The sequence below is a fragment of the Eurytemora carolleeae genome, unplaced genomic scaffold (assembly GCF_000591075.1).
Source record: "Eurytemora carolleeae unplaced genomic scaffold, Eaff_2.0 scaffold357, whole genome shotgun sequence".
In the NCBI taxonomy this organism is placed as follows: domain Eukaryota; kingdom Metazoa; phylum Arthropoda; class Copepoda; order Calanoida; family Temoridae; genus Eurytemora; species Eurytemora carolleeae.
The window spans coordinates 1-71,724 of NW_019396335.1; the positions used below are offsets into that span (position 1 = coordinate 1).

The 71,724-nt window shown below is 32.5% G+C and overlaps 7 protein-coding genes across 7 annotated transcripts; 1 reads left to right on the forward strand and 6 right to left on the reverse strand.

The window, feature by feature from the left end:
• Nucleotides 1-302: 302 nt before the first annotated feature.
• LOC111701175 (uncharacterized) lies at nt 303-683 on the reverse strand (the record flags this gene model as incomplete). The annotated part of the gene is made up of 1 exon (XM_023472346.1): nt 303-683. A coding segment is annotated over exon 1 (381 nt), but the record flags the coding sequence as incomplete, so codon positions are not given.
• A 1,137-nt stretch (nt 684-1,820) lies between these two features.
• Nucleotides 1,821-3,473, reverse strand: LOC111701158 (uncharacterized; the record flags this gene model as incomplete). The annotated part of the gene is given in 3 exon segments (XM_023472325.1): nt 1,821-1,902; nt 2,304-2,377; nt 3,375-3,473. Coding segments are annotated over 2 exon segments (155 nt in total), but the record flags the coding sequence as incomplete, so codon positions are not given.
• Nucleotides 3,474-3,784: 311 nt separating this feature from the next.
• LOC111701159 (uncharacterized) lies at nt 3,785-22,719 on the reverse strand. The gene is made up of 21 exons (XM_023472326.1): nt 22,630-22,719; nt 22,257-22,345; nt 21,785-21,847; nt 20,522-20,585; nt 19,127-20,201; nt 18,649-18,712; nt 18,522-18,566; nt 17,527-17,629; nt 17,124-17,222; nt 16,682-16,752; nt 15,990-16,097; nt 13,568-13,625; nt 13,133-13,195; nt 12,110-12,173; nt 10,625-10,689; nt 10,305-10,424; nt 9,782-9,907; nt 9,323-9,384; nt 7,447-7,527; nt 5,109-7,368; nt 3,785-4,801 (listed from the first exon to the last, which is right to left on the reverse strand). Exons 1-21 carry the CDS (start codon nt 22,696-22,698, stop codon nt 3,785-3,787), a joined length of 5,766 nt encoding a protein of 1,921 aa, XP_023328094.1. The 5' UTR covers nt 22,699-22,719.
• On the reverse strand, nt 22,704-28,987 carry LOC111701157 (FAD-dependent oxidoreductase domain-containing protein 1). The gene is made up of 11 exons (XM_023472324.1): nt 28,890-28,987; nt 28,114-28,188; nt 27,714-27,765; nt 26,900-26,980; nt 26,027-26,142; nt 25,638-25,689; nt 25,199-25,271; nt 24,913-25,054; nt 23,941-24,028; nt 23,126-23,339; nt 22,704-22,790 (listed from the first exon to the last, which is right to left on the reverse strand). The coding sequence occupies exons 1-11, from the start codon at nt 28,947-28,949 to the stop codon at nt 22,733-22,735; spliced, it is 1,011 nt and encodes a 336-aa protein (XP_023328092.1). The 5' UTR covers nt 28,950-28,987; the 3' UTR covers nt 22,704-22,732.
• An 807-nt stretch (nt 28,988-29,794) lies between these two features.
• On the reverse strand, nt 29,795-33,523 carry LOC111701170 (uncharacterized). Its single transcript, XM_023472339.1, has 5 exons — nt 33,185-33,523; nt 32,597-32,665; nt 32,176-32,263; nt 30,942-31,068; nt 29,795-29,855 (listed from the first exon to the last, which is right to left on the reverse strand). Exons 1-5 carry the CDS (start codon nt 33,519-33,521, stop codon nt 29,802-29,804), a joined length of 675 nt encoding a protein of 224 aa, XP_023328107.1. The 5' UTR covers nt 33,522-33,523; the 3' UTR covers nt 29,795-29,801.
• Nucleotides 33,524-33,808: 285 nt separating this feature from the next.
• On the reverse strand, nt 33,809-39,419 carry LOC111701169 (myeloid differentiation primary response protein MyD88). Its single transcript, XM_023472338.1, has 10 exons — nt 39,311-39,419; nt 39,132-39,252; nt 38,593-38,754; nt 37,984-38,059; nt 37,713-37,813; nt 37,372-37,484; nt 36,431-36,521; nt 36,114-36,242; nt 35,099-35,547; nt 33,809-34,648 (listed from the first exon to the last, which is right to left on the reverse strand). The coding sequence occupies exons 2-10, from the start codon at nt 39,248-39,250 to the stop codon at nt 34,554-34,556; spliced, it is 1,335 nt and encodes a 444-aa protein (XP_023328106.1). The 5' UTR covers nt 39,251-39,252; nt 39,311-39,419; the 3' UTR covers nt 33,809-34,553.
• A 17,159-nt stretch (nt 39,420-56,578) lies between these two features.
• Nucleotides 56,579-68,051, forward strand: LOC111701160 (phosphatidylinositide phosphatase SAC2). Its single transcript, XM_023472327.1, has 10 exons — nt 56,579-56,661; nt 57,766-57,848; nt 59,649-60,183; nt 60,699-60,815; nt 61,376-61,590; nt 62,043-62,203; nt 63,572-64,179; nt 64,494-64,634; nt 65,981-66,043; nt 66,678-68,051. The coding sequence occupies exons 1-10, from the start codon at nt 56,579-56,581 to the stop codon at nt 67,396-67,398; spliced, it is 2,727 nt and encodes a 908-aa protein (XP_023328095.1). The 3' UTR covers nt 67,399-68,051.
• The last annotated feature ends 3,673 nt before the right edge of the window (nt 68,052-71,724 follow it).

Sequence of the window (71,724 nt, forward strand, 5' to 3'; positions counted from 1 at the left end):
TTTGTCAGAATATATGTCTTAGATGTTGAGAGAGTCATTTTCATGTCCTTGCAGAACTGTGACACAATTCTCAATAGCGAATTCATTCCGTGCTTAGGGGTCCTTGACAGTAGCAACAGGTCATCAGCAAAAAACAAAGCTGTAAGGACTGTTCTTCCTAACTCCACCCCCAACTTTGTACGGTCAAGCGCAACCCCTAATGAAGCAATGAACAAAGCAAAAAGCATGGGTGACAGGCTACAACCCTGCTTCACTCCTTGCGTGAAGTACACTGGGTCCGAGAGCCCATGACTCAAATTGACCCTCACACAATCATTATAATACATGGACCGGATCAAAGAAACCACTCGTCCACCAAACCCTATGTGGCGTAGTTTAGTGTACAACAATTCCCTGCACACAGAGTCATAGGCTTTTGCAATATCGCAGAAAGCCAGAGAGATACATTGTTTCTTCCTCTTGGCCACTCTTAGCGCAGCCAAAATCATTAACACGCAGTCTGTTGTGGAACGTTTCTGCCTGAATCCATATTGAACCGAACCATAGAAGCCTTCTCGTTCACATATCTTATTCATGCGTTTGTGAATGATTTTAGTTATTATACTTAACATTACACTTGATACTGTTATCGGACGTTTCTTTGACACCTCTAGAGATGGCTCCTTTTTGTCAATCAGAGTCATTTTCCCTGTTTGCAATGCCCCAGGCACCTTTCCCTCCATTAGGGACTCATTTATAATACCTGTTATCAATGTTATCATTGTGGGACTAGCCCCTTTTAGCATAGCTGATGAGACATTATCCACCCCTGCTGCTCTATCCAACTTCAGGGATCTGATTAACTTAATGAGTCGGAATACAAAAGATTCGTCCTGAATTCATTGAAATAAAAAATATCCAGTTTTTGTCTGATAAAATTATAATTCTATTAAAGCGTAGTTCTTAAATTTTTCAAAATAAATATTTTTGTCGAGTGATATTTGATATATTACATCTAGTAAAATATAACAAACGGGGGCGTATCGTCTCAATTTCAAATTCATTCATGGCGAGCATTTTCATTTTATTTCATTTTATAAAAATTATTATAAAACAAGTTTTTGTATTGAAACATTTACCTTCTTGTACAGTGGTTGTGTAGGGGACGGATTCACAACTAAAACTAAAAATACCGAGATTAAAGAGATTGTTAACGTACGACACAAGAAACTTTTAGGGTGGCTGTTCTTAGATCTAGTACACTTAACAACTTAACCCTAGTAATGTAAAGTTACACGCATCCCTGACCCTCTTGTAAAAGTAAATTCAACCTAGAGTCAACCTAGTGTCAATCTAGAGTCTGGCCGCATCAAAAATGCGCCAAAAAATTTTCCTCGATTTTTCAAAAAATTGTTCATTGATTTCTTGAATTAAATTATGATCTGGAACCAAAGTTCCCATTCCCATTTGAAAGGTTTATTTATAATGTACTAAGAAGTTTGAGGTAAAGTAATATTTTAAAGCTGAAAGTATTACCAAAAAGAATTGTAAATTATTGAGTGTCTGCTTTATTTACCCAATTGTTGGGCGATACAGTACAAACTGGGACCCGGCTCGGAAATTTAAATGTTCTATGGCTGCCCGTGGCTACCCTTGAATTTTTAAAAGTTTCTTAAAAACATACATTCGTGAGAAACTATTTTTGTTTATGCTATACAATATATACATGCCGAAGAACTCACTTTCTTGTTCAAGTCCCTTAATGCTTTTGTGAATTATTAATTTTGCTTTTTTGATAAAAATATTTAATTCCTTTTAAAAAGTTTTTTGACCGAGTTTACCTGTTAGAAATGTCTATGTTGAAAACCTTGTTGATATCTAAACTTTTTGGAACCTTCACCAGGCACACCTCCATACCCTTTCCTGGTGGTGGAAAATACCAAATAAGTCTTAATTTTGGGGATTTCTTCAATTTTTAGGCTTTTTAAGGGGGATCACCCCCACCCCCGGACTAAATCCCTGCAAAATCAAATCCCTTAAAAAGAATTTTTTAAGCGATTGTTTACCCTTTTTAAAGTGCATGTAATTCTTTAGAATTTTCATACAAGACATTTGGCGTTAGTGAACCCCTCTGAGAGGCAAGATAGACTTAAGTGTAATTCTACATTAAAAATCTGGCAATATTGTAAATTTTGAAATAGGTGAAAACACTGAACACTTTGATACATTTTGTATCAAAGACAAATGCATTTCTATAGGAGTATTTTAACAAAAAACCAGTCACCCCCCCTGACCCCCTAAAATACTTAATTATTGACACCTTCCTATTTCTAGAAGTTCCTCCTGTGATATTAAAGGAGGAGGAAGGGGTTCCACAACTGTTTCACGAGCTGCCATTCTAATAATAACTATTTATAACACTGTCATTTTGGTCACAAGCCTTTTTAGGTTTAATTTTGTCACGAGCTTTAGCGAGGGACAAAATATAATCTAAAAAGGCGAGAACCTTTGAGATATAGAGAAAATTTAAGTAAAAAAACTTTATAGCACGTCGTTCCAAAACAATAGTGTTATAGGTAATTTTATGAAACGTTTGTGTACTTGTCTTATTTCAATGACTGTTTCTAGATCAAATAAGCTTTGAAACAAAGGATAAGATAAAATAAGTTGATTTAAATGTTATTGTCATTTCAATTGAAAAAAATATTTTGGAAATATCTTAAATTTTTTGGAGAAAATCCGGGAACCAATCAATACTTATAGCACACGTGCTTTAATGTATACAGCTCATTTAACTTTATAGCACGATAATTACTTTATCGTACATGTGCTTTAATGTACAGCTAATTTAGTTTTATAGCACGATGATTACTTTATAGCTCGTTAAATATGAAATTCACGATGAAGTGAGGAAGAATGGTAAAGTACACAATAGTTTCATCTATATATAAATTTAGCTTGTCTGTCTGTTTGTTTGTTTGTATCCAATAAACGTCAAAACGGCTGAACCGATCGGGCCCAATTTTTTTGTGGGACATAACGTGACCACAGGGAAAGTTTATGAATGATCAAAATTTCAAATATTTGTCTCCATCACAATTCGATCTTCATTGAATTTTTGAAAATTTTGAAAATCCACGAAATTTTTTGTGAAAATCCGCGAATTATTTTTGTTTAGTTTTACGATGTACACAAAGAGAACATGTTCACAATTAATTTAGAAGATGGCTAGTCCATGTATAAATTTGGCTTGTCCGTCTGTTTGTTTGTTTGTATCCAATAAACGTCAAACGGCTGAACCGATCGGGCCCAAATTTTTTGTGGGACATCTAGGGACCCCAGGGAAGGTTTATGAATATGAATATAGAAGATAAGGCTAGTTAAGTTATATTTACCTGGTTTAATGTTTAAGGACTCAAGCGTAAAAAGATTCTTTTTTATCTGAAATATCAAGATGTAAATTATGAAAATAAAAAAAATTATATATCTTGTATAGATTCACGGTTAGATCTCTGCATGAATTTGTTTGTGTATGTTTAGAATCTTCTGTTTGGAGAAACTTGTTCCACACTCAGTACAGGTGAACTTTTTTTCATTCCTAAAATAAAATGCATAAAAACAACTTGTTTTTAAGTTGTATGACAATGATTTGCTTCGTAGATATAAATTTATCCTCTTGTTTCAAAAAAAAAAAAAAAAATTATCGGTATATAAATATATTCCCTGTGTCATTTGAAGTGAAACTTTTAAATTTGAGTATTAAGAATCAAATTAGAAGTAATTCCACAATTCAACGAGAAATGCCCTATTTTTGACTAACCTTTAAATATTTAATGAGAATATAAAATTTTAACCTTTCTTCGTATGAACTGTGTTCCAGACTGTCTGGTTGTTCAAATTCTAATTTGTTAGAATCCCTGGTCTCTATTTTCATTCTGACTGACTTTTTGTTCTGCCAGTTCTCCTTTTCTTTGCTTTTCTCCGTCAAAGAGTTAATTTCTTTTAACATCAGTTCAGCTTTCCTGGCCCGTTGTCTTTTCTTCTTTTGCCTTGATTTAATCTTCTTCTTCTCTTCTTTCTGATCAATAATCTTCTTTCTAATCATGCTTTCAACTTTCGGTTTATTTTTGAAAACTTGATCAAATTTAGCCTGGGTGGCCGGAGTTAGTGGAAGACCTTTGCTTTTCATCCTGTCAGTAATGATCAGTAGTTTCATCTTGAACAAATCCTTCTTCTCCTTCATCTTCCTAAGACTGACTGCGTTTAGATTCATCTTTCTCTTCCTTAACAACACTTTTCCTACTTCCATTTCTTCCGATCTTCTCTCTTCCTTACTTCGTCTGTATCCTATGACCTGGTTGGCGATACCGTAAACTTCAGGTTTAGTTTGAGTGGATTTAAACCAATCATTTTTTCCTCCCTCAATCTGGAACCTCTCACCAATTATACCTTTCAATAAAGAAATATCTTTCTCCGTCGGACTTCTGTTCAACACTTTAAACAATTGAGAAGTCAAATTCTTGTTGGAACCTTCTTCAGTAGTTTTTTCTGGTACGGGTTTTTCATCAACATTTGACTCACTACTCTCACTTGTAATCATTTGATCAAGTTTGTACTGGAATTGGTCTTCTGTTAACTCAGTTTGAGAACTGGAGTTGGCTGGTAGGGACAAAAGCGAAGACGACCCGTATTTATGCCGCTGAAGATTTAACTGGAGTTGTTGAAACCAGTTCGGAGAGGACTGATTAGGTTTAGTCAGGTTAGGATGATTTTCTTGTACAAATTTAAGTCTTCGGTTCATCAATGCTTCTTTATCAATAATCTAAAAATGAATAAAATAATATGAATTGAAGACCATAATGAAACGAAAGCATAAAATGATATTTTAAAACTACCATTTCAAGGCAGGAATTGAGTCTTTGCCACAAACTCAGATTTTCTAATCACTATATCTTTGTAACACAATGTCGTTGACCTTAGAGATATATTAAACCATGAATTCTGTTAGATTTAAGTTTGAAATATCAAAAGTTTATACTATCAGGTTGGAATTATGGATTAGAAAAGACTCGATTCTTTTTTGTGGCAAATATGATACATCTATTCATATATTTAAATAAAACCTCTACCTTTTCAGAATCATCCTTCATTTCTGTTACTTGAATCTCACCCTCTTCTAGACCCTTCTCTTCTAGTCCCTTCTCTTCTAGACCCTTCTCTTCTAGACCCTTCTCTTCTAGACCCTTCTCAATCTGTGCTAAAGTGTTTAAGCTTACCCTGCTACACGGCTCAATATTTTCAATATGTTTAACAACGGATCTGTTCTTGCGTTTTCCCTGTTTTCTCTTGCAATTTTTAGGAATACCCTCTCCCAGTAGTTCAGCAATAACTTCATTCACATCTTTACATTCATCCACATTTGAGGCTTCAGAGAGGGGAGGAGGCTGAGACTCATCTAATTTGACGATATTGGAGGTTATAAACTCAGGATCTGAATCTATTGTTGCTTTGAGCTGAGATAGGAACTGACCAACACCATGATACCGTACTCCAGGTTTCCCTCCTCCAGAAGTTTTATGTTCTTCAGAACGAGGTTCCCTAACCTCAGCTTTGTCCTGTAGGTTCTCATATTTGCCTGGTTTCATTTCAGGATTAAGAAAATGCTTTAAACTAATCAAAGCTTTAAGTTTCTCCTCTGCTCCTACCCTTGATTTGTATTTAACTATCAAGGGCATGGACTGGCAAACAGTAGCAATACTAATTATGATATCTTTCGTCTGCCTGGGTACCCATAAAATGTATTTTATTTGATCAACAAGAACAAAATATTGAGATATTCTGAACCCTAATTGAACTAAGTACTGCTCAGGACCTTTTTCTCGACCTAGATTTTTTATTTGTTCTAAATTTTTCATAACTACAGACACGTTAGGACTCTTTTCTTCTTCTCCGCAGATCCTTCCTACTCGTGTAGTCAGGTAGCTCCAGACAACTGCTGCGCGGCATTCCTTCACAGATCTGCCAGTTCCATAATAGGGAATATCATTTATCACAACAGCAATATGGTTCCCATTATACCAAACTGGATACGTACTGGCTTCAAGCTCTACATTTTCCCCATTCTTTAAATGAAATCCATCAGCTGTCAATTTTTCTTCAACAGAAAGCTCAGGTTTCTTTTTAATTTCTGATTCTTTTACTTCCTCTCTGTTGTTAATATCATGTCTTTCCAGCTCTAAATAAATATCTGAAGACTTTTTAGCTAATATCTTATCCACAATATTGCCAATAGCATCTTCTTTCGTTGATCCTGTCGCAAAATATAACCTTTTTTGAACAATTCCAGAGAGATTAAAACTTTGCTCAGAGAATTGTCCCCATAATGAAATTCGTTCCCCTCCAAAATGAAAACCTTCTTCAGGCATACGCTTGTAATTAAGGCTGGACATTAGCTTGAGAAACCTTGGATCCCTAGGTTGCAAGTCCAAACATATTTCTCCAGCAGGTACAACATCCTTCCACTTGTTTATTATTTGTCTTCTACATTCTTTCAGTGTCCTCCCTTGTCCAGATACTAATCTAGTTCCATCTATTACAAGAAGAGCATAACCCTGTTCAGATCCAAGATACTTGCTATACTGGGTATACATGGATCCATTCAAGTTTAGCTTATATTTATCTTCAATGAACTTTTCTCTTTCGATCAATCCTTTCAGATATTTTTTGTTTCCTTTCATTTTTTCAAGCTTAGAGCAGTAATCATCGGGATTCATTAAAACCTTTTCACTTACATCTACCCCTTCTGTCAAAATGTTTGTTCTTTGACCTTCTTTTCCTTCATTTACATTTTTCAGTAGATCTTCCCTCGCCTTCATCTTAGTTTCCCCACCACCATAGAAGATTTTGTTCTCGAGTATCACAGCAATCTCTTTGAATCCTTGTATATCCTGAGTAGTTTGGTTAAACAAAGGATAAATGTCTAATCCTATCTTAATCTTCTCAACCCTGGAGAGTGTGAACCCCTGCCTATCCAGTTCATCATCAGGACTTGACCTGGGTTTTGATGTTCTACCGTACTCTTCAGGAGTCAGGATAATAATGTCATCATCATCATCAATATTATTATCTGCACTAGCCCTCATGCTGGAGGCTTCTTTATCAGCATCTTTGTTTGATGAAAGTGGAAATTCTTTGCTAATCTGTAACCTCTCTGCTTCACATTCTGCTGGAAGGTTGTATGAAGGTTCTTCAACATGATTTACTCCCCCAGTCAACCTCTGATTATGTGCGGTCACTGCTGCATTGATAACTTTAAGCTCTTGCTCTTCTTTCCTTCTTACATAATCAGATATCTGTGCAACTTCAGTATCACATTGAGAGTCAAGTACACTAAAGAAAAAAACTAATTTAATACAAATTTTAAGGTAACGGTAACCAACTTTAAGTTTTTGTTTGTATTTTTCTCACCTTATATATTTAAATTTCTGATAGTCCTCTGCCATACAATCTGTTCTTACATGAAGGTCGACCTGTAATCTGTCCACATACCTAAATAAAATTAAAGCCTTAAAAATACTGGAAATTCTTCTCCAAAATAACCAAAATAAATTAAACTTTCAAATTTTGTTAATCTAGTTTTAATATTTCATTCTTGCTCACAAAAAGCTTTTTTTTTAAATGACCCACATGACCACTCGACATAACTTAGAAAGTCAGCCACTATTGGTTTTGAGTTTATAACTGCAGGTTTAAAAGAATTTTGATCCAAAAACAGTAATATTTCTGCCATTAATTTTTTTTTAAAATCTTTAATTAAGGTATTGTCTGTGATTTCAGGCTTAACGAAAAAGTATCCAGAGGTCAATAATTTTATGTAAAATGGCATTTAAATTTCAGGATAATGCGTTAAATTATTTAATTTTAGCTATCCCTGCAATAAGTTGCCACCACTGGATATCCAAAATTTAACCCGTTAGACAAGAACAAATATAAATAATCCAAGGATTCACAAATGAAAAGGTAGTCCTCTGGTTTAAGTAATGCTTAAAATAAACATCAAATATGAAGTTTTGATGAAACTCTTAACGAATTCATTTCCAAAAATTTTAATAAGCTTCTCTCTTAATAAAAATAGTTTTATTCCTTTTTATCACGTTCAACTCAATTACTAATTTAAACGCAGATAAAAAGAAAGGCTTTTCTTTATTGTTTTCTTATTTAAAATTTTATTTAAATTTAATTTTAAGTTGAGAAAGATCAAAAGTTCAATATATATTTTATTATTTTTTCCTCGTGTAATTTGATATAACTAAATTTAAACTTATTAACTTTTTCTTCTCTTTCAGTCTTCAACCAAGGAGTTGTTTGGCTCTGATTAAGTATGAGAAGACGATGTTAAATCTTTATATTTTTGTTTACAAAGAAGGTATAGTCAATATTTAAAAACTCAGTTTTAAGCTACAGAGAGTCCCATATCATATTAGTTTATCTCCAATCTTTAACACCAAAATAAACCCTTAATACTCAAAAAACGTATCATTTTCCGCAAGAAAATTCTTATATAAGCCTTTTTATATTTTTCAAAATGATTAATTCTAATTAATTTTTCTGATTATAGTCCCGAAAATTGTAATTTAGACCCGTTCTCGGTCTAATATGATGTGGGACACCCTGTAGCTCTCCACCTGTATGCTGGGGTGGGATCAATAGTATTCCAAAAGATGTGTTTTCCAATAAAAAAGTAAGTAAATGAAGTATATTGAAAGTAAATGCATATTTATTAGTATTATGTTACATTTTAGCACGTATGTTTGCGACTAAGCGTAAAAGTTTGAAGAAATAAATCTTTTAAAAACCTACACGTTTTTTTCACACCAATTGACTTTTTTTCTTCAGAAATTTGGCCAAGTACGACTTTTTAAACCAAATTTAATGCACACAAAATTATCAGAAATTCAATAATGTTCAATAACAATATATTTTTTAAATTACTGAACTAAGTACTGATCAAGAGAAACTTATTATCATAATTACCATTAGTATCTTAATTTAAGTTTTTGGTCGTAAATGTGCATATAATTTTTTAAAAACTTTTGCAGAACATCTAAACCCAGCCTCTCCCTTCTAGACTAACCTAACTACTGGAACGCATAAACCCAGAATAACCTACCTGGAACACCTAAATCAAGACTATCCTAACTGGAACACCTAAACCAAGAAAAAACTATCTGGAACACCTAAACCCAGAATAAGCTACCTAGAACACCTAAAGCAAGACTAGCCTACCTGGAACACCTAAACACAGAATAACCTACCTGGAACACCTAAACCAAGACTACCTTACCTGGAACAATGAGAACACCAGGCTTGTTTGACAATATTATGCTGTGACAGATGATCCCAGATCTAGAAATATTTAACAATAATGAATAAAATTAATTCTTATGATTAAAATTAATCTGTTAAATAACCAAGAAAAATCCTTAATATTGATACTTGTGTTTTAATATATTTTGCCTCTTTGTTAGTATCTATTTAACGTCAAAACGACTGAACTTATAGAACCTCGCCTCACATTAACTTATGGGAAGTTTAAGAGCTTATCGAAATAGAAAATAGCTTTATAACTATTTCAATTTTTTTTAAATGTATGAAATCTGCTATTTTTTAATCCGTGAAATTTATTAACACTTTAAAATACACCAAAAAAGGTTCGAATTCAGATCGACAAAAAGGTGAAATTAAAACTAGAAAGTTGGGCCTGTTAGCTTAATATTTGTTGAAAAGAATATAAATGTATTACTTGTAAGTTCTGATATGCTGCAAGATCTAGACCACAGGTTGGACAGATCAACAGACGTGTCTCCTCCAGACAGTGATGAAGATTCAAGTGAGAGTATAAACTACTTAGAGCACTGCCAACAACCATCTAATGATTATATTATTATTATTATTATTATTAAAATACAACCTGTTACATATTATATTAATGATATTATCTCTCCAACGACCTGGACCCTCTCTTCCTAAAAGGTTGTTTGTTCTCAATGGGTACAAGACAAAGCGCCGGGTTTTATTAAAAATATAAAAATTAGTTCCCACCAGTACCTAAAATATTTCCCGAGAAATAACAATGAAGATCCTTCATTTTTTATTTAGATTTTGTGACAAAGCTTGGCAAGTTTATTTTGCAATTATGTTATTTAAAAATTCATCTAATGCTTCAAAGGTTATTCTTTTAAAATACAAATAAAATTATTAATATTTCGTACATTAAGGATTATAGGGTGCCTCTGTAAATCTTGGAAAAGAAAATTGTGCATTACCTCCTCATTCCCTCTGCGGTCCATGAACTCTAGATTAAACCTACATCCGGAGAAAGAAGGACAGTAGATTTTTCTCTTCTTTTCCACGCCCTCTATACTCAATAATTCATCTAGATGTACCTAGAATAATAATCTAGGATTATATGTATTCCACGCCCTCTATACTCAATAATTCATCTTGATGAACAATAATAGTCTAGAATAATCTAGAATTATATATATGTACAATGTACATATATTTCCAATCCCTATTTACTCAATAATTAATCAAGATAAACCTTTAATAAGAGTCTAACGAGGATATTTTAAATTTGTTTTACCTGATACAAATGAAGCACTGCGTCAAGTCCTGAGGAGAAGCAGAAATTGCATCCATACCAACATCCTGAACACAATACAATACAATACACTTCAGTGCAGTTAGGTACAGTACAGTACAGTACAATACAATACAGTGCAGTACAGTACAGTACAGTACAGTACAGTACAGTACAGTACAGTACAGTACAGTACAGTACAGTACAGTACAGTACAGTACAGTTCAGTACAGAAAGAGTAAAATACAATATAATACAGTACAGTACAGTACAGTTAAGTACAGTACAGTACAGTACAGAAGAGTAAAATACAATATAATACAGTACAGACAGTACAGTACAGTACAGTACAGTACAGTACAGTACAGTACAGTACAGTACAGTACAGTACAGTACAGTACAGTACAGTACAGTACAGTACAGTACAGTACAGTACAGTACAGTACAGTACAGTACAGTACAGTACAGTACAGTACAGTACAGTACAGTACAGTACAGTACAGTACAGTACAGNTACAATCCACTTGAGTACAGTAAGGCAGTATGCTACAGCACAACAACAGAGCAGTGCAGTGCAGTTCAGTACAGTGCAGTTCAGTACAGTGCAGTACAGTACAGTACAGTTCAGTACACTGGATATCCAGTCCTGATGCTTACTTCTTAGGCTTAGCCGGATATGTAACTTTAAATATCTTAAAATTAGGTTAGATGTGATCAAATGGATGGGATGTTTTGGTACGATTCGGTTGAGTTTGGTTCCGTATCGGATCGTACTGCTCTGTACTTGTACTGTACTGTACTGTGCTGTGCTGTGCTGTGCTGTGCTGTGCTGTGCTGTGCTGTGCTTTGCTGTGCTGTGCTGTGCTGTGCTTAGCTGTGCTGTACTGTACTGTACTGTACTGTACTGTACTGTACTGTACTGTACTGTACTGTACTGTACTGTACTGTACTGTACTGTACTGTACTGTACTGTACAGTACAAGTACAGAACAGTCAAGTACAGAGCAGTACAGTAAAGAGCAGTACGATCCGATACGGAACCAAACTCTACCGAATCGTACCAAATCATCCCATCCCATCCATTTGATCACATCTGACCTAATTTAAACTATGTATTTTTAGCAGACCTTACCTAAGCTGAGATATTTTAAGTTACATATCGGCTAAGCCAAAGAAGTAAGCATTAGAACTGGATATGCAGGGAAAACATTTACGATTTCTTAACTCTAAGATTAGGAATCTTTAAGTTTAAATCTATCAATGACGGCGACTAAGGTTTAGATGAGCGATACAATAACTAGCTAGGTCTAGGAATCCTAGCCATAGATCTAATACAAACTCCCAGCTTTGATCTAATCTCAGGCCGGAACTTTTGTGTGAAGTATTGAAAATCTTGAACCCTTGATCTCGTTATCTAATATGGGACGGGTATCAATGCTTGATCTAAATACACAAAAAGTTCCGACTAATTAAAACCTGATCAGTTACCTATAGGTCCTCTAGTAGGAGAGCATACAGGGGGACTTGACAGGGTTATCCAGTCCGGGCGATCCTAAATTAATAAAGGTTTAAGAGGGTACGTTGTGAATAGGGCATGCAACTCTAAAAATGGAGGGCCATTTAAATATACGTGTACATTCTTTCAGAAACTTTTTCACCTTTTGAGAGAGGTGAGGCAATAACCAATCGACCAACCCAACAATGTTTTATTAAGAAGTATATCCCCCTGCTGAATTAAATTTGAAATATAATCGTAACAGATCTCCAATAGTGAAATCCCCACACCGCCATTGTACGTTAAAGACATGAATGTAAATATGAAAATATGTAAAAATAAATCAAAAGTATTTTTACTCATTTTTTATTTTAACAATGACTGTCAAATTTTACAGAATTCCAAACAAAGCAGTTTAAAAGGTTAAAAATATAAATTAATATAATTGGATAAATGTGAAGTTAGGTTTGTGGATAAACGAATTAAAAACTAAATTTAGTTTAAATATCAAATAATGAGTTGGAGTACTTTGCATTAAATCTAATAATCTAATTATTAGAATCTGAGGTCAAAACGTCAAAAATTTTGTGATCACCCATATATTCCATGTTAAAAACAGGCATAAAAAAGAATATCAGAAAATGAATGAAAGAGGATGACTCATGAATATATAAATGATTGATAAATGAGAAATCCTTAATGAATTTTAAAAAAAGGAATAAATATCTAAAGATCGATGAATAATAAATGAATAATGTCTTCAGAATGAATGTGTGCAAATATTAATTTTAATACAAATTTATTTACAAACTAATACAAGATTAATGGAAGATTTAAAAATGAATTGATAAATGAATAAATATATGAATTGGAGCAAGAATTATCAATGAATGAATGAATGAATAAACGAGGAGAATGATCAATGAATAAAAGGATAAATTAATAGAATGGCAAATAAATTAATGAAGGAAAAGTTTTAATGAATGAATGAATGAATGAATGAATAGATAAGCTGCCTGATACTCTGGCAGATGAATAGCTTGATGACTCCAGAAGTTAATGAGCTGCCAGGACTCCATCTAGTAAACAGGTCAAAATAAATTCTCCAAATAGTATGCACTGTACAGTGTTATATTAAAATATTTTTTTCCGATGTTAAATAGATCTTTCATGGGGTTTGTTCGCTGAATTGTAGAAAATAAATGAAATTTTGAGAAAAAGGAGCAAGAAGGATAAAAACCTTGCATTTTGATGTTCAATTTTTTCCCTGAGCATTCCCCCCGGGGGGCATTTCTAGAAAAGTGTTGGACAGCTTTTGATTCATTAATCTCAATCAAGGTTTACAGACGCAAGTTTGAGAAGCTTTGCGTACTTTAAAACCTTGGACTAAAAACTAACCAGTAGCTATGCGTCCTTATTTCTTAATTTGAACTTTTTATCCCTGGATTTACCTTTCTTACATTTCCATTCATGACAGGGTAAACATGACACCTTGGACACTTCTCATTTCTAAAATAGTAAAGTATAATTATGGACTGAATACTGTATGTATTGTGTAGTGTATACGTACAAGGTTCTGATTCAAATTGAAGAGAACGTTACAAATAAAAAATTAAAAATGCACAGTAAGTGAGGACGCATAGTAATAAAATACTTTTTAAGAGACTGTAAGCGTAATTTCAAGTGACCATCCAATGACAATGCAGGACTACAGATGCACAACGGTACCCTTTAAAGCTTTATCTAATCAAAAATGTGGAAGATATGGTATTTTTTTTCTTTCTTAAGTTTCCCCCCCCCCCACTTCCCCATTTTAGCTTGCGGCGCCTCAGAAGGGTTAACAACTTAACCTTAAATGTACATTTGGGAGTCTGCCACTTGGGGAAATTGTCCCTTGTGAGGTCGCACTTGGAAAAATAACTTTAGGAAAGTACCTAACACCTGTAGGTCGGTTACCATAGGATCATAATTAAATTATGTTTAATAAAAATTTCTCATTTACTTTCCAATTGTTTAATATTTCGTGTTTACTCTTTTCAAATATTAATTTCATTGAATTAATTTACGATTCAAGACGCAGAATAATAATTATAGGGTTACTGAATACTTTCTTTTGTATATTCACACAAAAGGAACCTTTTGATTCAAGAATTTTTAGAAAATATGAATATCTCTCAAATATAATTTTTCTTAATTTTAAAATGAATCTTCATTCATAAACTAAAATAGTACTTTTGAAGTACTCTTATAGTAATCGAATAGTAATCGAATAGTAATCGAATAGTAGTCTAATAGTACTCTTATAGTACTCATATAGTACTCTTATAGTACCCTTATAGTACTCTTATAATAATCGAATAAAACTCGAACAGTAGTCTAATAGTACTCTTATACTAACATTCCTAAGTGCCCTGATCCCCCAGTTGGACTTGCTATTTATGGCACCTATTTTGACACTGAGACTGTAAAAAAGAAGATTTTAAAATTGAAATATAGCAATAGTTCTGGACCAGATAGAATTTCTTCACGATTTTTAATCGATCATGTCGACAGTTTGTCCCTCCCACTGTCATTAATCTTCACGAAATCCATGCAATCTGGAGTTGTGCCACAAGATTGGCGAGATGCTAACGTGACCCCTATATTCAAGAAGGGTTCAAAACACAGCACTGATAACTACAGGCCGGTTTCATTAACATCTATTCCCTGTAAAATAATGGAATCTATTATGAAAGACGAAATGTTAGACTATCTTCTGAGGCACAATCTACTTAAATCTTCACAACATGGTTTCATGCCTAAAAAATCATGTGCCACCAACCTCCTTGAGTTTCTGGAAAAAATCACTGAATTCTTTGATAATGGCATTCCTGTAGACATTCTGTATCTTGATTTCAGCAAGGCTTTTGATCAAGTTCCGCACAGGAGATTATTGGCCAAGATGGAATCATTTGGCATCAAAGGTGATTTATTAAAGGGACAGTAAAGGAAAAATGAAAGGGGGTATAGGCTGAAAGCTAATCACTTTAGCTCTTGATCGCGACACATGAAAGTTTTATCTGATTTTACTATCTCGAGAAATTGATATAAAACTGTGTTAAAATCATACGAAAGTTCATATATGTAAAATTTAGAAAATCTTAAACTTAAATCACGTGACCAGAANCGTCAATTTGGTTTCGTACTGTTGATAACCAACACACTAGACTGACGAGAAATACTTCCTACAATAAAAACCTGATCGCAACAAGGTTTAAGACAGATATTAGACGGAATTTCTTTTCTGACAGAGTGGTTTCCCTGTGGAATAGCTTACCAATTGAAGTCAAGGAGTCCAGGAATGTCACCATTTTCAAGACTAAATTGGAGGAATCTAGATGAATAACTTATCGAAAAGTCACGCAGTTTCCAGAGGACACCGCAGACGTTTGCGCCATGGACCTAGAGGTCTCCTGCAAACCACCACACAAGTAACAAGTAAGTAACTTATAGTACACTTTTAGTACTCTTTTAATACTCTTTTAGTACTCTTTTAGTACTCTTTTAGTACTCTTTTAGTACTCTTTTAGTACTTTTTTAGTACTCTTTTAGAACTCTTTTAGTACTCTTTTATTACTCTTTTAGTACTCGAATAGTACTCGAAAAGTACTCGAATAGTACTCAAATAGTACTCAAATAGTACTCGAATAGTACTCGAATAGTACTCGAATAGAACTCAAATGTACTCGAATAGTACTCGAATAGTACTCGAAAAGTACTCGAATAGTACTCGAATAGTATTCGAATAGTACTCGAATAGTACTCGAAAAGTAGTCGAATAGTACTCGAATAGTAGTTGAGTAGTACTCTAATACTCTAAATATTGTACTGTACCTGTACTCTGGAATATGCCAACCCTCGATATGTTTCTGTAAATCAAACAGAGCAAGAGCAAAGTGTACATCAAACCCTGCATCATCCTTCACCTCTTCATCTAACTTCCTGAACACACAATTGTTAAAGTTTGAAGGTTACACCTCGAGTTCATATGCCGGCTTTGGGGCGGAGTATTACAAGTTGAAAATAGTTACAAAGGGAATACTGCTAAATCATACAATTCTACTACAACTTTTTTATATCTGAGAAGTTCTCAATTTTTCAAAATCGGTTTTTTTTCTCTCTAAAAGTTTGCTTTTTTACCTTACCTTTTATTTTAAAGTTTAACACAGTTTTGTAATGAAGTTTTAAAAAAACGAACCAAGCCAATTGACAATCCAATCTACTACAGAATATTCAACATTTACATTTACAGTTTAACGAGAAAAATGAAATTAAGATTTATTAAAAACTAGGTTTCTAGTAACAAGTTTAGCTGTTCAACATTGCACCTCAAGCTGCCAAATTCTCTGTAAATTGTACTTCGAGGATTTTCTGTTTGAAATTTGCACATTTAAAAAAAAAATGTCGAACTCTTTTTATGGTCAAAATATTCCATCTTTAAACATCCATAAACCTTCTTTGGGGTCATGTGACAGACAGACAGATAAGCAAAATTAAAACATAAGATATAACTTTTTCTAGTTTACCTGACTAGCTTGTATCCTGCAGCGCAGTATAATCCTGAGACAGGATGGTTATACGGGCAAACCAGTTCTATCTTAATTAAAGAGCATTCAGATTTTCATTAAGGAATAATACTATAAAACCTATTTTTATCTTTTGGGTTTTCAATATGGAGCAAACCTGCTGGAAATTTTTAGCACTGTCTTATAATTTAACGAAAAAATTTAAGATGTTTGAAAAAAATGAGCAACAACGAAACTTAACGTAAGTTCTATTTTGAAACAAATTTTCTAAGCGCTATTTCGGAGTAACCTGGTGAATTCTTTTATATTAAATAATCCAAGTTTATAATTTCAAAGCTTTCCACCATCAAATATAAGGGATAAACCTTTTTCCAAGTTTTCACATTGTTTTTACCATAATATACGAGTCTATAAATCAATGAAGAAAATGGTCTGGTTTTACCTTATTTTCCGTCTTTAAAGTTCTGTTTAAGATCTCTGTTCTATGGAACAGAAACATATGGCCGAGAAGCTCATACCAGCTGCTGTACACACGGTCAACCTAACATTCAAACTTTTAAAGGGACTGTAAGCGTAATTTCATGTGACCCTCCATGCAAAGATGGCAATACCCGATTATCAAAGGTACCCTTAAAACTTTTATCTAACGAATAATGTGGAAAATGATATCGTTTTTTGGGGGTTTTAAGTGTTAAATTCTGATCGTTGTCATATTAGCAAACACATTTTTTTGTTACAATTTTAACAAACTCTTAAGGCTTATGTAATGTCCAGTAAAAAATCAAATGGTCAAACTATTTGATATTTATTGTAGGAAACCCACTGCATCTTATCTATCCATTTACCTTACAAAATATATTGCATTGTTCAGCATTAAAGAACTGACATTTGAGATGGAAGAATTTCTGAGGACAGGAGCTTTTAGATAAAACAGATTTCTTCTTCAATCTAGAAACAGATAGATAAATGAAAAGCAAACGCAGTAGGACAATCTAGATTCAGATAGCTAAATGAAAAGCAAACGCAGTAGGACAATCAAGATACAGATAGATAAATGAAAAGCAAACGCAGTAGGACAATCTAGATACAGATAGATAAATGAAAAGCAAACGCAGTAGGACAAGGTACAACAATTAAAAAAGTTAAACTACTTATTTGTTGTGGTCAGGAGTGCAATAAAAACTTGTTTAGCAAGCTATACCTACTGCTGGGTTATCCAAAAATTATGAGACTTCAGAGACGACTGTACAGCATTTGTACTGTCTATTTCCTTACAGTTAGAATTATCTGCAATTGTAAACTGGTTTCTCTCGTTGTCATGTCAGTAAATAGGCCATTAACATACAATATTCAAGGCAGAAGACTTAATTTAACCATGTAATCGTCATATTTTAAGAGTTTCAGGTCGTATTTACAATCTCATCCTATATGGGTAACCCTGTAGTTCAATCATCTCAAAAAAATTGATTGGAGGCCGACAAATAAGTAAATAAATCAATAAATAAATCAATAAATCAATAAATCAATAAATCAATAAATCAATAAATCAATAAATCAATAAATCAATAAATCAATAAATCAATTAATCAATAAATCAATAAATCAATAAATCAATAAATCAATAAATCAATAAATCAATAAATCAATAAATAAATAACTAAATAAATAAATAAATAAATAAATAAATAAATAAATAAATAATAAATAAATAAATAAATAAATAAATAAATAAATAAATAAATAAATAAACATCAACCTTCATTCCGTAGGAATCTAGGCTGATATATATTACTTATATAGTCTTATTTAATGATTTATTAATTGCTTCACATATTCCTACCTACTTCTAAGCGCTGCTTCTTGTCTAGACTTCTTAATTGCTAAACTAAAAATGAATATGATTAACTTGTGTTCATTTTCAAATTTAAGGATTTTTTAAAATTTAGAGTTTTATGATTTCCTCTTACTATTCATTGTGTGATTCTTCAATGTACAGTTTTCTTTTAATTCCCTTACTTTGCTGAAAGCCACCTTAATAATTGTGTGTGTTGTGTATTTGGGAAAATAAAAATAAACTTATTAACAATTTTCTTCTTATATTCGAAATCTTAAAACTTGAAAGAAGCTTCAGTAAAAAAATTTTAGCTAATAAGTGCCAAAAAACATAGACAAATAAGCCAATTAAAATTTTAACTATACAGGGTTTCCCTTGAAAAAAAAACTTTGCAGTGGGGGGATTTGGGTAACGTGAGAAATTTCGAATGACACTTTGATTGTAAAAATTGAACTAAAATTGTTCTCAAATACCTACCTACCGCAAAGTTTTTGTGAAAAAGGGTACTGTATGTTACGTAATTTTTAGTAGCAGGAATGCAAAATGCTCACATTGCAAAAGCCACATCTGTAAAAAAAGAAGCATGTGGACAAATCTAAAAAAAAGTCTACCTTCATCTCTAGTATCCGGAACTCTGGTTCCTGGTTCCTCTGATGTCAGAAGCTGGAGGTTTGTAGGTTTATCAAGTAATGATCTAGAACTAGAACAGGGTATTGGGTTCATTGATTCCTTAGGGTTGATATTTGAAAGGTTTTCCGTATTAAGTTGAAGATCTGACTCTTTTTCTAGTGTAACAGTTGTAACAATAGTAACAGTAGGTCTTGATTCAATGATGGAAGTTTCTACTCCTACTCCTACTGCAGACTCTGCCCTTGGCAGAGAGGGAGTGGTGATGCTTGGTGTTAAGGGTGTGTCTATGCTTATAATTGCTATTGGTTTAGAGGGAATATCTGCGGCAGGTTTGGAGGTAATGTCTGCTACAGGTTTGGAAGGAATGTCTGCTGCAGGTTTGGAGGGAATGTCTGCTGCAGGTTTGGAGGGAGTATCTTTGCTAGGTTTGGAGGGAATATCTACTGCAGGTTTGGAGGGAATGTCTACTGCAGGTTTGGAGGGAATGTCTGCTGCAGGTTTGGAAGGAACATCTGCTGCAGGTTTGGAGGGAATGTCTGCTGCAGGTTTGGAAGGAACATCTGCTGCAGGTTTGGAGGGAGTGTCTTTGCTAGGTTTGGAGGGAACATCTGCTGCAGGTTTGGAAGGAATGTCTACTGCAGGTTTGGAGGGAATGTCTGCTGCAGGTTTGGAAGGAACATCTGCTGCAGGTTTGGAGGGAATGTCTGCTGCAGGTTTGGAGGAAATGTCTTTGCTAGGTTTGGAGGGAATGTCTGTTACAGGTTTGGGGGAAATATCTGTTACAGGTTTGGAGGGAATATCTGCTGCAGGTTTGGAGGGGGGATTTTCAGTTGAAGGTTTGGAGTCAATTTTAGCTGCAAGTTTGGAGGGAATATCTGCTGCAGGTTTGGAGGTATTTTCAGTTGCAGGTTTGGAGGGAATGTCTGCAACAGGTTTGGGGGGAGTGTCTATGCTTGTTATGGAAGAAGTGACTCCATGCAAAGAATTTGGATCTGTTAAGATTAATGTTTGCAAGACAGTTCTAGAATCTTCAGCTTGGTTTAGTTCCGTTGAACACTAAATAATAGTTGTTGAAATATTGTAACATTGTGATAACTAAATTTTACACACTAAAGTCAAGTAAAGGTTAATTAAATAATGTTATCTAAGGATAAGTTTAATTAGGCGTTAGGACATGTTCAGAGTTGTGCCCATCCGCTTTGGATTTACATTAAACCAAAAACAAAAGTCAGAACTAGTTTCAGTTAAAATATTAATTATTTTTTCATAAATTAAAAAGCTTTTTTTTTTACAAAATATATGATTTCACAACGCTGAGACTGATTTTCAAAGAAATTATGACCATGTCCTAACACCGTGTAAAGAACTGTACTAACCTTTATCGAATTCCACTGTTTGTATTTTTCATGGACAAGAAAACTTTTAAAATCTTCAAGAATCCTGAAAAATACAACTTATTTTAAGTGGTAACATATGACGATGTATTTAACAAGTTGGAGAGTTGGATCTAATTATCTCGTAAAATCAAACTTTACAGATCTCATCTAGGATGGAGAAATAGTAGACGAAAACAACGGTAAAAATCTGAAAACTGATGATTGATAATCAGCTTCGTGCTTTTCTTAATTTCATGATTTCATTTAATATCATGAAATTTTGCCACGTTTTAGTTGCTAATAAATAGAATTAAATTAAGTATTGATCATGTGGAATCCCCCGGCCGCCATCGTGATAATAGTAAAATATTATGAAAATGTACAGGGCACATTTTTAGAAATGAATTATTGATCTATAATCCTAAGAATAAAAGAGATGCTTATCTTATTCATAGAAAAAATGTGAACATTTAAATTTAATTGTTTTATAACGTCGGCTTAGTCAAATCAAATAAAAAAGATGGATTCTGGCTTTCTCATTTAAAAACAGTTTATTTCATTTTCTAAAAGGGAGTGCTCGCTAAAATGAAAGGGGCCGCTATGTCATATGTCCTACAATCATTCGTCATACAAATCAATTGTCCTACGGAGAGCGAGGGAGCCGAGCGCTACAACATCTTGAATGTTAAATAATATGTTGTCTATAACCTTATTTTTGGTTAGGTTAGGATAAAAAAATTCTGGGCCGAGAGCTGCGGCTAGAATAGGCTAGGAGACAAATTCTTTGTAGGACCAATGTAATGTCTCATGTATAGATTGGATCTGAATTAAATAAGGAGTCGAATGGTATCAGTATTTTTTCATCTTAAGTATAATTAATGAGAAGATTGTAAAAAACTTTTGTCGCTTACAGCGGAGAATCTAGTAAAATCCAGTATTTCCTAGAAATTCTAACGGGAGACATCTAGCGGCCATATTATTATCCTCTAAAAGAACAACTATCATATCAAAATAAAATTGGAATGTTAAATGGCAAAAATTAAATACTCAGTTCAAATTTAATTAATTGATTTGTATTTTAAATAAGATATTCCAAATCGTGGATTTACTGGATTTTCGCATTATCTAAACATAAGATTAAAATAAGATTGATAAAATTTGATTCCAAATTCAATTCTCTCATTTGATTTTTCGCGAACACTCCCTTAGTGGGTATCGCAAGGATAGATGAGAATCCTCATGGATTGTTGAAAAAAATCTTACTTTGAAGAGTTCAATAAACATCTTTCACATATTTTAATCTTCTCAAGAACACCAGCTTTAAACCTAAAAACGAAATCATAAATAAATAATTTCATCGAAGTAAGTTCCATCTGGGTCTGATAAAGAGTTTTTAATGGAAATTTCAGCTTTAAAAAAAAGTAAATTTTATAAAACAAAAACTATCTTACTGATCAAGGATGTCATAGAAATTCAGCGAGATCTTTTGCTATTAAGTAATGAATGCGCAGCTTTCTTGATCTATCCTTATCGGAGGAATGAATGTTTCTACTTAGTTGGGTAAATAAATCCCTATAACGTGATCAAGACACAAGTTTTCTTCGTAATCTTTTGACAGATATTTTGAGTTTTCCGGGGTTCTGTTCCTTAATTCTAGTTTTTATGAATATAGATATTTACATAAATCTTAATTGATTAAAATAATAAACAAGAAGTACGAAAACGTGATGATTACCTTGGCTGTAAATTATCTAATTGCTCTGGTGTGATCTTATTTAATCTTTCTTTTTCATCTTCAAGGGACTGCACACTTTGTTCTAACTCCTGGTATAACATTTTTATTCAGTTCATAAAATCATTTGTCCCATCTTTATCAATGGGGGGTGGCACTTCTTGATATTGGAAATTATACAAATTGGATTAAGGAAGATATCAAGTTACATAACAAATCAAAATTTACTGACAATTGATCATGAAAAACTAAAAACAAGTTTTTAGAACATTTGACTAAAACAATATATCACACAATATGAAATTCAAATTGTTATAAAATCTTGTAAATAAAACCTACTCCAACTTACAATACCCCCGAACTAGATGTTTTCTACCTGAAGCTTAACTATATCCTCCTCTGCGTCTGGGTACTCGGGACAAGGGGAAGGAATTAATTTGCGCATTTTTATCTGAAATGGTTAAATTTTTTTTTAAATATTACGCATAAATCTCCTCCTTCAGCTCAACTTTGTTCAAAAATCTGTCAAAACTGAACCTGAAATATTAAAAAATTAGAAAATAAATTATTGATTAAAATATTAATTTTAAAGCAAAAACATAATATTGTTAAGAACCCCCCCCCCCCCTGAGGGAATGATTTTTAAAGTTCTGGGGGAAAGTTTGTTTGGCTTTTTTTTTGATACTTTTTACACAAATTTTAATTATTTTCCTTAATTCAGCGAGAAAACACTTAATAAATTTTTGGACTCCGCACAAGCATACCATCAAATCAAATTAATTTTTGGTAAAACAAAATTTTTCAAAAAAATATTTAAAAAAATTTTCCTAGAAAATATATAACCTTGAAAACATTTGGGCGGGGGGTGCTACCTGCTAAAATCTATCGTCTGGTATCCATCGTCCAGCAAGAGCTCGGCAATTCCACGGCCGACAGCAGGGCCGTACGTAGGTCCCCGGCCGTTAAATCCAGTTGCCATAAATATGTTGTCGAGGATGGGGTGTAAGCCAACAATAGGGGTTCCGTCGAAATAATTTAGGTCGAAATCCACAGGTCGACTGTCGATAAGTGTATAATCGGAAAATCCTAGAGAAAAATATTTTTCAGAAACACCAATTTCCCGTTAATAAATGCGCCTAGGGTCTGGTAGACTGGAAACTGGAGAGAATACATATTTGCTTACAGTTGTAGTCATTTATTTAAAGAAGTAAGTTTTTGAATTTCTAAATTTATTTTTTGTTTGCTACAAATTAATACAAAGTCTGTTGCAACCACAGTCAGGTTACGATTACATCCATTTTATACTTGGCCAGCAAATAAATTAATATTTCAGGTAATGATACGCCTAAAACATAGGAATTACCATTGATCATTTTAAGACAATAATGCTTAAAGAGGCTGTCATCATAATTTCATGTGACTCTCCTTTAAAATATCTCGATTTAAAAATAATACTCTACTATTCTTTATCTGAGTAACATTAAACGATATCGTTGTTTTACTAAGGTAAATTGCTAATTTCCTTGCTGCATAAATCTTATTTCATTTAAGGAGAAAAGCAATCGAAAGAAGAACAAATCCATCAATTTTGGTTTGAAGTGTCCTGTTATGAATCGGAAATATAACTTTTTTACATGGCGTAAACACTGAACAGTCCCTTGAACTGAATGTATAAACCTGACCCTACCTGGTATTCTATATTGAAGAAGTGGAAGGATGGTTTCCTCAAAATATTCTGGATCCACATCACCAAACATATTCTCAGGAATAGGAGGCTAAACAAGATGAAATCGATCAATTAATAAGGCAGGAAATTAATTAAAATTTAAAATCTAAAAAGACGATCATTCAATCAATCAATTAACTAATTAACCGAGTCTCCAAACTCAATTAGTCAATCAATCAATCAATCACTCACTGTAGTGACGCAATTATTTGCATAGACCTTGCTATGTACACAACACACACTATACTTGTGTCGATTATCAACTGGAAATTAGTTTCCGTCCAATCAATCAATCAACCAACCAATTAATCAATCAACCAATTAGTCAACCAATCAATTAATCAATCAATACATCAATCAATCGAATAAACAAAATAAAACCAAATAATTTCACAACGACTTCAATCAATCAATCAATCATTTCGTTGAATTAAAACAAACAAACAAAATCATTTCTTACAAATTAATCAATGCATAAATAAAAAAACAGATTTGGTAATTAAATCCTAAAATTTCATAAAATCACACTCAAGGAAATAGAATTAGAGCGTAGATTTTTCACCAAAATGTTGGGGATTCTTATGAATATATCTCTCAATTGCCCTAACGTGGCCATATTTTTAAAAAAAATAGTTTTATCCTCAAGAATTTGAAACTTTAAAACACATAATTATCAAAGGACGAGGATTTCGAGGTGGCTCGGACGAGGAATTGTTTTGGCTGGCCTTCCTTCCCTCGTCAGACCGATTTTAATGAAATTTTAGGATTGGACAGCAATTATATATTATCACACTTTTGTTTTAAGTCTGTCTTATGGCGATAAGCCAAACAAGACAATTTTTATTTGTTTCGACTATTTTTTTGCAAAGAATTTTTTAAAAATGAAGTTGTGATTCTACAAATCGATAAATCGATTAAAAATGTGCTTTCTACCTCCTCTGGGTCTGGTAGTTTACCGACTAGATAGTGTCCGATTAATCCGTTCCGTCGGATAAATAATCCACTAGGATCAGAGATTAGAGGAGAGTTTAATCCCGGACCTCCAGAACATTTAATCTCAAATATATATCCTCGCCTAAACACAAGAACATTTAATCTCAAATATATATCCTCGCCTGAATACAGTGGTTTAAACCTGAACCTCTAGTGAAGGATTGAGGCAGGATTTTTAATTATTAAGTAATTTTGATATCCCGACTTTAAACCAGTGTTTGTGTACCTTGGTTCAACGGGAATGTCCATATATAGAGGTCCTTTGCCTTGTCCTATTCCTGCCATACGACCAATATTTCCTGCAGAACATCTATGTCAAATTCAAGATTTATAAAGTTTCCCTTTCCCTTACCCTCCACTGATTTCAGTCTAACTTCGAGCGTTAGTTTTATTTTAATACTAAATTCTGTAATTAGAAGTTAAGCAGAGTTAAGTAGTTTAAATTTTCACACATTTTTACAAAATAACCATTTCTTTTTTTTAAATTACGGCTCCGGGGGAGTGGGGTGATGCTCTGGTCTTATTTTTCATTTTTATTATAGAAATCTTCTTTTAGTTTACCCTGTACACATTAATTTTCCCTTATTCAGCGAGTAAACCCATAAAAAAAATCTTCTGGTGAAAAATTATTTTCAACGNTGCTATCTTGAATTTGATGAAAGTTCCTGACTGTCCCGCTGCTGCTACAACCAGTTTACTAAACTCTATGGGGTAAACCTAAATAATAAAATTTAAGTAATCTCTGTTTGTCTGTCTGATAACTTGTTTGCATAAAAACTTTGATAATATTTATGATTTTTTAAATAATTACAGTGATACTAATAATATTTTAAAATTGTATATTTCTTCCATTCTGACTAACTCTCAGCTAAAAATAATTGAAAATTGGGCACGAGTTTACGCCCTCAATTTTGAAAGACCTTATATTAGCGAAACAATAACTGAAAAAAGGCTTACTTTTAGAAAAAAGAACCGAAGATGGGCTCTGTTGTTGTAAATTGTATAAATGAAAGGTAACAGCCAATTACAATATATACAAGAAGCAGAAACAAACCTTTTTACTATTTGGTATAAAAACATGTGTTTCGAATGGTCTGTAATCATCCCCTTCAACCTTATGTATAGCATGCCGTTTCACGTACATAACTTCTCCATGTATATAATCAACTCCTGAAACAAAACCCATTTTTTATTTTTGCAAAACTTTGAAAAAATTTTACTCAAGGAGGATTAAAGTTTGACGGAGGAGGGAGGGGGCAGTGGGTCGCTGTAAGATCTGTGGATCTTTATAAACTAATGTGTGTTCAGGGTGTTCAAAGTCGAGAAGTTCTCCAGCTTGTCCAACAGAGAACCCCTATCTTCAAGCAACTAATCCTGCAAATCTCTACAAATACATTGAATCTACCATTATCTATCTTACCATTCAAACTACCAATCTAAGATTTTGATGTAAACCTTTCTGAAGCCTATTTTATATTCTTGAAATTGAATCTAATTTTCTACTATCGTACATGTCTTAAAACAGAATTGTCGATAAGTTTTTAAATGCTTAAAAGTCTAGCCACTTTAGTTTTAATAATAGGTCTTGTCTTTCAGACCAAGATGGGTTAGTTNACTCGTTGTTACTATTTTATCTCGTTAGTATGTATCTAAAAGTTTGTGCCAATAAACTCATTTTAAAGAGTTGTTATAGATCAAGAATCTTAAAATGTTAAGGTGTTCAGCGCTTGAGGAATATTCCAATATGATTTGGATATCCTTGTCTGCCGGGAAATATTACTGTATAATATTATTATTTTAGATTTATTTCGTTTACCAAAGAAAAAAGGCACAAATATAGTTATTAGTCAGTACATAAAAAGTTAAGAATGGTTGCGATCTCAATCTCCAGAACAAAGTTATCATCTTAAAAAGAAAACATGTTTACCTAAATATTTATTTCTAAGAATAATACTCTGCAGCATATTCCAGGTATCAAACCAGCCCTCGCCCTCTAAACCCAGGCAACCTAAACAACAAATAATATATCTAAACAGAATTGGAAACCCAGCTTTCTCTGGAAAAAAAAGTTTTTTCTATTTATGTCAATATACTATAATATTAAAGTAAACTAAAACATTCCCGAGGTTCAATCGGGTTCACCTATTAAAAATTTGACTCGTGGTTCGTGATCGGACAAACAAGCCTCGTAAAACAGACAAACAATGATTACTTTATATATATATATATATATATTTTTTTTTTTTTACTTGATAAACATAATTTTTTGTGGGACTGATTTTATACATTTAAAAATCTACCTAATACAGTTAAGATTCACGATTGCAGGTAAAGTAAGGCAAAAATTTGTCATCAAAATAAATTTTTTTTTAAATTTTACTATTCATATTTTTTTTTAATTCAACATCGTTTGAACCATAAAAGGGTGATTTATTTTTTTACTTACTATAAAAATATGTCAATAAAAAATGTCATCTTAATTAACAGAAAAAAATATAAAAAACAGATTTTGACACGAAGCAAAAAAAAGATCCCTATACCAGAAAAAAAAGATCCCAATACCAGAAAAAAAGATCCCTATACAAGAAAAAAAGATCCCTATACCACAAAAAAACCCTATACCAGAAAAAAAGATTAAATCAATTCATTAATTTTTCTATAGTGATATTTTGACAAATAGAAAAAATGTAAAATCAGTAAAAGAGATGGTTTATTGATTAGAACAACGTTTCAAAACAAACCTCCTCCCAACCCATTAGTATTAAGCCAAGGAAACCGTTGCTCCAACTGTTTCTGAAATTAACAAAAGTAAAAATAAAATAAAAATATTAATTTCTTTCTTCTTGACTCTTGAGACATCGCACGACGTATATTCAGGGTGCTCCATGTTGATTAACCCAAATTTAAGGACACGTCGTAAAAATTAATTAAAAATATCTTGTTTTCCCCCCACTATGTTAAATTGTTTAAAATATTTATTTCTTTATCATTTTCCCCTAATCTTAAAACAAAACCATTCTACAAAGTGGAAAAATAGTCATAATATTATCTAGTTTGTCCAACTCCCCCCCCCCCCCCCCTCAAACAGATTCTGTTTTTGTCTTAAGCTGGCTTATGTAAAAAACAACTCTAAATATTTACCTTGGTTAGGATGGCTGTGTGTGCTCCACACATTCCCTGGGTTTTGTGTGCCCCTTCTAGACTTACTATATTTTCCTGGCCACATTCCAACATTAACCCAATCAATCAATCAATCAATCAATCAATCAATCAATCAATCAATCAATCAATCAATCAATCAATCAATCAATCATCAATCAATTAATACATCAATCAATCAATCCATCTATCAATCAATCGCTGAAGGAAAGAAGAGAACGTTCTGACATTTACAAATGTTCAAAATGCTTCAACGTTTCAGTGATGTAAATCCAGCAACTTGGTTTACCATGATCAATCATAGTCGAAAAGAAATTATAGAAAGAATCCGTGAGCTGCTGTAAGAGATATTCAAAACTAAGAAAATAAATAAACCAGAAAGAACAATAAGCTACTCTTTACTGAACAAAACCATCCTCATAATAACTCTAGATGAGTTCCTGAGGATTAACCAATCAATCAATCATTCAATCCATCCAATAAAAGATGTCAACGCAACTCTTTCAATGAAAATAATCAACTACTGTTAAACTTAGTCCGATAATACTTCACTGTTAGCGCGTTGCTTTTCTTTTAAGAATGAGACATATCTTAGATTTTCCGACTGTTCTGTAGAAATCCACGGGGTTCTAACAAGGCAGTAAGTTTCAAATTAAAATTAATGTTTGCCAGATAATTTTCATTAATCATAGGTCTCATCCACCTTTTTTTTAAGAAAAACTTTGATAAAAGTATAATTTATAAAATGTTATGAATTCCTCTGTGACTAGAGTGAGGTTCCCATGAGGTTGAAATTTGACATTTGGAGTATTGAACATTCCAGGGACCTCCTAAACAATATTTATTAAGAAGTTATTCCAGGACCTCCTGAACAATTACTTATTAAGTAAGTGATTCTAGGGACCTCCTAAACAATAATTCATTAAGAAGTGATTCCAGGGACCTTATAAACAATAATTTTATTAAGAAGTGATTCCAGGGACCTCCTTAACGATAATCTATTAAGAATTGATTCTAGGGACCCCCTTTACAATGATTTTTTAAGAAGTGATTCCAGGACCTTTTAAAAAATAACTTATTTAATCAGTAATTCCAGGGACCTTTTCAAAAATAACTTATTTAATCAGCAATTCTAAGATCTTTTCAACCATAATTTACTTAACCAGTAATTCCAGGACCTTTTCAACAATAACTTATTCAATCAGTAATTCCAGGGACCTTTTCAACAATAGCTTATTTAAGCAGTAATTTCAGGGCCTTTTAAACAGTAACTTATTTAATCAGTAATTCTAGGACCTTTTCAACACTAACTTTTTTGTCAGTAATTCCAGGGACCTTTTCAACAATAACTTATTTAATCAGTAAATGTAGGGACTTTTTCAGCAATAACTTATTTAATAAGTAATTCAAGGGACCCCCCCCCCCAAAAAAAAAAGGTTAAGAAATCATTTTCTTAATGATTTCAACCTTTATTTTACAATATTCAGCACTCTTAATGAAATACGGGGGGAAATGGTAGTAAGCATTAATAACAATTAGTCTAAAACCGGATGCGTCAATGTTCTTGTTTTGGTCAAGTAAAGATATTGAATTATGATTTAAAACTTCACAAATAAATATAAAATTCTATTCAAAAAAAAAACATAAAAAACGGTTTTTCGTTTTGAATTTTACCTGTAGGTCGGATCTTTTTCTATAACACCAACTCTGAACCCGTCTCCACACTAGAGGTAGAATAAAAACAAATTAAAAATGGAAAAAATTACATTTGTATAAACTTCTTTCTTGTATTTTTCTTTGTAAACTAAAATAAGAAACTAAAATATACATATTTTTAAGAAAAAAAACTTTTTCCTTCAAAAATCGAATAAAAATAATCCTATGGAAATAGTGGGGGGGGGGCACCAGGGGTATCCCACCCCCACAGAAGAATAAAATGAAAAATTGAACCTCAAAAAGGCAATTTCTTCTTCGTTTTTGTTACTTTCTACCTAAAAATCATTTATTTTTCCCATTTAAGTACATAAAACCATGGATGTGTAATAGAATGGAGAAGGTTTGATGTAATTTTATGGCTGGGGTGTCATCCAGTACGTTAGAGATTGAACCCTGGACTTACAATTTATCTTTGGTTTTCGTAAAGTTAATAGTTGTCAAAGGAGTAAAGAAAAACATTGTAAGTCTTTAAAACTTTGTAAAATTTAGTCTCTTTCTTCATAAAAATTGTCGTAGATATTAAAGAATTGAGCAACCTTCTTAATATTTTATACTTTGAATTTAGGACAAATTTCTCAATATCTCAGTCAATTCTTGAGGTCCAAAAACATGACCACATTTTGGAAATCTCAAAACAAGATCCATTTGATGCTAACCAACTCTTGGGAGGCAAAGTTATGTTTGCAAGATTTTCGCTTCAGTATCTCATTTCTGCTTAATCAAGCGCCCACAATCTACCAAAGCTCTTCTCCTATTTGGACCTTGAACTTCACTTCAAATTTTTTTTATAAGTACAAATAATTTTTACAGAATGAACGGTAGAAAGAAAAAGATTGAAACCTTAGATACCCACGCAGAATTTCAAAAAATTTCCCAAAAAAATCTAGGGTCCACTCAGCTATATCAGCTGTGAAGCACACCAAGAAAATTACATGTACGTCCAGAATAGTAAAGATCGATAGATAGAATATCTATAAGAACATCTATAAGCGAGCCGTGAATAAAACCATGAATAAAAATTAAACTATTTGTGAAAAAATATTTTAAAGAGTGGGAGATGGGGAGAAGCTCAGAAACATGAAATGAAATCCAACCTTTATTCTCTCCGCCAATGCGTTTGCTATACAGGATCCCACAATCCCTCCTCCGACAATTAGATAATCGTATTGAGATTTAAACTCCTGGATCCAGGGATACTCTTCAGGAGTAGACTTTGTTAACCTAAATATAGGATACTCAGGGGCGTACGAGGGGAGGAGCACTTGGTACATGTGCCCCGACGGGGTCACGCATAGGTTTGCCTCACACATTTATGAAATTATTTTATATGATGTGGGGAAAGAAAATAAAATTTGGCATTAAAATGCAAGTTTTTTCATTCTTATAAATGTTTTTTACACAATTATATAAAACCCTGAACATTTTTTGGGTTCACAAACAAACCTATAAAAGGGAAGGGAGGGGGNACAAATATATGTTCTAAACCTAGCAAAGTCTGATTAATAAGTATGAAAGATTTAAGGTTATTTAATAGTAACAAATATATGTTCTAAACCTAGCAAAGTCTGATTAATAAGTATGAAAGATTTAAGGTTATTTAATAGTAACAAATATATGTTCTAAACCTAGCAAAGTCTGATTAATAAGTATGAAAGATTTAAGGTTATTTAATAGTAACAAATATATGTTCTAAACCTAGCAAAGTCTGATTAATAAGTATGAAAGATTTAAGGTTATTTAATAGTAACAAATATATGTTCTAAACCTAGCAAAGTCTGATTAATAAGTATGAAAGATTTAAGGTTATTTAATATATATAAAAAACTTATCAATCTCTTTTTCAAAATAGAGATTTTTAGGGAGGGCACAACGTCTTCTAGGGGTTGCACAAAAAAATCGGCATGCAAAAGATGCCCCCCCAACCTCTCAGGTAGGTGGTGGGCGTAAAAAATTACATAAACTTATTAAACATGTCTCTGGTTCGCTCTTCTACAATTTTTATGAGATTACGGTGCAAATAAGGTATATAAGGAGTAAGATCTATCCCCCCCCCCCAAAAAAAAAAGACAGGAACAAATTAATCGAGCTGGGAATTCAGTCACAGACATGATTGCTGCCACCCACCCAAGCACAGTGCTAAACTAACTGGTCGAACCCCCCATGTTATGGTTGTATGGAATTTCTAGAGAAAGAAAATTTTCGCAATTTTTCAAGTTTTTATTTTTTTTTCTACAAAAAACGCAAGTTAATTTCCCTGGAAACCTACAATCCACATGGATATGAAGGGATTTATGATTTCTGAAAAAAAGTAGATTTATCCCAACCAACCTGATTCCTTCCCTCCACCTCTCAACAATAGAAGGAGGACGAATAACAGGAAATCCAAGTGTATACTCTCGAACATCCTCGTGACTTTCTTCAGTAAATAAAATATTATTTAACCCACTAGAATATGATACATTTAGATATATAAATATAAATAAGTTATGATTTTTAATGTGTAAAATAAGTATGACGAATGGCTATTTCTCTGTGTGGTATATTTAATAGGAAGCGAAACAAGCTACAGTAAGTGAAATTTTTTTAAAGCGCAAAAGTATTTATCCTCTTTATCGAATAATGTTGTGAGGTGTACTTTGTATTGTACAATGTACATAGGTAAACCTTGATTGAATACATTAAACTCTACAAAAATTTACAAATGGAAAATTGGACTGATGAATCAAACATTAAACAAGAGTGTGCTTACCTAAATTCACCAAGGTTGGATCGGGAAAGGTGACAAGAGGTCGAACCGTATTCTCGTAGCAAAATACTCCTACAGACAAAAAATTATACTGTCACAATGTCATATTTAAACTATTAACATAGAAAAAAGTGTGTCCAAAAATATCTACCCTTATGCCTCACAAGAGAATGAAGAAGGTAATGATTTAAAAATAAAATGGGTAAATATAAGGGACTTTTTCATATTATTGGTTTATTTTTACAGAAGTTACAGCAAAAAAATTAGAAATGGAGAGAAGGGCGATTCTAAAAATTTAATATATATTTTGATATGATATAAACCCCCGGAATGAAAATGTTGTTGTAGCCATTGTAGCAAATATAGACATGGAGATTAGTGAAGTTTTTTTTGTCACCAGCAAAGTTTAATCCATGCATGGACCCACATACTTCATCGAACCTACTCAATTATTACATCACACTGGCCGATTTGAGTGTTGGCAGGTTTGCATCTTATATGTTAACGTAATTACCTCCGACAACGACAGCATTTTAATATCATCGGTCAGAATGCTTGAACAAGTAAGATGAATGAAAATATTATCTGTACCTGGTTCTTTCTCAACTGTGTAAGGGATCCGTTGCTCAGGATTCCTCATTATTGCCTTCTCTTCATTTGTAAAAAATAGTTTATTGTCGTGTCTTTTATTCATTGATACTTCATTACTTTCATTCACAATCTTAAGAATTTCTTTCTCTGTTTTATTCACATTTGTCTTCGCTACATATTCCGGTTTGTCCGTAGCGCCGGATGTGTCCAAGTTTCCGGTCGTATTTGGAACTTCAGGTTTGTCACTGAATGTTCTATTTAGTATTCTAACAGATTGTTGTGTACTAGCGGAAACTAACGGCCCTAGCTCGCTCAACCGGCGCGCTAACAGCAACATTTTTCTGAAAAAGAAACGATTTCAGTTTCAGATATTAAAATAAAATTTGTGTTTTGTGCAAAGAATGTAATTTTATCACAGATTTGAAAATAAATTAAGTTGGTAGAGTTGGTACATGACGTAAATTTTTGCAATAACTTAGATAAGATATAAAAGAATAATTTAACAATTACACCCAGACAAAAATAAAACAAACCGATGCATTTAATTGTGCATTATAAATCATGATGGTTTTGTCAGTTAAAGCTATGATTCTTTAATCAATCAACCAATCGATTGGACTTTTAGGGGCGCCTTATGACCATGTCACAATCTCATCATAAAAAGCTAAACAAATCGTAGAAGTATCACTTAGAGGCAAATTTGTTTCCTTTTGAGTCGTCGTGTTTGTAACAAAAAATATAGTTTTGAATTAGGCATTTTATCCGACATATATTTAAGATCTTCAGCAGAAGATATTACCGCAAATCGACTGAACATATTTTTTTTTTAGGCAGAAGTAAAAAATGTGGGAAACTAAGGAGTGATATAATTTGTCACTTTGCGTTAAATATTATAAATTACAAAGGGTTTGTCAGCTGAGAAATAATTCTATAACACTTATTTGTGAGACAACATTCTTTTCATAGTAGCTTGTGCTTTTGAGTCGTCTTGTTTTTAACAAAAGATACTGTGTTAAATATGTAAGGTTAGGCACTTATATCAGGCATATATTTAAGATCTTTAGAAAAAGGTGGGAAATTCACGCAAATCGACAGAGTTAATTTGTCTTTTTAATATTTTTTGTTTTATTGTCTTTTGGTAGTCATCTACAGTCCCCAATAACCCATATGAGGCTGCAGTTATTACAAGTTCATCGCCTAGTCCTTTATGTTGATTCAATGGTTTGTTTTTACTTCTTCTTACACACTCTGCAGTCTGTCCTTGGGCGTTTTTTTATTTAATGCTCGGCCTAGATTTCTACGGAATGAAGGTTTATTGATTATCAACATCATTATTATCCTGTACCCTGTACCCTGAGTTTATTTGACTCTATGCTATCTGTTGATATGCTTCATGTTTGCTTTTTCTTCTATTCTTCAACTTTGCACTTCCTTCCTCTTTCCCAGGCTCATTCAAGGGAACATCTGAGCAGGATATTCTTTGAAATAGAGTTAAATCTTTGCCAAAAATTCTGATTTTCTAATCCCTATATCTTCGGAACCCAAAGTCGGAGACCTTAGATATTTCTAACTATAAATTCAATTACATCAAATAACAGAAGTTTGAAATATCAAAGGTTTACACTATCAGGTTGCAACAATATAGAGATTAGAAGATTTGATTTTGTGGTGAAGACTCAGTTCATTTGTCAAAAAATTCTCTTTTTCTTTATTTTGACTGATGTTATTTTGAGATAGACAAATTCAGGGGTGTATTTTCCTTGCCCCCCTCCCCGTACCCCCGCATATTATTCGCATTATTGAACTTCATAAAAACTATAAAAGAGCTTCCTCTTGGTGAATTTTTCAATATTTCTTTTTCAAATTTTTCTTTTCACTGAGCTTAATTGTGTAAAAAAGAATAATAATTCCTGCCTGGAGCTGAATCTATTAATCGAACAATGCTTCCTTCACTCTGCTCGGAGAACAGAACATTACTAAACTCCGTGACTGCAGGACGCTCCCGACCACCAGACACTAGATTTCGAACAGGTTTCAACATTTTGTTCAGGAACCCTCCTCCCGTCTTCAGTTTACCGGTGCTCGGGAGGAAATTAGTTTTTAAATTGTTTCTAAAACCGCTTTTTACCGCTGGGGATTGTGTACTAGAAGTGGCGGGTAAATAACTACTATTAACGGCTGATGTACTACTTGTAGCGGCGGGTGAATTACTTCTTGTGATGGGATTAGAACTGAAGGGTTGTGGTTGTGAAGTTGTGATGGTATCCTGTATAGGAGGAGGGAGAGGATGGTTCCTGTTCTCCGTCCAGTCCTCCTTAATGTTCCGGCAGAGTTTAGTCCAGAAATATGGATTCCCGTGAACCCTGGCAACATGAATACATAAGGAATAAAGTTAATAGAGAAAATATTCGTAGATTAAATAAATCTTTACTGATTTACTATTTATCCCTCCATAGACTTTGACTGAAGGGAAAGAGACCATTCTTTACTCCATGTAAGTAAGAACCGAGTGGTGCACTTAAAAAGAATTTGAATTCTCCTCATGTTCATACATTTTACCTATTCCTCTTTAAACCATCCCCCCCCCATTGGGCCCGATCGGTTCAGCCGTTTTGACGTTTATTGGATACAAACAGACAGACAGACAAACAAACAAACAAACAGACAAGCCAAATTTATATATAGATGATTTTAATTTTGAAAACTGATTATTTTCCTGGTTCCACAATTTTACAGCATGAAACGATGTATGAATTATCATAATCAGCGACTTTGCAAGCTGGAAAAACATCGAATAAAGGTTTCAAGGGTACCGTTGTAAATCGGACTAACCCTTAAAAAAAAAAAAGACTGGCAATTGAAATTACGACAGTGACTTTTTTGTTTCAAGTTAAAATGTTTAATTTAGAGTATTGTACTCAGTATGTTCCTAAGCTTAGTTAATGAGTCTATACTAGAGGGTAGTTTGACCGGCTTGTAAATGATTGGAAGAAAGCTGCGCTGGTTTGTCTGGATTGCATCAGTTTGCGCTAAACTCGAGTAGAACGCGTTCTCAGCACTAAATAAATCTATCAATCAATCAATAGGCCAACCGTTAAAGAAGTTTTGTTAATAACATTTTGTTATCCAATTTTGTTTTACTTAGCTTTTGAAACTAGTAGTTTTTGGATGCTTCACGGTTTTTAGTCATGTAGCTACATTAGCGAAAGAACAGAATGAAAACGTTTATTAAACCTTAAAATGAACCTGCTAAAAAAGTTTGGTGAAAGTATAACTGCGACCTTGCTGCATCGTTCCGAGATCAGCTTAGTAATAGCTTGTAATTCAACTGTGCCAACTAGAATAGTTTAGTATTAGTAATAGCTTGTAATTCAACTGTACCAACTAGAATAGTTTAGTATTAGTAATAGCTTGTAATTCAACTGTACCAACTAGAATAGTTCAGTAATAGATTGTAATACAACTGTACCAACTAGAATAGTTTAGTAATAGCAAATAATAAAACCGTACCAACTAGAATAGTTTAGTATTAGTAATAGCAAGTAATTCAACTATGAAATGAAATGAATAGTTTAGTAATAGGTTGTTGGTTACATCTCTGATACATGTTTTCCTACTAGATCTCTATCCTTGAGTCTAGTTTACCTACTAGATCTCTATCCCTGAGTCTAGTTTACCTACTAGATCTCTATCCCTGAGTCTAGTTTACCTACTAGATCTCTATCCCTGAGTCTAGTTTACCTACTAGATCTCTATCCTTGAGTCTAGTTTACCTACTAGATCTCTATCCCTGAGACTAGTTTACCTACTAGATCTCTACCCCTGAGACTAGTTTATCTACTAGATCTCTATCCCTGAGACAGGTTTACCTACTAGATCTCAATCCTTGAGTCTAGTTTACCTACTGGATCTCTATCCCTGAGACAGGTTTACCTACTAGATCTCTATCCTTGAGACAGGTTTACCTACTGGATCTCTATCCCTGAGACAGGTTTACCTACTAGATCTCTATCCCTGAGACTGGTTTACCTACTAGATCTCTATCCCTGAGACAGGTTTACCTACTATCTCTATCCTTGAGACAGGTTTACCTACTGGATCTCTATCCCTGAGACAGGTTTACCTACTAGATCTCTATCCCTGAGACTGGTTTACCTACTAGATCTCTATCCCTGAGACAGGTTTACCTACTAGATCTCTATCCCTGAGACAGACTGATATCTTCTGGTTTTCTAACTCCTGAACCATTAGCTGGGTGAATTCTGAGTCCTCAGCTGCATGTAGAATCAACACATCGTATCTGAATATATGAGAAATAAGATCAAAACTTAACTGAAAACAAAATACCGCGCCCCTCTTTTCCTTTACAACAAGATAATGGAATAGATTTAACTCAAACCAAGCCTGGCTCTTATCCACATTTTAATTGTTTTATTTTTCAAATATATATTGAGAACATGTCCAAAAAGGGTTTCTGAAAATTTACATAAATGAAATGAAAAAGTTTATCAGACATTTAAAATCATACCTGGCCAAGTTCTTCCCTCTCTTCAAGCAAGCAATATCGTCGTAGGTTAAAACCTTCTCTGATCCAGCAAGCTCATTTTCTATCATACCAACACTAAATCCCTAAACATTTATATACAAATTATCAATAAATCACTTAAGGGATAATGGAATTACGTTGAGAGTCTTAAAACATGAACATTTCAGAATTTTCATTATGGCAAATTTTGTATTGGGGATGGGGGAGGGGGGATAAGTTTAACACAATTAGTCTATAAATAAAAAGTTATCACCTTTTGTCTGAGAAGTTTATCAGCAAATTTAATATCCTCGGCAATTCTTTCTTTATTATCATCGATCACATCAAATCTGATCAGATAAATAAATAAATAAGATTTCATTTTTCATTTAATATCTAGGCTCATTTTAACCCTCCATATATATAGAGTAATTGATTTGAATATAGAGATCTGTTAACAAATAATAAGTGCTAAGCAGTGATCTTGATTGCTAAATAAGATCTTAGCTACAAAATAATCTTCTTAAAAATTTGTCACCCCAACCACAACTAGAAAAAAAATTGTATTCAATTAACCGATCATCAACTATTTTTAATTGACTTAATGACACTGTTATTGTAAAGAGTTCTCCATCAATTATTTGCAAGAGTAACCCATAGCTTGTGGACTTCTCAACCTCACAGAAGAGCAAGAAAATGGCCTTTTTTCTTCTAATTTTAAAAATGGACCATACAGAAAGATATTATCTAAGCAAGTTTTAGCAAGTATACAAAATAAAGGGATTTAACGAATAAAGCTAGGCATTGTATCACAGCGGTCGCACCAAGTAAGGAAGAAAAATCCATAAAAAAAATCTCATTATTCTGATGTAATGTCAAATACCTGTCCATTTCAGATAAAAATAAGAAGAGGTTTTTCACCGTCGCGTTCTCGAAATGTTTCCAGTGATCAAGAAGGTGTTTGAAAGGATCAGACGAATATTTGATTTGATCAAATACATGGCGATCATTGATACAAGAACATTCGTAGACTCCACGCCAATCTCTAAACATTCAGATTCAAAATAAAAACTGCAGATTTTAAAACCTAGAAACCCATCTAAACATATATAAACATCTTGAATAATTTTGTTTGAAAACCAAACGAAAATATAACATTTTGAATCTTTAAATGGGTTTAACAACCCCCCCCCCCCAACAATTATTTTAAAAAGAGCTTAATTGTAAAAGAAAGTCAAAGTTGATGTTCTGGCCACGACCTCGACCAAAAAATTGTATTAAATAATCTAAGTCAAAATTAGTATAAAATAAATATCAATAATTCGTGTTTAAAAAATATTTGAAACCAGGGTCTTGTACTTAATTGATAGGAGGAGAGGGGAGGTATATTGACTAGGACGGGCCCTTGTAATGAATGTTTACCTCAGAATTTTGTTGTCAGTAAGCAAGAGCTTTTCAGGGTTAAGTTGAACTGATAGACGTTCGATGGTCGAAGGTCGTAAGAACGCTATCGAAGCGTCGTCGCTGAGTTCTTTCGACATTTCTGTACAGATAAAAAAATTGTAAGTGTCGAGCTTGTTTCAATATAAGGACTGACTAACCTAGATGACGACAGCAGCAAAACTATAACAAATTTCCACCAACTAAATTAAACGTTTTCGCATGTTTATTGCAGTTAAAAAAAGTGAAGCGCAAAATTGTGCAATTGCCGCGAAGTATTCAATGAAGTTAGAGCCAATAAAAAGACGACATCAGTAATGTGACTTATCATTGTACCGATGCTCCGGAGGAAGGCCAATCTCGCCAATCACAACAATTTCTAGTCCGAGCCACATTCTCCTCATTTTCTTGTCCGAGCCATCTCAAAATTTGCATCCTTTGCATCCTTAATAGAGCTTGTTTGTAATTGTAACAGAAAGTCAAAGTGAATGTTCTGGCCACGGCACTTGATAAAAAAATTGTATTAACTAATCTAACCCCAAACTATCTTTTTAAGTATCTAATTCTCTCGGATCAATTATTTTTTTAAGAAACAGGCCATGTTGGGGCATAATTGAAATACTGAATTTTTCTTAACTGAAAAAAATATTTCATTTGAATTAGAGTTTTCAAGCTTATAATGTCCTAAAAAATGTTCAGCTTTCTTTTGCGCATTTTCAGATATTCCTGGTGCAGAATGCTGCTAATAATTCTTGAGTTCAGAACTTCAATCTTTTTTGTTATTTATAGTGAAAACCATAGAATTTTTCTGGGTGCTTCAATAGGGAAAATGATAGGCAGAGGTATGCCAACTATTTTGCTACTTTATATCGCAAAGGTTTAAGCCATAACAGAGGCAGAAGAGATTTAAGTTTACCATATATAAAGTTTGACATCATTTTCATGGGTTTGAAGATTCCAAAATGATGTAATTATTGCGAAACTTCAGTCTATCTATATTTTATGTCCTATAGTGGACAGATGTAAAAAAATAGTTTTATCTTCGTCGAGAATTAAAAACTTTAACACACATATATAATAATCGAAGGATGAGGATTCTGAGAAGGCTCGGACAAGAAAAAGAGGAGAAGTTGACTTGGACAAAAAATTGTTGTGGCTGGCCTTCCTCCCGGCTAAAGTTGTCCTCCTATTCCAGAGTTTTCTGGTTATCACGTAAATAATTATAATTCTTACTGAATCAGACCTCCAATCTCCATGCTGTTGGAATATAACTTTTTTGAAAGCCTTAACAAAAGAATTAGCAGATTGCAAAAATTTTGAGAGGAAGTTTTGTATACACAGACAATGCGGCAGGCTACATTTTCAAAATCCATTGTTAAAAATCAATTAAAAAGGACTTGAAGTTGCCCCCTCTTTAATAATTGCCCTACATTTTTCCAAGTGAAGGAACTCGTCCCAACTTTTCAGGAAGGGGACTTCCCCCAAGTTTTACGGGGGGGGGGGGACGCCCCCCACAGCAAGACAAATGATATTAAATTAACATCAAATTAACATCTTTTTACAGTGTTTAGTGTCATTTTGACATCACAAAAAGACATCAAATTAACGTAAAAACAAACCTATTTCAATGTCAATGTTTGTTTGAAGTCATTTCAAATGTTTTGAGTCATCATAATGACATTATTTGACGAGTTAGCTATACTATATCCCTAAATTAAATCCTATCTATAATAAAGGGTGAACCTAAAAAAACCACACATAATAAAAATTATGCTCTAATTGTTTAACGCATTATGATTCAAACAGTTTTATTGGATATATTTTAGTGGTTACATATATATTTGAGTATTTGGAAACTTTTAGTAGTCTTCCTTCTGGATTTGACGACCTTCTTTGTCTATAACAGCTTGAAGTCGGTGGGGCAGAGATGCCATCAAATGTCTACATAGAGCCTTATCATCGTCAATCTCTCTCCATGCTGCAATGATGGCTTTCTTCAGCTGTTGGTCATTAGAGCATTCTTTTTCAGCAACCTTTCCCTTAAGAATGCTCCAAACATTTTATATTGGCCATAACTAGTGATTTTGGCACTGAAATCAGTATTGATGATCTTTCCCCACTTTCTGTCATTCCTCACTCTTCTCCCATAAACACTAAGGAACATCCTTGCACACTCCACACGCCTCTCCTTATGCTCATCTGACATTTTCTGTACCTTATTCTTGTGGTATGCCTTATATCCATATTTTTTCATGATTCTTACAACTGATGTTTGAAACAGACCGGGTGCTCCTGCGTTCCCCAACAAACAAAACACAGGTTTTCAACGAGATTAGCATGATGGAGAACTGGTTGATAATTCACGTGATTAATTCACAGCCCCTCCTTGTGTTATACTCGTGGTAAATCTACTTTTCACAATCTTGAAGATTCCTCCTGTGTACAGCACGGGTAAAAAACACGAAAATATTCTTTGAAAATTCTCGTCGTTATTTCACATGTTGTACACGTAGCAAAATAAACCAGTGCAAGATCTTGCATATTTCAATCCTGTTAAACTCGAGTAATGCAAGGCCAGAATTTTTAGATTTTAATTGTCGTAATTATCATGTGTAATATATTTGAGATAATTCTATAGTTCAATTCTTGTCGTTTTTTCACATGCTGTGCTCGTAGCAAAGATACCAGTGCAAGCTCTCGCATATTTCCAACGTGTTAATCATGAGTAATGTAATGCCAGAATATCTAGATTTTAATTCTTGTAAATATCACGCGTAAAATATTTGAGATATCATCAGTTTTCATTATTCATAGAGTTGCAAAATCACAACACTTGGTGTCTCTGCTCATCTTTTAGAAACTAAAAGTTTATTGTAGTAAAATGAGATATTTGAACTGACATAAATTTTTCAAATCATAACAAGTATGAGCAGAGTATAAAAAAGTTTTACATTGAATTTTGTTTTGTATTTCTCAAAAACCCCTTTTTGGAATATCGATCTTTTATATATATTAAGAAAGGAGCATTCTTATAATTATGAACACTTTAACATGATTAAACATTATTTAGACTTGAAAAATCACTTTGTGATAAGAAAAGTTTAAAGTTTACTGTTCAAGATGTTTTATGTAAAAGAATTAAACCAAAATGTTTAGTTTCTAAACATTTTGTAATAATTATATACATTTACACAGTATGTTTTATAATATATTTGTATATCAGAAATCAATTATATATCCCTTTTCCCCGGTATTAAAAAGAAATTAATTTAGGTATGATGGAAGAAAAATAATTTTCTCATGTAAAAATCCCGTGTTCATCTCGTGAAATAAACTCAAGTTTGCCGTGTAAAAACTCGGTCCTAGACCCGTGATCAAATCGTCGACATTCACCTCAACAACACGTGAATTATCACGGGATATTGACGGGTCACTTGTGTGAAATACACCAAAAAATCTTGTGTTCTTCACGGGTTTTTGTTTGATAGGTCCTTATTGTTCATCAGTCTCTTCACCTAGGCAATCTTTCTTCCTGGAACAGAGGGTCGTCCGTTCCCCTTTAGGTGATCAGCAGAGAACCCATGCATTGCAAACTTCTTCTTCTGGTAGACAACAAAGCTTCTCAGACCCCCCAATATCTAGCTTCAGCGCTAGTTATCACTTCAGAATTTAATCTTGTGCATTAATAAGTAAGGATGTGACCTGAAATTTAGTACTATGTAAAATTGTTCATAACCAATAAATAAAATTTAACAAATAACGTAGGTCATATGATATAACTCTAATATCCGCCGGACTCTCTACCTGCATCGGACTAAGTTTCCGCCGGTCTCTACTGCAGCGGACAGGTAGAGAAGATAGTCACAGACATGTCATTCAAACACAACAACAGTACAGCAATGGAACTCATACAGACAGATGACCATTACATCTTCCTTCAGGGATTTTTATATTTTTCTTATCGTGTTTAAGAACATTAAAATACACAAAATAATTCATAAATCATAGGAAACTATAAACTGTTTTTATTAGTACTTGAAGATTTATTTTGTACTCTAGAAAATTTCAAACATAAGATCTTTAGAATTGATTTTAGATTAAAGAAGTTTCGTCAAATAAATATATATAACAGTGTGACATATTCATAGTCTCATGCATGGGGTTTGTCATAGACAAGGTTATAATGCAAGGAAAGTAAATTGCAGTTGCGTATACTTTACGTACATATTGAAACCAGATCTTTGGGCGGAATTTGCAAACAAGAATAGATGCATCAGTGTTCGTGGGTCTGTCCTAGTGAACGATTTTTGGACCCCCCCCCAGCATTATTTACGGTTAGGTTAGGTTAAGACACTTTCTGGGCCGAGCGCTGCGGCTAGGATGGGCTAGGGGGCCGAGCGCTGCGGCCACGGGTTAGGTAAAAATAATCCCTTTACATTTAAGATCCATGTACAAAATTGATAGGAGGGGGGGGCCTGGGGGGGGTCAAAAATCGTANTTTTGGGCCCCTCCTCCTATGAATTTTGTACATGACCACTTATTTTTCTGCAAGATTATTATCATTTTTTTATTATATTATGGTTAGGTTAGGTTACTTCAATTTCTGGGCTGAGCGCTGCGGCAGGACAGTCTAGAGGGCCGAGCGCTGCGGCTAGGATAGGTTAGGAGGCCATGCGCTGCGGTTAGGACAGGCTAGGGGGCCGAGCGCTGCGGCTAGGACAGGATAGAGGGCCGGGCGCTGCGGACACATTACCAATCATATCCATGAGATTCATTTACAAAATTGATAGGTCTGGGTGGGGTGGGGGGGTTCAAAAATCGTCTCTTGGAAATTACCCATGCATGATAAGGAGAATATAGTACACAGAAAAAAAATCAAATAAAAAAGATTTAAGTGATTGAGGAATTTTTAAAACAAATTTTGTTTATTTTTCAACAGAAAAAATATAAAATATGTTAAAATCATATTGTGTCTTTTTTTGACAGAGCGTCTTATATATGGTAATTTCCTAGGAACGATTTTTGATGCTGATGGGTCTTAGCTCCATATAAAGTTTCAAATAAACTAATCTCCCCCCTGCCATGACGTCAAAAATTCTGGAGAAGGTATTATGAAGGTCGGGGAAACTTCTTCCTCACACCGAGAGGACTTATACCGAAAAAAAACGTACTCCAACATTAGCTGACAACTGAGTTTTACCGGGTTTTCTAAATACAAAGAATAAAACATCATAAAACTTAATTTTTACATTCAAATGCTTCTTATGAATAAATGTCACATAGTTTAAAATGTATCTCTATCTTATCTTAACATCTCTAGGCTTTGAGGCATGCTTCAAACCTTCCTTATAGGCACAGCTTCAGTAATAAAGGGTATATTAATTACATTGCTACTATAGGTTTCAGAAAATTCTTTTTGTAAATATGAAGGTAGTTTTAATTTAAAATCAGTCAGCATTTCCTTTTGATAGGTATGTTAAAAAAATGATTTTACAAATAAAAATTAAGATATATAATATACCAAATGAAAATCAAAGGAAGAGGGGGGATGGCAATTTTTCAAGAAAATATTAATTTCAATAAATATGTTTTGAAGTGCATTAAAAAGATTAAAATATTAAAATGAAACCAGATCCAGGGGCATGATACTGCACTCTGGTGTTCCAGGCATACAGGTATTCAAAATATTAAAAAATTTAATTTGTTACATTACTTTAAGAATTATGTCACAAAACAATATTAAAATTATCAATATCATTCTCTAAAAATTAGAATCATCCATTTTGATGTTAATATTTAAAATAAAACGTCATGCTTTTTAATCAAAATAAAAAGTTACCGAGAAAAACTAATATTAAGGGAAAATGAACACTCGCCCTCAAACTCAAATTTTCTAATCCCTATATCTTTGCAATCTGATTATATTTCTAAAGAAATTGACTGCAGTTTGCAAACATACTAAAATTTTCTAATCCCTTTTTCTTTGCAACCTGACGGTGTTAATCTTTGATGTTTCAAACTATTTGATCTGACAGAATTCATAGTTTGAAATATCTTAGGTCTAAACGACCTTGTGGGTTGCCAAGATACAGGGGTTAGAAAATCAAAGCTAGTGTCAAAAACTTTGAATAATTGGGGGGCAAAACGTTGCCAAGGGGGAGGGGGCAAAAAATGTGCCCCCCCCCCTACACAAATGCTCTCGTACGCCCCTGCATAGGCCCATTAACATAAGATTTCAAAGATATAGGGATTAGAAAATTACAATTTATGGCTATTGTTCAGTTTCATTGACGTGAAATTTTTACTAATAAAGATAAAAGTAGATGATATGCAGAAAGTAGAAAAAAATGTTCATTAAAAAACTGGGAAAATTTATTTCAGGAGAATTCAGTATTCACCATAGCTGGGACCTAGCCAGTGAATCTAATCCAGAATGTCTAGGGGCTCTCGTAGGTAAGATTAGAGTTGATTAAAGGGACTGTAAGCCTAATTTCAAATTAAAAGCTTGGCTGGTCAAGTATGAATTAGATATCAATGTTAAAATATTGAAAAAGTATTTTTTCAAATTTCTACTGCAGGAGAACAAATTTAAATTATCATAAATAGATACTTTAAAACTAAGAAAAATTTTAATTTATTTAACATTTTTCATCAGATAAAGGTTTAAGGGAACCCTTGTGAATCTGGCATTCCCATGTTGAATTTACGCTTACAATCCTTTCAAATATAGATTATCTAAAGCAATTTCAGATTATATTACAAGCGATCTCTTGAACAAGGCCACGATTAAGTCTAGAATCGTTAGTCTTAAGTGGTATATTTAATATACCACTTATGACTTGGTGACTTATGTCGTATTTATTTCATAATTTCAAATTTCTCACGAAAACATTCAGTCAATATAAATCCCAAGTCTTATTTAAGGCTGAACTTAGTCTTTAAGACCGAGAAATTGAACGTTTACCTATATCTTTACAACCTGTATGTGTAAACTTTTGATCTTTCAAACTTATAATTTTATCTTACAGAATTCACAGCTTGAAATATCAAAGGTCTATGACATTGTGTTACAGAGATACAGGGCTAAAAAATCAGAGTTTGTTGCTAAAACTCAATTCCCTTTCCCAAATCGCACGGCCTCAGTATTCATAAACAGACACTTAAAATTTTTTATATAAAAGGAAAAGAAATCTAATTAAAAAAAAGTTTTTAAAAACCCGAAAGAGTCGAAACAGGGGATGGGGGGGGGGTTGATGCTCTTGAAATCAAGAAATTGGACACTTCAGTTTCAGTAGAAACATATATACTGCTTAGCGCCGATTTAAGGATCTATCTCTAATTGGATGATGAGATAGATAGAAAGATGGATGTTACCGTCTGCAATTTTTATTGGTTCAGAATAGACACCAAACACATGGCTGAACCCTGATTGGATCAGGCGCTAATGGACTCGGCATACTAGAGTGTACAGAATTCACCGCTTGAAATATCAAAGTACATCGTCCTACAGAGATACAGGGCTAAAAAAGCAGAGTTTGTTGCTAAAACTCAATTCCCTTTCCCCCTCAAAAAATCTAATTATAAAAGTTTTTAAAAACCCGAAAGAGTCGCAACAGGGGATGGGGATGAGGGAGATGCTCTGGAAATCAAGAAATCGGACACTTCAGTTTGAGTAGAAATAAATATTTATTTTTTTCTGCTTAGCGCCGATTTAAGGATTTATCTCTAAATGGATAACGAGTTAAATAGAAAGATGGATGTTACCGTCATGCAATTTCTATTGGTTCAGATTAGACACCAAACACATGACTGAACTCTGATTGGATCAGGCGCTAATGGAATCGGCATAAAAGTGTGAGGAAAGAAATTAAGTCTTATCCACAAACTCTGATTTTTGTATCCCTATATATTTGTCACCCAACGTCTTAGACATTAGATATTTCAAATTATTAGTCCTTCTAAACCAATTTATCTATATTAGTTTGTAATATGAAATGTTTACACCATCAGGCAGCAAAGATATAGGGATTAAAAATTTTGAGTTTGTGGCAAAGACTCAATTCCTTTTCAGTGTTATAATTCTAGTTTGTAACATTAATAATTCCCCACCACCTTCCAAAAAAGAAGAGTTATCAATAGATATATGAAATGGAAATGCTTTTTTCAAAACAGAATTATGTACATTTGTATGGTGGTATTTAGAGTGCTTCTTGGGACTTCAAAATAATAAAAAAATATTTTTAACTTTAATAATTTATTTTTATTAAATTGTACAATATTTTTTTTAATATTTATATCATTATATGATATCAGATGAAAATATTTGTATATTTGTATATTTCTTCTTTGCTTTCTTCTTGTTCATCTATCATACATCTTTCAATCATATATCGGCTAATTTTGAAAAAAAATGTTCTTGTAAATTTGCCACTTGTTTTTCTGAACCCTGTATTCATTAAAAGGGTTTATAAGGGTTTTGTTAGAAAAAGAATTATTTGTTTAGTATTTGTTTAGTATAAATGTATAAAGTACACATCTAATGATATCCTCTTATGATATAAATACTATTGTCCTCCTACCAATATTACTATGTAAATACAATCGACTGTTCTGTTTATATAATGTGGGGTTTAGTTTAGGTCATTAGTGCTTCATGACTTGATATGGTTTGATTAAAGTTTTATAGATACATGCTGAAATGGGACTGAACAATAAATTTTCATTCTTCGTAAATCTTTGATAAATTAAACTTACTATTTCATCTAAAAAGAATTTAAGTTTTAAAACCGAAGGTCTTAAACATCAGGTTGCAAAGAAATAAAATTAGAATATTCGAGCTTGTGGCAAATTTTCAGTTCCTTTTTTGACGAAAATATGTCAAATTTAATTTTTTTTCTGTATTTTTAAAACTAGGTTTTCTTTGAACTAAATATAACATACCTGCTTATTCATCTTTTTTAGTATTCAAGAGATCAAAGAGAATTTTTATTATTTCCTGCCAGAAAACAAAGAATAGTTTAGAAATGTTTTTTTTTAACTTTATTAAATTTTATTTTGAGGCTCAACTTTTATTTCTGGCCTGATGTATTTCAACACATGTTATTCCCGATACTTTACATAGGAAGTGAAACCTGATGGTGTAAATCTTATATATTTAAAACGTTGATTATTTGTTTTAGCAGAATTCATAGTTTGAAATATCTAAGGTCTACAAAATTGTGTTGCATTAGAGTTTGTGGCAAAGACTCGATTCCTTTTACACCTAATTCACATTTACATTGTTACCAAACTTGTCACAACTCAAGTAGGGGTGTTCATATAGTCAAAAGAATTTTATATAATCGTTCCTTTAGTGTGGAGGAGGGGGAGGGGGGGGGGCAAAACGTATAGGATAACTTGAATTCTGTATTTTGTGCTTATATTCTGAAAAATATACTCCACTGGTTGCGCCTTTGTCTAGATCTCTGCATTATAACTTCTGTTTTCTTGAGTTTCATATAATAGTTATTAAAAATGGAACTAAAAATAGCCAAATAATTCAACCCTAACTTTCTTATGAATCAAAACACTGAGGTCCTGTTAAGGTTTTATGAATATTATTATTTATTACATTAAGGGGTGTATAATTTTCACTTTTCAGAATTACACCCCCCTCCCCCTGGGGGAAGGAGGGTGATACTCTTTTGATACTTTTTTCAAAAATTCATTTATTTTTCTTAAAAGTATTTATTTTCCCCAATTCAGTGAATAAAACCCTAAAAACACAAAAAAAAACTTTTTTGGGAAAAAATTATTTTTAAGGGGGGGAAGCGATTTTTCAAGGAAATATACACCCCTGGAGGGGTATGGGTTGCCGGAGAGGAGGGGGATTAGAAGCTGTATAGAAGACTAATGAAGAATAAATGGAAGACAAACTTGTGTACAAATTATACAATAAACATGTATTTATTAATATTTTAGAATCTATTTACTCACTAATCTTTTCTTATGTTTTGTAAGTTTATTTTTTATTAAGATATATTTTTATTTTCTGTAACAATATTATTTTCTGTAAAAAACATAAAAATGATAATCAATTTCATAGGAAAAAATCTAAAATTGTTAATTGAAAGGGTTGCAAAGCGCCCTACAAGCCAAGTATTTTAACAGATATGTTTTACATTTTCTTAGTTAGTATAGACTTAAAAAGGACAATAATGAAACATGTTTGCACACAAAACTATATTTACATATTAACTATACAAACTGTTGATCACTGATCAAATCAACTCTTATTCAAGAGGACATTCGCCTCCAGTGGCAAATGTATATTCCTTGAAACTTCTATTCGATGCTTGATCAATACTGGGGAATCCAATATGGCCGATTCCCTATTCTGTTCTTCCCTGTCCTTATAATCCCTTTATTCCCCTTTCCTGCTTTTGTCCTGGCGTGGCTATACCGAAATAAAGCCAAACTAGATGAGGCTTGAGAGATAACCTGCCAGCCTTATAAGGCTAGAAACATGTCTCCCGGTGGGGCATTAACTAAAATATGCCTATTTATATCTGGTTCACATTAGTATGGCAAAATTTAAATATTCAAATTATTTACAAATTAAAACATGTGTATTGTTTTAACAACATTTGAGGACTTAAACTATTGTAAAAATAATTGTGTTCTTTGTGAAAAATTTAAATATTTATTCAGAGTTTCGGAAGCTTTTATATTGAATCTCAGTGCTTACAAATAAATTCTAGGATAGGGTTTCACTAAAGATTTACCAAATAATTATAAACATGTTTATTTTTTTGTACAATATTATTTACTCCATAAAAATATGAAATATGGATCTTAAATATAGCCAATAGTGTTCTTTCAATAAAAAAAATATACAATGTTATCTGATCATCATACTTAAAAATTGTCGAGAAAGTTTTTTTATTTACTCTGGAATTGATTTAAAAATTTAATTCATGGCATTTCTCAAATTGACATCTTACTTAATAATCTTAATTTTTTTTATTATGTTGAGTTATAATACAGTTAAATAAAAACTATTAAGAGGACTTATGATTTCAATTTTAACTTGGAAGTCAAGAGAACCTGTCAATTAAAAAGCTTCTCTTTGGTTAATTGTAAATAAAAAAAGCTTTTTAACAATCAAAACTTAAATAAAAAAGTTGTCTTTATTGTATTGATGTTATCGCCTACCACTGTATTTAATAGTAATTTTATTAAATTAAGTAGTAAAAATTGGGTATGGGTAGGTAGCGTTCAAACAATTCCTCATTTCTTTTCTAGCACCAAAAACAAGTATTGAGGAAAAAGATCAATTTGAATGAAAATTTTTCCAGTGTCACATTCTATAAAAAATATGTTTGTATCCCCCCACCTCTCTGATTGATGGAACCAAGTTTTGTTATTATAAATTAACATTAACAACTCAAACCAAGAATTATTTATATCTAGTCTCGTGGAAATACATGTATTTGTTATATAGATTACATTTAATGCAAATTAGGGGTTATAAACATCTCTGATGTGTTCCTGTTTATATCCAGAATTATATATTTTGACACCCTTAAAAAATTTAATTATCCCCTACGTATAAGGAATGTTAGTATAGGAAAATAAATAATTTTTGGCTATGAAGTATCAAAAAGAGGGTGTCTAATTTTGCAACTTTCTTTTCTTTTCGCCAAATTAAGGTAAAAAGTTATTTTTTGCGCAAAAGCGTCAACAAAGAAGGGAGGGGGGGGGGAGAACTTGCCAATTGATGTTAAATTTTTCATTTTTTCCACAAATCTTCAAATAAGTTTCCACCATCCCCCTGTATATATCTTTTCAATTTGTTTTGCATAATATTTGTTCCTCTTGCTCTCTTTTAAAATTCCTTTGCGAAGAATGTTGTCTAGTTCTATCTAACTTTAGAAATATGATAAAATAAATTTGAAACTTTTCTTCTCTCGACTTTTGATGTCCCATCAGAATTTTGAAAATAAAAATAAAAAGATAAATTTGATTTTATAGAAATGTTAGGTTAAAGAGAATGACTTAGCAACACATCTGATCAGCTAACGGATAAGCCTATTCTTCTAGATTATCAGCTAATCTAACTGGCTGACCAGTTTAGGGATTAAATAATTATTCTGTCTAATCAACTAAGGGATCAGCTAATCCTCCTGAGCTGAAAACTTTAGAATTGTGAATATCGAGATTGATGCTTGATCCTCTCTTTTTCTTAATCTTGAGACTAATCTAATCTTGTGTTTGTGAAAAGCGTATAAAATTCAACCAATCAGAGAGACGTATCAGAAGCCGGGAAAGTTAAAATGTAAAATACCAAAACAAGAGATCCCTAATTTAAAAAAACGGTTTTTTATTTGCCTGAACTTTAGGTTCGATAATAGGTTCGATTGAACCAATATAATTTGGGACTAATGTTTGGTTTGTGAACAGCATACTGTGCAATTGATCATAATTGTTCAATCTGATATTAGTCCAATTGATATAGCACTGTATCTGTATTTGCATCAAATGTAACTTTAATACAGTGCAGCACAGATATTCAAACTAACATAAAGGATTAATAAGAAAATCAAAAGTGTGTACATTGGATATTCAGATTAAGCGATCAGAATTAAGGATACCCCATTCTAAAGTTCTCTGTCTGATCAGCAATAAGAATAGGATCGGCTTATCCTCTTGTCTGATTAGCTAAGAGATCAACTAATCCTCTTTACTGATCAGTGATCAGCGAATAAGATTAGTCAAACCTCCTGCCTGATCATCTTTGTGATGAGCTAATCCTCTTGTCTGATCAGTTAAGGGATCAGCTAATACTTCTACATGATCAGATACTCCTGCCTGCTTGTTAAGGGATATGTTAATCCTCTTGTCTAATCAGTTAAGGGATCAGCTAATACTACCACATGATCAGATACTCCTGCCTGCTTGTTAAGTGATATGTTAATCCTCTTGTCTATATATTAATAAATATATTATTTATTTGACAAAATTGTACAAAATTTCTAAACACCTGGAACTCTCTATTCCACCAATGTCCAATTTGAAACTTTAAGTTTAGAATACAAATGTGCCTGTACCTTCACTATACACTGTACCTTCACTATACACTGCTAAAGTTTTACACTGAAATTGAAATCATACACAACTAATATTTAATTAGAAATCAAGCAACTCTAATATTTAAATTGAAATCATGCACCCCTAATATTAAAATTGAAATCATGCACCACTAATATTTAAGTTGAAATCATGCACCACTAATATTTAAATTGAAATCATGCACCCTTATATTTAAATTGAAATCATGCACCCCTAATATTTAAATTGAAATCATACACCCCTAATATTTAAATTGAAATTATGCACCACTAATATTTAAATTGAAATCATGCATACCACTAATATTTAAATTGAAATCATGCATACCACTAATATTTAAATAGAAATCATGCACCACTAATATTTAAAGTGAAATCATGCACTACAAAAATTTAAATTTAAATCATGCACCCCTAATATTTAAAGTGAAATCATGCACCACTAATATTTAAATTGAAATCATGCACCACTAATATTTAAATTGAAATCATGCACCACTAATATTTAAATTGAAATCATGCACCCCTAATTTTTAAATTGAAATCATGCACCACTAATATCTAAATTGAAATTATGTACTACTAATATTTAAATTAAAATCATGCACCACTAATATTTAGATTGGAATCATGCACCACTAATATTTAAATTGAAATCATGCACTACTAACATTTAAATTGAAATTATGTACTACTAATATTTAAATTAAAATCATGCACCACTAACATTTAAATTGAAATTATGTACTACTAATATTAAAATTGAAATCATGCATACCACTAATATTTAGATTGGAATCATGCACCACTAATATTTAAATTGAAATCATGCACTACTAACATTTAAATTGAAATCATGCACCACTAATATTTAGATTGGAATCATGCACCCCTAATATTTAAATTGAAATCATGCACCCCTGATATTTAAATTGAAATCATGCACCACTAATATTTAAATTGAAATCATGCACCACTAAGAGATTTCCTGGTTTTATAACAGAACAAGAATTTTTGAATTATGTTTCTTTCTTTTTCACTTATCTTTATGCTACAACTTAAAAAGCCATTGAGAGATAAGGGAATTTCTTTTCAGCAGTTCAGCGATCTTTGTTTGGAGGGTCACTTTAAACTACCTTTACAGTCCCTTTTAAAACATATAGTACAATATTATTGCCATATTATATTGAGGAAAATGTCCCCACAACTGTATTTTCTGTAGACTGTAGGTGTTAAAATAATATTCCCCTGATTCTGATTTATTGTTTGCCCTAGATTTATAGATAATTTCTTTCCTTATTTTCCAGTTAAACTATTGATAATGCACAACGGTATTCTTCAAACCTATATGTTTGTTGTGGGGAGAGATAAATTCTGTCAATTTTCTTTTATTCCTCACATTTTAATTTATCTTTTGTCCTTACATTTTATCTTCTGTTTAAAAATAAATAAATATTGGAATAAAAAACCATGATAAGAGCAAACCTTGAGTTTGTTAACAAATACTGAATTTCTATCATTAAAATTACTGCAGACCCAACTAAACAGTTTTTACATCATATGTTCTAGTTTTATTGAGTAAAGGATATGATAACGATTTTGTTTCTAATATATAAGTTTTCTTTGATGAAATGGATTCAAAAACCAATCAACAGATTTATAGGAAAACTTTTATCTTTAGGAACACTCAGAGTAATAAAATGGAAAAATCATTGAAAATAAAACTATCAATCATAAAAAGTGACTCTACTTTTACCTCATCTTCGCAGAGCTGCATTGGCAACATTATTAACCTTCTCGATCTGTTGCAAAGGGGGGGGGGGGAAGCACTACTCGTTAAATATTCATGAGGATGTATTCGACAATACTTTGCAACTTTGTGACCTCGTAGCTCTTCTAGTTTTAGTTTAAATAAAAATTATGAGAAAAGCAAATATACAGTTACATATTAGAAATTCAAAACATTTTTCCTTATCATATAGCTCTACAATATTAGATATTTGCATTGGTTTCACGTGACTGGGTTGGCAGTAGTAAAGCAAATATACGGTTACATATTAGAAATTCAAAACATTTTTACTTATCATATAGCTCTACAATATTAGATATTTGCATTGGTTTCACGTGACTGGGTTGGCAGTAGTAAAGCAAATATACGGTTACATATTAGAAATTCAAAACATTTTTACTTATCATATAGCTCTACAATATTAGATATTTGCATTGGTTTCACGTGACTGGGTTGGCAGTAGTAAAGAAGTGTAGAAAATTTAAATTGGCATTGCGGGGAAATGATTTTTGATGATCCTGGGGGGGGGAGTGAAGAAAAGAACATCAAAAAGCAAGTTTTTCAACCAATTTGATACTTTGTATCAAAATTTTTTCAATGTTTACCCCTAAAATTTTTTTTATTAAATTACCTGACTTTTTTAGTGGAAATTATTTTCAAGAAAACATACACCCCTTATAAATCATATGGTATTTATGAATATAATATTTATCCATGTGAGTAGATTCCTTTAGAATTTGCGTATACAACTATAATGATGTGTCAACTACATAAATATATAATATTCAGAACCATAAATATATTTATTACAATTCTTATTAGAAATAGCTCCAATACTGACAAGTTGGGGACATTAAAAACACTATTATTGTTGTTTTTATTATCCTCTGTTATAATTATTATTGTTATTATCATTTATTATTATTNAATAAAAGGTTTAAAAGTTACCGTTGTGAACCGAGGATTCTCCTCTTTAAATTAAAGGTTTAAAGGTTACCTTTGTGAACCGAGGATTCTCCTCTATAAATTAAAGGTTTAAAGGTTACCTTTGTGAATCGAGGATTCTTCTCTTTAAATTAAAGGTCCCTTGAAATTATGCTTACAGTCGCTTTCAGAGTGTAACAACTATTGGATAAAACTGGGTGGGACATGCGGAATAAAAAACTAAGGAAAATTTAAATTTTAGGAGAAGATTGAAAGTTTATATTTAAAGTAAACCGAAAATTTTCATTTGACTGAAATTTTGGATTTTTAACCTTTTATGCGGAAAAAATGGTTGTTTTAGATTTTTTAAGGCTTTGAGTCTGTTTAATTGACGATGTTTGTCTTGTTGTCTTTTTAATTACCTATTTTACAATTTAGTTACATGATTTGCACACACATTCTTTACAGCTTGTCATAAACATTACCGTCACAAAAAAAGTATGCTAAGTTTAATAAAAATAAATACTCGCCACAAATGTTTATTTGCTAATCCCTATATCTTTGCAACTTGAGATCATAGATCTAATTGATATTTCAAATTATGAACTCTGATAGAACAAATAGTCAACGTTTAAAAAATCAAATGAGGACACGGACAGGTTACAAATATGAAGGGATTAGAAAATAAGAGTTTGCAGCAAGTGTTCGAATACTTTGAAATGTGCACATTTTTGTCAATTACGAAGCTGCTGAATGCCTAAATTCAAAAATCCACCTACCCCCCCCCCCCCGGGAAAAAAAAAAACAATTTAACCAGTAATATTCCTGATTAAACGGTTCATTATGTAAATATGATATATTCCGGTTATTCCGATATAATAAATCATTTTAGTATATAGTTTACATTCATATTGTATATGTAATATTTTTATATATATATATATATAAATATTCAATATATATACTAGACAAACAAAAGTGAATCTGTGTACACAATACAAAAATATTAGATTTTGAAGGGTGTACATATATTCCAGAAATAAAGGTTGAAAACAAAATAAATTCAATCTAAATTTTAAAGTTTTCCAAAAAACATATTTTATAAAAATTCCGCGGGATAAGAGAGGTGGGGGGGGGGAGCAGAGTTTTTTGAGGAGACCTCAATTTTACAGAAAAGGCTAAAGAAAGATGAAAAATGATCTGAAAGCATGCTTACTATATAGGTTAAATATTAGTATGTATAATATATACATATTATTATTATTAAACGAAACTTCAGGGGATATTCTAGTCCCCCTACGAAGTCACACCCATCAGTACTTCCTCTAACGATACATATATATTTGTTAGCCAAAGCTGGCCAAACGGCTGGACCAAATTATTTGAGTAAACCCATGGGTAAACTAGGGGTGACACAGTCTATTCCACGGATATCGGGCAAAGCCGGGCAATTCAGCTAATAATACAGAAAACAATTCAATATGAAAATAAAGTATTGTGAGATATATATATATAAAGAACCACAGGCTTGTTTTATTTTTAGGTTATGTTGTTTGTTTTGCTTATAGGGCATAATATTTAAGCCCTCGTGCATTGCAATAAAAATAATGTTTTCTCAAATTAAGTTTTCTCTGTTTAGATTGGGGGAATTACCAGAACCAGATCTTTCCGGTTTCAACCCAGTTTACAGGTTTGTTTTACTACATTTTAATATTGGGCTTTTTGTGCGCTTCGCGCCCTTTAGTATAATAAAATGTAGCCTATATCTATTGCTATGAAATTTGGCCTTTTTTAAACTTTCTCAAATTTTCCCGGATTTTTCTGTTATAGTGTTCAAGAAATTTTTTTTCCTTGACTTTCATCTGTAGTCTATATTTTAATATTTTTTATAATATGTTGTAATAAAAATAAGCATTTTTTTCGATTTTGCGATAATTATAACAAACATTTTAAAAAGTTATAATTACAAATCCAGGAAATTGATATAACAGCATATTTTCTCAGCAATACTTTTTTTCATGTTGGAAACCGTGAAATCGATTGGTTAAACTTAAAATATTCTGAAACTTCCTCTAATTTCCAATTTTGAAAAATTCTAATATTCACAAATGAAAGTGTTGAATATTACTTGTTTAAGACTGCTGCTAACTTTTTTACATAAAGCATTAGAGAAACTTCTTTTGCTTTTTTTATTTTTTATTCAAGTATTCTTCATTAATATTTATATAGTGTGTACACTGTACAATATAAATACGTACATACTTGAAAGAAGATTATGTGGGAGAAATAAATAATTCAAGGAGGAATTTAGAGGAAGTGTTGGAATATACAGGGTGTTCGAATTTACATTGGAATTGAGTAACGATTTTGATATCGTCTTTGTATTTGATTTTGATATCGTCTTTGTATTTGATTTGTTGATTTATTATGGTGATGTTTGATAAGCAAGCTTTAATTAGTAAAGGTTAAGTCTGCTAGAGTTAAGAATTTGTTTGTTTACGTTTTGATTGCGTACTGTTATACATGTAAAATGAGAAATCGCTATATATAAACAGTACAAATTTTATCTTGTAGAAATGTTACAGACCATTAACGTTTAGCAGAATAACAAAACAGCCTTTCACCGTTTAAATAAAATAAACTGTAGTAAACGTAGCTTTATTAAGACCATTGAAATTAGGTAATAAAACGCTAACTCTTTCCACAGACGATCGCGTGGTTAAAAATGTTAATATAAATGTTTTCCTCTAATATATTTCTAGGTTTGCCCCTGAAATAATTCTATTCATTTCAGAATAAGAACTGTTGTACTGATCCCTATATCCACACAATCATTCCCAGATCCAGCACTTAAAAGCTGTCCCAAACACCATACAGGTTAGTGTGTCCCAAACATACAGGTTTATGTGTCCCAAACATACAGGTTAGTGTGTCCCAAACACAGGTTAGTTTGTCCCAAACACCATACAGGTTAGTGTGTCCCAAACACTATACAGGTTAGTTTGTCCCAAACATACAGGTTAGTTTGTCCCAAACATACAGGTTAGTTTGTCCCAAACATACAGGTTAGTGTGTCCTAAACATACAGGTTAGTGTGTCCCAAACATACAGGTTAGTGTGTCCCAAACACCATACAGGTTTATGTGTCCCAAACACCATACAGGTTAGTGTGTCCCAAACATACAGGTTTATGTGTCCCAAACATACAGGTTTATGTGTCCCAAACATACAGGTTTATGTGTCCCAAACATGCAGGTTAATGTGTCATAAACATACAGGTTAGTGTCTCCCAAACATACAGGTTTATTTGTCCCAAACATTCAGGTTAGTGTGTCCTAAACATACAGGTTAGTGTGTCCCAACAACCATACAGGTTAGTGTGTCCCAAACATACAGGTTAGTGTTTCCTAAACATACAGGTTAGTGTGTCCTAAACACCATACAGGTTAGTGTGTCCCAAACATACAGGTTTATGTGTCCCAAACATACAGGTTAGTTTGTCCTAAACATACAGGTTAGTGTGTCCCAAACACCATACAGGTTTGTGTGTCCTAAACATCCAGGTTAGTGTGTCCTAAACATACAGGTTAGTGTGTCCCAAACATACAGGTTAGTTTGTCCCAAACATAAGGTTAGTGTGTCCTAAACATACAGGTTAGTGTGTCCCAAACACCATACAGGTTAGTGTGTCCCAAACACCATACAGGTTAGTGTGTCCCAAACACCATACAGGTTAGTTTGTCCCAAACATACAGGTTAGTTTGTCCCAAACATACAGGTTAGTGTGTCCTAAACATACAGGTTAGTGTGTCCCAAACATACAGGTTAGTGTGTCCTAACTATACAGGTTAATGGGTCCCAAACATACAGGTTAATGTGTCCCAAATATACAGGTTAGTGTGTCCCAAACGCACAGGATTGTTTGTCCCAAACATACAGGTTAGTGTGTCCTAACTATACAGGTTAATGGGTCCCAAACATACAGGTTAATGTGTCCCAAATATTCAAGTTCATGTGTCCTTACTATACAGGTTAATGTGTCCCAAACATTCCAGTTAATGTGTCCTAACTTTACAGGTCAATAGGTCCCAAACATTCAAGTTAATGTGTCCTAACTATACAGGTTAATGTGTCCCAAACATTCAAGTTAATGTGTCCTAACTTTACAGGTTAATAGGTCCCAAACATTCAAGTTAGTGTGTCCTAACTTTACAGATTAATTTGTCCCAAATATTCAAGTTAATGTGTCCTAACTATACAGGTTAATGTGTTCCAAACAAAAATAATAAAAAAGTTATTATTACAGTGTGTCAAAAACAGTATTAAAAGAAATAATCCAACTTCAGCTTCTCCATCATCTATAAAATTATCTGAATATTCGACTATATCTATGAATCCATCTGAATATTTATATCTATGAATATTATATTAATATTCAACTATATATATGAATATTAACTGAGTATTTAATTTTATCTATGAATAATATCTTAAAATTCAACTATATATATGAATATTATCTGATTATTCTACAATATCTATGTACATTATCTGAATATTCAACTATATCTATGAATATTATCTGAATATTCAACAATATCTATAAATATTATCAAATACATTTATATTAGTCTATTGACGATAAATTTGATAAATATTCAGGAATTTTTTTTGCAGGAAACATTGATCTCACAGAGTCGTTGGAGCCACAGAATAAATTTCCTTTCAAGGGATTAAGCGGGAAAATAAAAACGGCGGGAAACACTTTAAAATTTTCGGCGGGTAGCGCCGCCGCTGGACTTGCCAGCCAAGTAAAGGTGCCCTGGAAGCGAGAAAACGGATCAAGAAATTTAGAAAAGTTGGAAAAGCGTTTACACGAAGAACTTTTAAAGCTTTTCAACGAATCCTCCTCGTTTTATTTTTCGTTTAACGGTGACTTAACGAACAGCATGCAACGACAGCATGCTGGACGGGAGAATACCCAAGGACAAACAGTTCGTAGAAGTGTAGATGATAGATTTTTCTTCAACAAGTCAATGCTCCAGGGAATCTTGGATCTGAATGATGTAAGGTCGGATACCTGGATCCTACCGGTCATCCAGGGGTTCGTGGAGATCAAGCAGTGCAACTTGAATGAGAGCTTTGTTGAGGAGCTCCAGCAGGTTCCAGAAAATAAACTTCCTCATTTCTATACTCTTATCCTTATCTCAAGTTAAGTTTTATTCTATTATTTTTTAATTATTTCTAGATAAATTGTAACTGTTTTTATTACAAAACAAGCTTGTGAACCCAGCTTTGCTTAGAAACAAAGCTATTCAACTTAGACCTTTTAAATTATAGAGTTCTTTAATTAGTTGAGGCAAATCGGTTGAGAGGTATTCTGAGTTATGATCGGACATAAAAACAAACACACAAACAGACAATACTATTTATATATATATTATATATATATAATTGATTTTATGAATTAAGATTTAAAAGTTAAAATTTTATCATTTGTCTGTAATAAAAATATTCAATAATCATTGCATTATATACCAAATCAGTTAAGTTGAAGAAAAAATTATAGATATATGATTATTGTGTTCTGTGATAAAACTGGAAAATATGATATCCTTAAATTACAATATTCTTACACCCCTGATAAGACATGTACGGTACTGAAAAAGGCGGACCGGTACAATTCACGCGTCAATCAAATAAGTGTATTAAGTTTGTGCTGTACAGGAGGTCACAGTACCGTGCCGGTACACGGTACAAGAGACGAGGAGTTGATGTAGATGGTCACGTGGCAAACTTTGTAGAAACCGAACAGATTCTCCTATACCATACATATGCTCTCAGGTCAGCCATCTTGTCATAGAGTGGTCCACAAAATAATCTGGAATATGGTTACCACTACCATAGTTCAAAAGATATTTTTGCACAAATAGGTTGTTGTTCATCTATATTCCATTTGTTTAGCAGATACCCAGTGTATTTTGAACTATGTATTGTTGAAATATTTAGAATCGTTAAAAAATTAAACTTACATTAACCAATTTTTCTCCAGTATGTTTTGTTTCTAAAAGTTTAATTGTTTTCAACAAATATTACTTTTCCTTAAAGAGATAATACAAGTCTGCGCTTTCCTGTATTTCTTTAATGTTTCAATTTCTGGAATACAAACAAAAAATGTCCGAATTTTTTACTTCTCTTGTAACCGGAGACAATTATTATGCCAAAATTCCAAGTTCTTTGCTTCAACTTAAAGCAAGTTAAATGAAAAACTTGTATTTCTTTGTAAAAAAGATTGTTTGTAGTTTTTATTTATATTGAATTCAAATATTTTTGTATTGCTTTTAGATTTGTTTATGTTAAATGAAAAACTTGTATTTCTTTGTAAAAAAAAACGTGTTGTTTAGTTTTGTTCAACTTCGTGGCTCTATTCCTTTATACTGGTCTCAGCCTGGTTTAAAGTACCGCCCTCCCCCCCGAATACACAAGGACGAGGTGGAGAATCAGCTGGCTTTCTCCGCCCACTTCAACGCTCTCTTCCAAACATATGGCGGTTGTGTGAACTGTATAAGTCTTGTTGATCGGACCGGACGAGAGAAAATACTCGCGGATTCTTACTTAGGAACAAGTCAATAAAATTTACAATTTATTCAAAAATGTTAAGAAATTTAGATGAATCTAGTAAAGAGTTTTATTATCAGGAATTGAAATAGTTCTTTTTTATTTCCTTGTGATAAATAGGATAGATTGCCTGTTAACTTTATTTTTGTTTCTCTTTCTCTCTATTATCTTATACGACCCTTAATACGGTTTTCTTCAGTTAAATAAATATATAAAGTATCCTTAATCCTAACCCCTCTTCAATTTTGGTTTTTATCTATTTTTAATTCCCTGAGATTATCATACTTTTTTTGAAGAAACAATCTCAAGAACTGACGAGGGTCAACCCAGACCGAAATATATTTTCAATAAATGTGGAACTCACATCTACTTTTTTACTCTACAGAGGTTTGGTTCATCACCAGCACCGAATTTTAAATGTATATTTTATATTTTGATTTGTCTGATGTCTAGAGCATGTAATGATATATAATCAACCGATGATGTCCTACATTTCCTTCGACTTTCACGAGCACTGTCGAGGGATGAGGTTCGAGAATGTCGGTATTCTCCTGGATACAGTTGACGAGCTGGTCCAGAGGGTTGGATACTTCTGGGTTGATAATCATGGAAAGGTATGTACCCGGCGTTATCCCGTGATATTTTTAATCGCCGGAGACAAAACATAAATTTGTCATTACCAATTTTTTAATGCTTTATTTTGACGTGCATTAATAAAGAAATGATAAAATAATTATTTTTAAGAAAACGGTTAATATATATTATTATATGTAATTCTAGGCTGTTTTCCCTATTTCTATATTGTTCTCAAAACCAAATTTATCGTTATCAAGTTGGAAGCTTAATATTACAATAAATAGATTAACTTCAAATATCGTCAAATATTCTCTAATTCTCAACAAAATAATAAGTATTTTCTAAGAACATATTTCTAATAAATATTTTCATTCTAATCTGTCCAAATAATATTAATGAGGAATTTGGAAGTTTTTGATTTATTTTACGGAGGTTTAATATTATCTACATTTATAACATCATAATTCTTTTTCGTGACATACACAATACATACATTTAATTGTATTTTTATTATTATCTACATTTATAACTATTTAATACTTTTTCATGACATACACATTACACAATACATAGTACATACATTCAATAGTATTTTTATTATTATCTACATTTATAACATCATAATATTTTTTGATGACATACACAATACATACATTTAATAGTATTTTTAGACCCTATTTACATTTTTGCAACCTGGTGATGTAAACTTTTGCTATTTAAGGTCTACGACTTCGGGTTGCAAAGATTTAGGGATTTAAGCAGTAAATTGATCATCTGTATACCTTTTTATTCTTCAAACATCAAAATTTCTTATTTTTCTAAATTTCTGAGGAGCAAAGATGAAATTAGAAATTATATTGAAATTATTGAAATAGTTTGAATTTGGTTTTAAAACTGAACTGAACTAACTCCGCGGCAAACGCGCTGAATGATTTGTAATCATTTACAACAACAATCTGTTTTTATTAAATTACTAGCTAGAGAACCCAGCCTTGCCCTGGGTACTCATAGTTTCTAAGTTATGATCGGACATCCAAACAAACCAAGATTAAAAATTTATATAGATATAACTGTTATGAAACGAGCATATATGGATAATGGATAAAGAATGGTGGATTCCATTTTTAATTTCACAAATTCTGAAGAAGAAAAAATATTGTTATTGGTGTATTTGACCAAACTGAGCTTGTCGATATTATAAATTTGATATGCACTTCCTAAAACTCTGATTGATTGATTGATAATTGATTTTTTCTCCCAATATATTTTTGCTTTAATATTTGTATTTTTTAATATTTTATCTTTTAAATTTTCTGTGTCTGTTTAATTGTACCAATTATTTAATTTGTGCATGTTTACGCAATGAATACTAATATTAATATTAATAATAATTTATCTGAATGTAGGTACTGGAACAGGAGGGAATATTCCGGACCAACTGTGTGGACTGCCTGGACCGAACGAACGTGGTCCAGACCGCCATTGCTCGGAAGGTTCTAGAAATCCAGCTGTCCAAGCTTGGAGTGGTCCAGCCTGAAGTTGGACTCTGTTCCTCTGAGAAGTCCGTATTCCAGTCTGTGTGGGCCAATAACGGAGATAGTATCAGTAAACAATATGCAGGAACTAATGCCCTGAAGGGGGACTACACTAGGACTGGGGAGAGGAACCTCTCCGGGCTCGTCAAGGACGGAGTCAACTCCGCCAGCAGGTATTATCTAAACCACATCAAGGATACCTACAGGCAAGCGGCAATTGATATTATTACCGGACACGGTATCTCGGACGAGATGATGCAACAAATAGAAGATAAACCTATTGATGATCCTGATGCTAGTGTTAGTACAGACCAGATCAAGGCGGTTATAGAGGACTGTAAGAAACTGTTGATGCATGATATATCATTAGCCCTGGGAGCTTGGGGTCTTATTGATGCAGATCCTGTATCCGGGGATCCAGCGCAGGAGGGAATGGATGTCGTCTTTATTCTAACCCCTGACTCATACTACACTGCCAGGTAGTTATAATAAATGATCATTTATGCACTGTAGATACAAAGTAACCAATATGGGAGGAGTCGTAAGAGACTCTTATGCTAACACATGGAGATTTCGGATGGAACTGAGTCATTGCCACAAGCGCAAACTTTCTCGTCTCTATATCTTTGCAACCCATTGTCCTTAGATATTTCAAACTCTGAATTCTGATAGAATTTTATAAAAAAAATTTCGTTTGGCTGACTATAGACAACATATATATACTAATGTCTTGTTTTATTATATAGACAAGAGTGGGATTTACTAGTTAAAAAAATCCTCATGTTTGGTTTAGGTATGATGAGGAGGAGGATAAGATAGTGGACTACCAGCAGGTTCCTCTCACAGACATCACCAGGATAGAGTTCGGGGCCGTCGAACAGTCATTCAACCTTTCATTCATGCAGAACAAAACAAAGGATCAACATTGTTTCAGGTAACAGAGCCAAAGGTACTGTCCAGTGAATATGTATTTTCAAGGCACACTCAAAAATAAGAATTTTTTACGCTTTTTATTCGGGTTATAAAATGATTTTTTTTTAAATCGTATCTTGCAAACCCATAAAATTGTTTAGCCTTGTGATTTTTGAATAACGATTTTTGACTTATGCAGCAATCATAGATAGTAAAAAGATGTGCAGGTATATAATGAATCCCAATATTTATCCTTTATTTATAGCCATGGTCACTTTCTATTAGACTGTTATTGAAAGCTTAAAGATTAGTTCTTTTGAAAAAGAACTTTCAGTAACGTATCCTGTGAACTTTCTGAAAATTATTATAAAGAATCCAATTTAAGAGTACAGCCTTATCAAATAAATATCATAACAAAATATATATCACACAGAACATATAAAATGCAGAAAAGAACATACCAATGTACAAAACTACAAAACATATTTTAATAGTAATGGATTATATTTAACTACAAAACATTTTTAAATACTAATAGATTATATCTAACTACAAAACATATTTAAATACTAATAGATTATATCTAACTACAAAACATATTTAAATACTAATAGATTATATCTAACTTCAAAACATATTTAAATACTAATAGATTATATCTAACTACCAAACATATTTAAATACCAATACTAATATTTATACTCCCAATCTCATTCATATACCTTATTCCAGAACCAAGCCCAATCCCAATATCTTGGACATTAGTTGATAGCCATTTGTGATCCCAATAGTTTGGATTTCACGTAAAAGTTACGACACTTTACACTTTTTATATCATACTTAATTTATGACGACAATGAACAAGAAAATATGAATTTTAGATGAATAAGAAAGGAAACATATGTCTGTGTGAAACCAGCCTGTGTGCATGTTTGTACGCAGTAGTATGTCAAGCCTAGCTAAGGGGTGGTTAGATCCCTTGCAACAAAAAGTTAAAAATATGTTTTCATGTTTTAACTTTTATATCTTTTTTATGTCTAAGTGTCTGAATTGTCAAATATTACTATCTTTGAATTTACCATGAATCTGGCAATCAAAAAGCAGGCTAGGCAGTTAATACAGAATTGAGAAAAAAAACCATGATGTGAGCTGAAAGATCAGAAAATTGTTTGACCCGCGCACTCTCGCGGTCAAACTCAAGGCAAGTGCAGAAGAACCTTGTATTCTTTATGTTAAGATTGTGACCAGATTGCTAGTTAGACACGAAGAACTTTATATCTAATAATATGCTATATACCCTATCTACCATCAGAGCTACCCCCGTATATATCCAAATTTCATTTCTAAATCAATATTTTGAATGTTTAGGATACATTACAAGATTGGTGACGTCACTGGGTTCTTTCATATGTACAGATCTACAAACCTTAGGTATACATCACAGTACAGTACAGAGAAAATGATATTTATGAACTATATGCAGCCATTTTATATAGATGAAGACATTTTACATTTAGTGAAGCCATTTTATAAAGATAAGTTAAGCCATTTTACATTTAGTTAAGCCATTTTACATTTAGTTAAGCCATTTTATAAAAATTTAGTTAATTTAAGCCATTTTACTTTTAGTTAAGTCATTTTAAATGAAGTTAAGTAATTTTACATTAAGTTAAGCCCTTTTTTATACCTTTACTTAATTGCCATTTTAGTAGATTTAGTTAAGCCTGTTCAGATTTAGTTAAGCCTGTTTAGATTTAGTTAATATCTTATAATTTCAACAGCTATTTTAATTTGATCAAGCCTTTTTAAAGTAAATTTGAATTGAATTTTTAAAAAAATCATGATTTGAGTCTTTACCACAAAATCTATTTTTCTAATCTCTATATCTTTGCAGCCTAATGTTGTAAACCTTATATATTTCAAACTATGAATTCTGTTAGATCAAATGATACAAATTTAAAATTTAAAGGTTTACGCACCAAGTTGCAAACATGAATTAGAAAATTTTAGTTTTTGACAAAGACTCAATTCCTTTAAATTAGATAATGTAGAAGATTATATTTAGGTTCTTTAACAATATGGCGGTGATTATATCCTCCGAGGAGGAAAAGGTTGAGAGTTTAAAATCTATCGCTGATGCCGTGGCTGTTGCAATGGAGACTATTGGTCTGGTTCCGGACATGTGGTTTGGAAACCTGGAGAAGAAACGATCCCGTCCCTTGGATCCAGGACCTGAGCAGGAGGGTAGAACCAACAGGATGAGAAATGTCGGAACCGTCGCGCTGTCAAACGTGACCTCCCAGATCTCTCGGATGAATCCTATCGGGAAACTGATGAGGAACGACAAGGAGGTCCCGGTGAGGTTCACGGACCTTCAGAAGGAGGAGGACAGGACGGAGGACACGAAGTTTCATTCACTAAACGCGCATAATAATTTACATCCTGAGATAACTGTGACAGATCTTAACCTCACTACTCCTCGACCTCTGAACAGAACCCGGAAGATATCTAAGTCTTCCGAAGATGTTTCCAAGAATCCAATCGATAATGTTCTCATACCGTTTGCTAAGCTGACCCAGGGTCTGCAAACCCTCGGCTCCAACCTTGATCAACAGCTGAGCCGGTCGTGCGAGCAGTTTATCGGCGCCGAAGCTGGTTCTCCGGTCCGGCAACCGGAGTTCCGAAGTACAACCCCGCGGCGAGCCGGTCATGCGCAGTATACAAATATTGATGAAAGAGTTCGCAGGGGACAGACAGTATGCAATTCTCTTATTCTCAATATTTAAACTTTCATTTTGCACATATTACTATTTTACATTTAAAAATTTGCATTCCATTTAAAGTATAGGAAAGATTATCATAAATACTATTTAATTATTTTATTTATAACCAATTTGTTTAGAAAAGACGCAAAATTTCATGATATTAATATTTTACCTCACTATGCTGCCAGTCATGGTCAAAATAGAAGATGCAGTTGTAAACAACAAACTTATTTATTCAAACCAGAAATCACCAAATCAATTTTCGTTCCAGTAACAGATGCAAACACATTCTTATAGTTAATTATTTGAAAATTATTGTATTTTATAATTGATAATTGAAAGTATTTAGTAATGGGGATACCGCATAATGTTTCATCATAATTAGACATTTCTTTGTTGGCTTCCAATACTCTTTAGTCTTCACAAAAAGTCAAAATGTGTAAAATGTCGCAAAATTGTTTCATTAAGTTTTGTCTTTATTTAGAGCAAAATTTTACTCCTAAGAGACAATTGAATGTTAGTCATGTTTGTTAATCAACGATTGGTTCCTACGTTCAGGCTTTTACCATTTTGAAAGAGCCAAGATTTGGCATGTTTTGATAAAATCAAGCTTTAGAAAAATATTTTGAAATCTGATAAACTATAGACAAGATCTTAATATATCCATAACATAGCTTTAAGGTTAATCTTTCTAAATTATTTAGGTAAGCGGGCAATAATTTGGCCCATGAGATTAAGCCAGAATAAATTCTAATCGTATATGTTCCTAAAACAAATTAACTTGAACTTTTTGTATACTTTCCTAGATCTGACTTAACCTGTTGAAAGTTGAAGCGAATAGTACAAAATAATAGGTTATTTTTATTATCAATGTTATAATTATTATTATTGTAATTATTATTAAAATCTCAAATTATGTAATTTACGTTGAATTAAACTGTGATTTCAAATTTATTTTAGAAATTTTATTGTTTTAATACACATCTTAGGAGTTATCGATTATGTTAATTGTTAGTTTTATTTTATTTAAAATTGTTTTTCGTAAACTTTTCAATTTAAATTTTTATACAATTTAAAAACAGATTTGATGTTTATTGTTAGCTTAATATCCATTTAATATATTAAAATTTTATTTTGATTAGGTCTGAAAGATTTGAAAACGCAAAAGTTCAGTCAATTGATTCTCTGATTTATTAATACAAAAGTAAAATTTGTACCCTTATTTAAAAAAAGATTAATCTTATAAATACAATTTTCTTGTAAAAAAATTAAATTTACACGACAGTTTACATGTACTGTATGTACATTGTACAATTACACGTGAAAAATATGGACTGCATCTTATATTGTACAATGTACATGTACACTGTACAAGGTTGTGTGCATATTTACTACTTCAGCACATAAAGATAATAATTGTACTATATAGCGCACATTATCATATTTGCAAGTTTTATTAATAATTGTAATCAAACTTATTTGTTTAGTTAGCTAAACGAATTAAAGGAACTGAGTTCTTGCCTTAAAATCAAATTTTCGGATCCCTATATCTTTGCATCATGATGGTGTAATCAATTGATATTTCAAGAAATAAGTCTTAGTTTAAAATATCAAATGTCTACGACATTGGTTTGCAAAGGTATCTAGTTCCTATTAAGCTGAAAACGTAATTTTTTTTCAATTCTCTGTTCTATTTAATCCTGAATAAGAATTCAAGTTTAGGCATTTACTCAAGAATTTATGTTGATTTTGTTAAAAAACTAAGTTCATATTTAGGGTTTCCAGCGCAAGTGGATTTTACTTGCGCGCAATTGAATTTAATTGCACGCAATTCCGTAATAATTGTGCACAATAAATGCAACGGAATTGCGTTTGTGTTTCAATTTTTTGAAAATATTTAATTTAAACCTTATGGCACGCAATAAATGCAATTAAGTAATTCTCAATTCTGTTCAATAACAAAAAAAATTCCATTTAAACATTGGAAATGGCATACAATAAACTGAACTTCACTAACATTACAGTCTCAAATTTAAACTTTATTTTCTATTTTATGATATTCATATGCAGCATGAAAACCAGAAAATCTGGCTTAATAAGTTACTCATTTAAAATTTCTGCTTTGTAACAACATCAAATACATTGTAATGTTGTCCTTCTGTATCATAGTTTTCTGGTTCTCACTGTAGCAAAATATCTAATTTTGATTAAACGAACAAAATGATGTCCATTAAAATATATCATATTAAATTGTTAATTAGTAGCCTAACCACAAAAACTTTAAAATTTGAAAACTGTTGAAACATGTGATTTTTAAAATCTACAGAGATATTCCATTCTTGTAACTGCTGCATAAATATGTGAGTCACAGTTAAAATTATTAATTTTTAGATAGAAAAGCAATTCCGATGCACGCAACTCCGCGCAATTCCGCGAATATTTAATTGCATCCTTGTTCGCAATCATAGCGCAAGTCTGCGCGATGAAATTGCGGAAGCAAATATTGCGCGCAATTCCGCGCAACGGAATTCCGATTGGAAACCCTACTTGATATTTACATTGTACAACGTCATTTATGTACACTTAGTAATGAATATGCACATCTAAGTAATAATTGTACTTAATGTGATTTATTATTGAAACCCCATAAAGCATTAACTATATTGCCTTAGTAGCCTGGTAGCTTTCAACCCGCTTATTAGGGATTTATAATAAACACCATTTTCAAACCATTTTTTTAATTGAAAGAGAACTATTTACTAAGAAAGGAATTGAGTGTTTGTAACTAATTTATATTTTCTTATCCCTTTATCTTTGAAACCAAATCAGATATTTCAAACAATGCATTTTGTTAGATAATATATAACTCTGAGTTTAAAATAGCAATTGTGTTCACCATAAGGTTGCAACGATAAATATGGATTAGAAAATTTGAGTTTGTGGCAAAGACTCGGTTCCTTTCAGGTAATTTTGATTAAATGGACTGTTAACGCTAAAGAGATATCATACTATCTAAAAGTCCTTTTAACCCTAGAACCAAGTTGGCCATCAATAACTGCAGTGTAGTAAAAATATAAATTCTAATTTTTGAATTCAACATTCATGCAAAAATGGGGAAACTCTATCTAACCCGTTTGATCTTTTACAAATTAAAATATTTTGTAAAAATGGTTGTATGAGATAGAAAATAAATACCACGACTCGACATCATCATACATATATATACTATACATATAACATATTCATATTGTTATTATGATGTAAGGAGTGTTCTCCTGAAGGTGGATTTGCTTCGTTGTCACAGTAAAGGAATATCTAGAATATTAAACAGAGAAAGGGGACACTCTGGACTTGGAGGCTTTGTTACCAAAAAATGTTTTATTAGACGATGAAAAAACCAAGCCGAGCCCTGAAACATATGATCCAGAACTAATTTAAAACTGTTTGATAAATTATGACAAGTCCGGTTAGGAAAAGACTATCAAGACTCAATATTGTAAAACTATATTTGCAAGGGTTCGAGAAGTATGTTTGCCAGACAGCCTGATATATGCTTTTACATTGTTAACAAAGTTGTAAAGCAAGAGTTAAAATGACAAAGATCAGGGTTAAATTTGTCCCAAAATCTCTGACATAGGACCCAAGGGATTACGTTGATTATGGATATTTAATGTTTATCAAAACCAGAAAAATCCTAAAAATTCATTCAATACTCAATCTCTTTTTTTATTGCGCTTAAAGGGCCTAAAACAGAATCTGATGGATCAAGTTTGAGACCATTCTGAAAATTTTCTTGTTGTGACGAACGAAGCTTAATTACTTTTGGAAGAACGCTCCTTATCTTACATCAAAGATCTGATGAACATCAACTGACCTAAAAATAATCCGATATTAGTGAACTTTAAAAAAATAAAAACTGGGCTGAGACTATCGCATACAATTGTATTTCTTTTTTACCGAAACTTATCGATCACACCTCGTACATAGCAAGACATGGTTACATTTGAAAAAGGAAATACACTTATATTTATTCTATTCATTGTTTTAGAGTCCGTATACGACCTTAAAAGGAATTGAGTTTTTGCCACTTAAACTCGGATTTTCTATTTTCGATATTGTTGCAACCCAACTATGAATGCTATTAGATCAAATAATGTAAGTTTGAAATTTCAAAGGTTTTCATCATAAGGTTGCAAAGATATAGGTTTTACAAAAACTGAATTTGTGGCAAAGACTCGAAATTCCTTTGGTTCATCAATTATATGTAAGGAGTGAATCCTGGAGGACACGTACATCGACGACGGAGGAGTTGGCGCCAGTTCTGCAAGTGAACTCTCCGCTCTACAG

Excerpts from the sequence above, each read along its gene's own strand:
- LOC111701169 (XM_023472338.1), bottom strand. The coding sequence starts at position 39,250 with ATGTCGAAAGAACTCAGCGACGACGCTTCGATAGCGTTCTTACGACCT. Across the intron at positions 37,814-37,983 it reads ATAAACTTCTCAGACAAAAG|GGATTTAGTGTTGGTATGAT; the intron begins GTGATAACTTTT and ends ATAAATGTTTAG. Across the intron at positions 35,548-36,113 it reads GACTCATTAACTAAGCTTAG|GGTTCACGGGAATCCATATT; the intron begins GAACATACTGAG and ends TCATGTTGCCAG.
- LOC111701159 (XM_023472326.1), bottom strand. The coding sequence starts at position 22,698 with ATGCGCAAATTAATTCCTTCCCCTTGTCCCGAGTACCCAGACGCAGAG. Across the intron at positions 21,848-22,256 it reads TTAGATAATTTACAGCCAAG|GTTTAAAGCTGGTGTTCTTG; the intron begins GTAATCATCACG and ends TTTCGTTTTTAG. Across the intron at positions 4,802-5,108 it reads TGAAGGATGATTCTGAAAAG|ATTATTGATAAAGAAGCATT; the intron begins GTAGAGGTTTTA and ends ATTCATTTTTAG.
- LOC111701170 (XM_023472339.1), bottom strand. The coding sequence starts at position 33,521 with ATGTTGCTGTTAGCGCGCCGGTTGAGCGAGCTAGGGCCGTTAGTTTCC. Across the intron at positions 32,666-33,184 it reads CACAGTTGAGAAAGAACCAG|GAGTATTTTGCTACGAGAAT; the intron begins GTACAGATAATA and ends TTTTGTCTGTAG. Across the intron at positions 31,069-32,175 it reads AGGTGGAGGGAAGGAATCAG|GTTAACAAAGTCTACTCCTG; the intron begins GTTGGTTGGGAT and ends TCCTATATTTAG.
- LOC111701157 (XM_023472324.1), bottom strand. The coding sequence starts at position 28,949 with ATGTTCAATACTCCAAATGTCAAATTTCAACCTCATGGGAACCTCACT. Across the intron at positions 26,981-27,713 it reads TACTAATGGGTTGGGAGGAG|GTTGCCTGGGTTTAGAGGGC; the intron begins GTTTGTTTTGAA and ends TTTGTTGTTTAG. Across the intron at positions 23,340-23,940 it reads TCTTCAATATAGAATACCAG|GATTTTCCGATTATACACTT; the intron begins GTAGGGTCAGGT and ends ATTTTTCTCTAG.
- LOC111701160 (XM_023472327.1), top strand. The coding sequence starts at position 56,579 with ATGTTTTCTCAAATTAAGTTTTCTCTGTTTAGATTGGGGGAATTACCA. Across the intron at positions 64,635-65,980 it reads AAGGATCAACATTGTTTCAG|GATACATTACAAGATTGGTG; the intron begins GTAACAGAGCCA and ends TTGAATGTTTAG. Across the intron at positions 66,044-66,677 it reads TACAGATCTACAAACCTTAG|GTTCTTTAACAATATGGCGG; the intron begins GTATACATCACA and ends GATTATATTTAG.